The sequence below is a fragment of the Arachis stenosperma genome, chromosome 2 (genome assembly GCF_014773155.1).
Source record: "Arachis stenosperma cultivar V10309 chromosome 2, arast.V10309.gnm1.PFL2, whole genome shotgun sequence".
Classification (NCBI taxonomy): domain Eukaryota; kingdom Viridiplantae; phylum Streptophyta; class Magnoliopsida; order Fabales; family Fabaceae; genus Arachis; species Arachis stenosperma.
This window is the reverse complement of record NC_080378.1, coordinates 16,354,872-16,426,960: the sequence shown is the minus strand read 5'-3', so window position 1 is coordinate 16,426,960 and position 72,089 is coordinate 16,354,872. Positions and strand designations below refer to the sequence as shown.

The window sequence follows — 72,089 nt, the reverse complement described above, 5'->3', positions numbered from 1 at the left end:
GGTGGTGGTAATTTTTCAATTACTTCAACTTTAGCTTGATCCACCTCTATTCCCTTGTTTGAAATTTTATGCCCAAGGACAATCCCTTCAGTCACCATAAAGTGACATTTTTTCCAGTTTAAAACTAGGTTGGTCTCTTGGCATCTTTTCAGAACAAGTGCTAGATGGTTAAGGCAAGAGCTGAATGAGTCTCCAAATACTGAAAAGTCATCCATGAAGACTTCCAAAAATTTCTCTACCATATCTGAGAAGATAGAGAGCATGCACCTCTGAAAGGTTGCAGGTGCATTACACAGACTAAAAGGCATCCTTCTGTAGGCAAACACTCCAAAAGGACATGTGAATGCTGTTTTCTCTTGGTCCTGAGGATCTACTACAATTTGGTTGTAACCTGAATAGCCATCCAAAAAGCAATAATATTCATGACCTGCCAGTCTCTCTAGCATCTGGTCTATGAATGGTAAAGGAAAATGATCCTTTCTGGTGGCTGTATTGAGCCTTCTGTAGTCAATACACATACGCCACCCTGTAACTGTTCTTGTGAGAACCAGTTCATTCTTTTCATTATGAACCACTGTCATGCCTCCCTTCTTGGGGACAACTTGGACAGGGCTCACCCAGGGGCTATCAAAAATAGGATAAATAATCCCAGCCTCTAGTAACTTGGTGACCTCTTTCTGCACCACCTCCTTCATGGCTGGATTTAGCCGCCTTTGTGGTTGAACCACTGGCTTGGCATTATCTTCCAATAGGATCTTGTGCATGCATCTTGCTGGGCTAATGCCCTTAAGATCACTTATGGATCACCCAAGAGCTGTCTTATGTGTCCTTAGCACTTGAATTAGTGCTTCCTCTTCCTGTGAGTTCAAAGCAGAGCTTATAATCACTGGAAAAGTGTCACCTTCTCCCAAAAATGCATACTTCAGGGATGGTGGTAGTGGCTTGAGCTCGGGCCTAGGAGGTTTATCCTCTTCCTGAGGAATTTTCAGAGGTTCTTTTATTTCCTCTGGTTCCTCCAGGTTAGGCTGAACATCTTTAAAGATATTCTCAAGCTCAGATTCGAGACTCTCAGTCATATTGATCTCTTCCACTAAAGAGTCAATAATGTCAGCGCTCATACAGTCATTTGATGTGTCTAGATGCTGCATAGCTTTGACAGCATTCAATGAGGATGACACAACTTGGACTACGGATACTTTGACGGGACATAACTTGGACTACGGATCTCCTTTTTGTGCCAAATCTGTTTAGAAATGAAATTGGATCCGGGATATCCATGCCGTTCAAAGAACGGGTGAAAAACGATTTAAAATGAGAAAGTTATGCCCGTTGGAAGATTGGGGTTTGAATTTGTGAATTCTGCAGCTTTTAAGTTAGAAAATTTTTAGCAGAATAACCCTTCGCGCGTAGGCGCACTTGGCGCGTACGCGCCGTTCTTCCAAAAAATGCCACCCACACGTGCGCGTGGTGTGCGTGGGCGCGCCGATGTGCTGCACCCAATGCCCAGTTATTTTCTAGAGAGTTGTGCCAGAATTGTGCCAGTTTTGTGCTTGGGGCACGAGAGTACCCACGCGTACGCGTGGCTGACGCGTGTGTGTCGCTTGGCTATTTTTCAATTCACGCGTTAGCGTGCATGATGCATACGCGTCGATGAGTTTTGTGGCTATCCACGCGTGCGCGTAGAGTGTGCGTACGCGTGGCCCTGTTTTCATCCCAAAGTTGATTTTTGAGTTTTAAAAGCCAAATCTCATACTTCTAAGCCTCCGATCTCACCACTTATGTCTTAAATCATTATGATATGCCTAGCAATTAGAAAAGAAGCTAGGGGATGTGGTAACTTGCGAGTGAAGCAAGGGAAAAAGGAATGATCAATGAGGATCAAAGATGATTTTGTTAGAGGCGGAGGATGGCGGTGGAAGTTCTTGTTATGCCATGGGCCGAAGGGCCGTAATTGTTGATGAATTGGCTGGTTATGGATTTAACCGTGAGCCGGATGGCTAGATTATTGCCGTGTTACGGCGGAGCCATGATTATGGCTAAGTATAAATGCATATATGCTGTTGAATGAATTGTGAATGTTGCACTTCCACTGTTGGAGATGAGAGTTTCCCTGGAAGGAAGCAGTGATTAGCCACCACGTGCTCCAGGTTGAGACTCGAAGCTCTTTTGACCCTATGTCGTAAGGGTGGCCGGGCACTGTGAAAGCCCCGGATGAGCTCGCCCCCGTAAATATTCACCAGTGAAGGTGATGGATATGGATCATGATTATGATCAAGTTTATGATGAGTATAACTCGAGTTGGGGATGCGCGATAGAGGGACAGTCCAATGGTTAGCTACCAGGACTTGTCGGGTTGGCTCTATAACCGACAGATGATATCATCAGCCACTAGGGACAGGCATTCATCATATGCATACTATATGAATTGTTTGAGATTGCCTATTTGACTGTATATTACTTGCTAATTGTCTAAATACCTTATTTGTTCCTATTTGTATATTCTTTGTTTGATATAACTGTATTTGCTACATTATACTCCTGTTGGTAGTTGGGAGGTGTGAAGGAATTGGAAAGGGAAGTATTAGTTAGACTGAAGAATCTTTAGTCAGTCGCCACATATGGTTTAGCTTGTTTATAAGCTTTGATATTATCTGGAGGAAGTTCTAGGATTGTCTTTGGCTTTCCTCTATTATTATGTATTATATATGTGGAAGCTGTTACCATGCTGGGGACCTCTGGTTCTCACCCATGCGAATTTTGTGGTTTTCAGATGCAGGACGTGAGGTTTCCCACTGAGGCATGCTGGAGACTTCTGGATTAGCGAAGATCCTTTGTTCTTGGGGACTCTGTTTTAGTTTATATGTTTTGCTTAGATACTTTTATCTCCATTAAATAATACAAACTGTGATGACTCCTCTTATAGGAGATTTTGGAGGATAGGTTTTATGGATTTGTGTCCCTTTGGGTTTCCTTTGGGGTTTCCTTATTTTATCATATGCATATATTGCTATACTCAGACCGGTTATCTTCGCAGCCGGATTTTGAGTCTTGATATTCCTGTTTTTGACACTCCTTTGTATATATATAATCTTGCGTTGGTTTATCCTTGTTCGTTACGTTATCGATCGGAGTGTTGCGCTTTCGAGTTGCGATTTTTGTTTATCCCTTTTCCTACAAAGGCTCCTAGTTATAATCACTCATTCATACTACTATACGTACTAAATTTTTATTTTAGAGGTCGTAATACCTTGCCATCTCTGAATTATGATTTAAGCACTAAGAAGCACAGACACGGACACGGACACGGGACACGACACGGACACGGACACGGAGACACACCAAAATTAAAATTTTACCGGACACGGACACGGCATATATATATTAAATTTTAAGAAAAAAAATCAAAAGTCATAATATATATCATATATATAATATGAAGTCAAAATTTACAATTGAACTTATAATCACTTCCTAACCCCTCAAAAAAAAAAAAACACATGGAGTATTCTTTAACTATCTTTTGAACTTCACTACTTCCTATTTCCATATCCTTTCCAAAAAAATATGGGGCATCAATTCTAATGATATATCCAAAAAAAGCTAACTACAGTGATCATCTAAAAAGTAACTTCATTTTCTTCATTGACAAAAAGAACAGCTTCCAACTCCGGTTCATCAAGAGAAAGACTAGCAATTTCTAGGACCCCATTATCTTCATCAATTGATGAAAAATCATCTCCCGCAAAATCCCACATCATTGTTTCTCCTTTCTTGTATTGGGGAGTTTTCCTTGACATGAGACGAAGATTGGTATGCACAAACACTAAATTCTCAGCTCGTTTGGGTTTTATCTTATTTCTTTTGAGAGAATGAATAAAAGAGTAAGTGCTCCAATTTCTCTCACAACAAGAAGATGAAGATGGTTGCCCAATCGTGTCCTGGCGTGTTCTGCAATTTTTACATGCCAATCGTGTCCTGGCGTGTCCAATGCCGGGTCCTCGTGTGTCCAGTGCCGTGTCATGGCGTGTCCGAGTAAAAAAAATTTTTTTTTTGCGACACGTGCTCAGGTGTGTCGGACACGTGTCCACCGCGTGTCCGTGTCCACCGCGTGTCCGACACGTGGACACGGCAGTAATTTGGTGTGTCCGTGCTTCTTAGTTTAAGCATAAGACTCTGTATGGTAGGGTGTTACATTAACCACTTTGTAGATCTTCACCATTGTTATTGTCATTTTCCTCCTATTCTTTCCCTTCCACACCAAACTTAGAATGATTGTTTGTCCTCAAGCAACAAATAAAACAGTGACAATGGAATTTATGATTAATCATAAATGTCTTAAAGAAGAGATGTGAGTAGTGCATGTGTTTAAGCAAGTAAAATTAAAGATAGCAATAAAGGCACAAAAAACATAGACAATGTGATTGCATTAATAAGTAGATTGTTCATGGTATATTATGTAAAAACCGTAATTAATTAACCACTTAATCTCTTAATTTAATTGCCCAAAATAGGTTCCAAAAATTTAGAATATTAATTAAAAATTTTAAATGATTTTTAATTTTGGTAAATTTTTTGAGTTGAAAAATATATTTCTGTAATTTTTTAATATTTTTTTTGAATTATTGCATCCATCTAATTTACCGCGTTTAGGAATTAATTAATGAAGAAATACAAATCAAAACTCAAAATACACACCATGTTTGTGATCAAAAGTTCAAAACTTAACCATCATTTACCATTAGTTCTGACTATACTGATCTGTTCAATCCAATTTATTGAAAATCAACCACCTAATTGATTTGGTTCAATTAGCTTTTTTACTAGCTTGTCACCAATAAATATATATATATATATATATATATATATATATATATATATATATATATATATATATAGTCACCCAAAAAAATATAAAAATTGGTGATAATAAATTAGTAAAAAAACTAATAAAACCGGTAAAAAAAGCTAGCAAACTTGGGAGTTAGTAGTATTTTTTATTCAAAATCTAGTTCAACAATAAAAATAAAATAAAATGATATTTTATGCAACAAAAAACTATTTTATCATATCTAATTTAACTATAATTAAATTTTGGTAAAATCTTTAAATTTTTGAATTGATTAATTTTCATAATCAGTGTAATTTTCATAACCTTATTATAAAGTTGGACAAAGATAAAAATTGACAAAGACAAGTGTTATTTTAGGTTTGCCCTACTTAAATTAATTATACTACTATTATATTTAGGCACGCAGTAATTATATGTTAGAAATTTAGGAAGCAGATTGCAAGTTGTGGACTGCAAATTAGGTACAATGAACATGTCAAAAATAGGCAAAGATGACTCGTACAAAGTGCATTGTCACGAATCTAAGGTTTTTAATTAATTATTGTTATAATTCAGACAGAGGATCTAGTGAATTTGGTCAAAATTTGGCTTTGTAATTGTTAAATTAGTTGTACCCTCTTTCATTCTTTTGTTTCGTGCTTCGGTGCTTCCCTTTAAACGCTCAAATTTTGTAATCCATTGAAGATATAAAAGGATTCATGAATCTAGCCAACATACCTGTAAGTAAATATTAATATATTATTGAGGCAATGTACACGGGCATTTGATCATTTTAAAAAAAGAATATACTGTACTAACTTGTAATTTTGTAATTAATTAATACACCACTACTTGCTTAACTACCACTGGGTGCCATTTGCATATTTAATTACTAATTTGATTATAAATGCATGAATGCCACCGAATGGGAAAGCAAATAATAATAATAATAATAATAATAATAATAATAATAATAATAATAATAATGGAGAAACAATAAAAAATTAGCTTAAACAATTTAATTTTATTTTATTTAATATTTATTAATTCTAATGAAATAATAAATATTAAATAAGATATATTTAAATTATTTAAACAAATTTTTTATTGTTAGATTTGTTATCTATTATTATGATTTCTATTTTTTCTTTTCGATGGTTTTAAATGCTTAGTGATATAGAAGTTATTATTAGTAATTTTTTTACATAAGAAATAACATTTATTTATAAAATTAGCCAAACGATACTTACAGAAAATAAAAAATATTAGTTTTATTAAAAAATATTTAATGAGTAAAAACAAAAAAAAATAGTATCGTTTGTTTTTTATTGATAGATAATATTAGTGAATGCTACTAAATAGAATTAGTGCAAACAAAAATTGGTACACAATTGGTAAGTATTACAATTAGTCAAATCAGTTTGTATGTAGTTATTAGTTAGTTAGTGATCAGTTTTTTAGTTAGTTAGTGATCAATTTGTAATTAAGCATGTGTCAATTAATTAGTTTGACTTGTATAGACCTCAATGAGATAGTTGGTATTCTCCTTCTATAACTAGCTAAAGCTAAGTTATTGTTACTCTTGATTTTGCTAAATTTACCAAAAACTGAATTTAGAACCATCTTTTTCTTTCTGCTCTTACTCTCTTCATCTTTGAACTCTCTTCTTCTTCTACTTTTTCTCTTACTTAGAGCTTGATATCTTTCATAGTATCAGTGCTGCTTCCTATTCAATTCAGTGGCAAATAACAATTAGCGAGCTGAAAACTCAATGAATTAGTCAAACACAACTCCAAATTTCACCTCTTCTCTAATTTCTGTGAAACTCGATGATGTCAACTTCTTACAATAGAAAGATCAGGAAAAATTAACGATTGAAAGCCACAATATGCTTCATCACATTACAGGAGAAGAAATTCCATTAAGGCTTGATGGATCGAAAAAAGTAACACCAAAATTTGCTGTTTGGAAGAGATAGGAAGCGTTGCTCAAATTATGGCTTCTTGCTTCAATAATCAAGTCATTCACCACTCGAAATGGTAGGATTCATTTATTCGTATGAAGTTTGAAAAAGGTTAGATAACTTTTCTTCACAAATTAGAGCAAATATAATGCAATTGAAACATAAATTGAGTAGTATTAAGATAAGAAGTTCAGTAAATGAGTATGTGTTAGCTCTAAAAAGAAACAATTGATGCTTTAGCTTCGGTAGAAGAACTAATGCGTAATAGTGATCATGTAAATGCTGTTCTAAACGGGTTAACTGAATAGTAGAGCTCGGTAATCACTTCAGTAGTGGCAAGACCAATGAGTATTTCAGTTGGAAAACTAAAGGCTTTGTTATTGACTTATGAAAGTATGCTGGAGAGATTCAGAAAACCAAAATCGTTCATACAAGCAAATGTGGCAGAAAATGCACCAGGTTACTCTCAGAACTATAACACAAAAGTTGGTTTTAGAGGTGGTGACAGACAGATGAGAGGTGGCAGCAATTTCCATAATGATGGACAGTTTGGTGAAAACAGATCCAAATTTGAAACTCAAGCTTATAATAATTCAAGTTTTAGTTTTGGTAGTGCTAAAGGGGCAAGAATGTTTAACAATGAAAGGCAGTAGCATTATAGTGATTCAAGAATGCTCAATAGTGGCAGACCTATTTGTCAAGTGTGTGATAAGTTTGGGCACACTGCCAAGACATGCTGGTATAAGTATGACTGACCAGAGAGCTCTAAGACTCAATATGAAGGCTCAAATTCACAAACCCTGTAAGGTTCACAAGCAAACTTAAGTAATGTATTGGTTACACCGGCAACACTGCAATATCAGAGTTGGTATCCAGATTTGGCTGCTACACACTATATGATCTCAAACCAGCAGAATCTAATTGAAGTAGAGAACTACGAAGGTGCAGATCAAGTAATTGTAGGCAACGGATCAGGTTTGCATATCAACCTTGATGGAAAGTCTTTCTTTAAAATTGATTTGAGTGATAGAGAATTTTTGTTGCACAAATTGCTACATGTACCTGACATCACAAAAAATTTATTTAGTGTATATAAATTTTACTGTGATAACAATGTCTATTTTGAATTCCACTCTAATGGTTATTGTGTAAAATCTTAGGGAACTAAAGAGATTATCATACATAAAGATGTTGAGAAGAAAATGTACAAGTTTCTCAATTTTACTCCATTAAATAAGTCAGCTGCTTTTGTCTCAACTATGTCCACTGTTGACCAGTTTCTCTTGTGGCACAATAGATTAGGCTATGCTGCAAATAATATTGTTTCTTTTGTTCTGAGATCTTGCAATATTATTGTTTCTTTGAATAAAAATTCTTGTGCATCCTGTTGTATTGGAAAGTCCCATACTCTTCCTTATCCTCCTTCAAATTCATTGTACACTTCTCCTTTGCAATTAATATACACAGTTATCTGGGGGCTGTCCCCATTCCTGATTTGAATAGAAATTTTTACTTTGTTATCTTTATTGATGCTTATAGTAATACACTTGGCTTTACTTTATTAAGACTCGTTCTTAACTCAAATTGGTTTTTAAATGTTTCCAACAAATAGTTGAGTTGTAATTAAATACTAAAATTAAAATGCTCCAATCTGACAATGTTGTTGAATTTTTTAACTTAGCCAAGGATCTACAGGTGCAAGATGTATTATATACGTGTTCCTGCCCACATGAGCATCAGCAGAATGACAGTGTTGAGAGAAAGTACAGGCACATAGTGGAGAAAGGCTTAGCTATGCTAGCAGGTGTTAGAATGCCAACTAAGTATTGGGGAGAGACTTTTATGAAAGTAATTCATCTGATAAATAAGCTACCAACACAGGTTTTGCAAGGGCTATCACCGTTTGATAAGTTGTTTGAAAAGAAATTTGATTATACAAGCCTATGGATCTTTGGCTGCTTGTGTTTTCCACACTTCCGGTCATACAATAGGCACAAACAAAAATTCAGATCAGTACCATGAATTTTTCTGGGCTACAATGTAGAGCACAAAGGCTACAAGTGCCTCACTGCATAAGATAAAATAGTGATCTCAAGTAATGTTGTAACAGCCCAGACCACCTGCTAGCACGATATTGTCCGCTTTGGAACACAAGGTTTGACGGTTTTGCCTTTAACGATAGGGATGATAGCCAAAACCTAGGCCTGGCAACATGGACCCTATCTGCGGGTATCCAACCCGAACCAACCCGGTCGGGTAGGGTTGCCAACCGGATCCGCTGTGGGTAGGGTTGGGCGCGGAGCGGGTTGGCTTGCGGAGTGGGTAGGGTGCGGGTTGAACCTCAACCCTACCCGCCCTACCCGCACCCTTCATAATATGTATAATATATGTTTAAAAATATTACATATGAGAGTTGAACCAAGGACCTTAAGCATTTGCAAAAGGCTCCTGGCCACTGAACCAAATTTATAAATTTGTAAAATTTACTTATTAAATTTATCAAAAATTTAAAAAAAAAGAGAGATCAATTCAAAAGCAAGAGCAACCTTCAGTCAAACAAATAAACGGTATCGTTGTATGTTTAGGGTTGAAATAAAGAAAAAAGCAGCTCAGTCCTTTACTTTCTCCTCTTTGAACCATGGAAGCCTTCGCACACTAAGCCCTAGCCCCTTCGTCGAACAGCTTCGTCTTCGTCTCACTCACCGTCTTTGTCTGCACTCTGGGTGTTCATCGTCTACGCCTGTCTTCTGCTTGCTGTCGTCCTCGTCTGCCCTCTGCTCGCGCCGTCGTCTTAGTTTGGTCGCCGAAGGTCAGCACTGCCTGCTCACTGCTCTCTGTTCTTTGTTTTTTTTTATTTTTTCATACACTCTGTTTCTGGGTTTCCACTCACTGTTCTGTTCTCTCTTTTTTTAACTGCTCACTACTCTGTTCATTATTTTGTTATATTTGTGCTACTTGTTATTGAACTGTGTTGTGATTTTGTGTTTGTGTTTGTGCAGATTCATCTGGTGATTTTGCTCGCCGCCTCAGATGAAGGTCAATGCTTGCTCACTTGTTCTTCATTTTTTTAATTTTGTTAATACTTTGCTTAGTATTCTGCTGTGCTGCTATTTTATGGGTAGGTTGTGATTATTTTGGGTTCTTCATTCAGATCAAAAGTTTTACTGAGATTAATAAAAACGTTGCAACATGAATGATGGTCCAGCTTTAATTTATACAGTCATATATTTAAATGTGACATTAAAAAATAGAATGACGTTGAATAAACACTTTTGTAGGCTTATTAGTTTGAAAACAGCAGCAGAGATCTGAAAATTAAAGAAATTATTCCATTAAGAAATAATTAATAAACTTTGAAACGATATGACATGAATGCACGTTTCCTTCTTTCAATTTTTTTAGTTTTTCAAAATATATTATATATGTTAAATATGGGTATTAAAGAAATGTTGAATTTAACTGTCACTTAATTTTTTAAATATACTTTTGGATCTTTCTGTCAATTTGGAACTATCTATTTGTTTTTTTAACTCTTAGCTGAAAATCATGCACAAATTAAAAAATTGAATTATGGATAATTTACTACCATTTACCAATTGAGTTGACCTTTCACAGTTCAAAATGAAGGCACATGGACGTACATCATAATTAAGTGGTTGAATTAGTGAAAGATGCTTAAACTGCTTTGTGTAGTGTGTGCTGCTTTGTATAGTTTACCATGTTGTTATGTGCTGTATCGTGCTTGTTTTTCCCTGTATGTTATTACTGTTTATGTATCTGCATCTTCTTCACTGGATCTAAGTTGTACTAGTCCTTTCTATTATTATTATCTTTTAAAGTTTTAATAGATAAATTTATTAACTAAAGAGAAAAAATCTAATTCGATCTTCTACCTACCCCTACAAAAGCTTATAAGGGTATTAATAAAATTATAAATAACTTTTAAATAAGTGAAAAAGTGTATCAAATAATTCAATCCCGTTCAAATTCTTTTTGTGAGAAAAAAAAAAACAAAACTTAATAGTTTTTACATTTTTCTTGTGGATTAAATGGGAAAATGTTGGCTGTAATTGAATTATAGAGAATTAATTATGGAGGATTAATTATGATTCAAAGTATGAAGGGAACTAGGATACTTTGTAGTTGTGATTTTATGTTGTAGATTTAGCTATTTTTTTAATGGAAGTTAAGTTGATATAGAAAGAAACTTTTTTTCTTTTTATTTTATTTTATATGTATGTGTGTAAATTGTATATTTGACTATCTATACAAAGTGTATTTAAATATGTCACATATATATATTTGTAGGGAATTCACTTTGAAATGTCAAGTATCAATATAGATGTAGTGGCACAAGATGTGGCTGCAGAAGAACAACAACAAGAACCTCCGGTGGAAGCAACTGCTAATTTTGTTCCAGATGAGTCCACTTCGATTGAAAATAGCAACAAATCGAGTGTGAAGAGTGTTTATTGGCAATACTTTACTCGATTTCAAGAGGAAAAAGATTGGAAGGCAAAATGCAACCATTGCAAATCAATTCTTGGAACCAATCCAAGAAATGGAACTACAAATTTGAATAATCATGTGCTCCACTATTGTAAAAAGATCAAATTAGCAAACTCTAGACAATCAACAATTGCTGATTCATTGTCTAAACATGCAAGGAGTGTTGCGGATGCTTTTGTATTTGATCCATCTTATACAAGAAGGTGTATTGCCAAGGCCATATGTATGCATGAGTACCCTTTATCTTTTATGGAACATGTTGGAATGAAGGAAGTATATGCATCAATGCAACCAACTTTTAAGGTGCCTAGTCGAAACACAATTAAAAAGGACATTTTTGAAATGTATGAGTTGGAGAAACTTAACATGACTAAGATAATGGATGGAAATGATAGTCGAGTAGCAGTTACAACCGACATGTGGACTTCCAACCAAGAAAAAGGATACATGGTTGTCACGGCACACTACATTGATAGTTCATGGATTTTGCAAATGCGCATATTAAGGTAATCTTCTAAATTATACTTCTAGTAATTCATATGACTTTTTATATTTTTTTACTTGAAATTAATTTATCTTTTAGATAATAATTGAAATATATTTTTGAATTATTTTCAGTTTTACTTATGTTCCCGCTTCTCATACGAGTGAAGTGCTCTCGAATGCATTAATGAAAGTTTTGTTAGAGTGGAACACAGATAGAAAATTATCAACTATTACATTGGATAATTTTTCTACTAATGATGTTATGGTTAATGAGTTGTTGGGTGCTTAGATTCAAAATATTTGTTGTTGGGGGTTCCATGTTGCATATGCGTTGTTGTGCTCATATCTTGAACCTAATTGTGAAAGATGGTCTAAATTTGGTTAAGGAGAGTGTGGAAAAAATTCGTGGCAGTGTGGTATATTGACTTCAACCCCTAAAAGACATGAAACCTTTGTGAGTTAGTGTGGTAAGTCAAATGTTCAATTTACAAAAAAATTAGCTCTTGATTGTCCAACTAGATGGAGCTCCACCTATGTGATGTTAGAGACTGCATGGTTGTATCGACATGTGTTTCCTCGATTAAGACAAAAGGATCCTAATTACAAAAGCATGCCAAGCAATAAGGAGTAGGACCTTGCTAAAGAAATTTATGGTAAATTAAAGTTGTTTTATGATGTGACACAATTATTTTATGGTACTCAAGTTTCAACAGCCAATATTTATTTTAACAAAGTATGTGATATAAATGTTGCCTTGAAAAAATGGTTTGCATCTCCAAATCCACTGATTAGTAATATGGCATGTAGTATGAGGGTAAAATTTGATAAGTATTGGGAAGAAATTCATGGTATCACTACAAGAAAAATACCCATTCAGCCACACTTTTTTTAAGCTACATTTGAAAAGTGTAGCCTATTCATAGAATAGGCTACGCTTTTCTCAGTGTTGCCTGTTTTTTAGAGAAAAGGAAACACAATTCTGGCATCATTTAAAAAGTGTAGCCTTAGATATTATAGAAATCACTTATAAAGCGTAGCCGTATGTTAATATCTATGGGTACACTTTTATATCAAAGAGAGCGCTTTTTAAGAGTAGCCTATTTATTAAGTTTTGGGTGCGCTTCAAAAGTGTTGCCTAATATATCTAAGTGAAATGTCCAATAACACTTAGTAAATTTTTTGAATTTTCCCCAAAGAAAAAGTCTAGGGAGCCAATGGCCTAAGCGTACAATGTGTACAATGGAGGTTTAAGAAGTATTAGAGATATGACCATTAGTGTTATATTGTCTTGTCAGGTTATGCTTTTGGGATGAGTGGTTTCAGATATGGTATTAGAGGTCTAGATTCGAAAGGTCAAGAGTTCGATCCTTGGTGAATCCCAAAATCAGTTTAATTTTTTATTGAGATGTTTATTATCCTTGGTATCCGGATGGTTATCCTTGGTATCGGATGGTTATTCTAGCAAGTATGGTGATGTTCATTTTATTCATGGACCAAAAATTTAGCCCATTGTACACATTGTACACTTAAGCCATTGGCTCCCTAGCACTACTCTTCCCCAAATGATACATGCGTACAAACACTTAGCCAAATCAGAAAACATAACCCTTAGCCACTGAAAACATAACACTCGATCATCATTACCCTTAGCTTTTCAATTCTTCGCGCCACTCATCACCCCCAAATCAGAGAAAGGGATCGCCATCACTAGTCAACACTCACCACTCACCACTCACCATCTCCACCAGTCACTCATATTCGTCACTCACCACTCACCACGCCATCACTAGTCTTCATCGTCGCTTCTGTTCGCTGCGCTCTCACATTAGGTAAAATTTCCCCCCTTTTCGTATCCATTCAGCCTCACTCACGCACTCTCATCCTCCCTCAACTCACACACACGAAAGAGAAGAAATCAGAAAAGGGGAGCACAGGAAGAAGAAGAGAAGAAGAGAGGAGAGGGGAAGGAAGGAAAGAAACGACGACGCCGCATATGGCTCCACCGCTGTCGAGCGCCAGTGAAAGAGAGCTCGAGGGAGAGAGAAAACGCGATGGAGGAGAGAAGAAAGGGGTGCTTGGTCGCCGCTGAAACTCCACCGCCATTGCTAGGGCTTCTTCCACCGCTATCATCTCCTCAAGATTCAGATTCCCTTCTTCTCTTGCATCAATTTCTCGTTCCACGCTATCATCTCCTCTCTCCCCGCTTTTCAGATCCTCATTAAATTTCTCATCATCTCGTTCTTCTCGCCATTATATCGTGGTCAAAGCCACCGATGACTCTTCCAACCTATCCGGTGATGATCCTTTTCGATCTTTCCCGTGGTTCCAATCCGACTCTGGTAATCTTTCCTTCTTTTTCCTGAAATTTCATTCAAGTAGCTGGATTTTTCTTTCACTAATTGTTGTAATTGAAGTTCATTTCAATTGCGGAATTTGATTCTGCAGCGCTAGTTGTGATTGTGCAAGTTGTGAAACATATTTTTGTATATATAATATTCAAATGTGTGTGCTTTTTTAGAATATTTGAGCTGAAATCTTGAAAATTAAAATTAGTTTTTGTTGAAATGAAATGGTGGAGCTTTTGCTTCTTCTTTTCGATGTTTATGTGCTCTAAGTTATGGTTATTTTGTTTCTTCAAGGCCTAGTGATTTTGCTGCTTTAGTTGAGTTAGGTATTCTTCAAGTATAATTTATAAACTTTCACAGGATTTTTAGGTTATTGAAGGGTGCAGTGCTTTTTGGATTCATGGCATTTGGTACTTTTTAAGTTTTAATTGATCGATAACTGAGATTGCCTTCATCAGAGTAAAAAACAGAAGGCAGCAAAGAGAGGGAGAGAGAGAGCAGAACCAAGACGGAAAGAAGGAGAGACAGGACAAGTTCCTCCACTTCTTCTTCTACTTATATGAGTGCTTGCTTCATCTGGGTCATCACAGACACACACAAATAGAAGAAAGAAAAGAATGAAACGGAGTTGAGGGAGAAGGGAGGAGTGACCGAAACTTCAATTTTGTGTGGCTAGGATTTTTAATTCAAGGAAGAAGCACAAACAGAATTTTGAACTTCAAAAGAGGTAAGGGTTTGAGTGTTTAGAAGGATATGTTTGTGACTGATTGATGGTGCTGTTGGTGAATTGTAGGTTTGATAATGTTATTTGGGGTTTTAAGTTGCTATGTGCAGAATTTACTTGAAGGCTAAAGGCCATGTTTTATGATTGAATTAGTTGGTAGTATAAGTTGTTGTGCTTGAGATGGGTTCTGTTATAACTAAACCCAGTTGGATGATGATGAATGATGAATTATTATGTGAATGAATGATAGAAAGTACATGTGAAAATTCTGTTTTTAACATGATGCAGAAAAATGAATGTTCACTTGTGTATAAGCACTTGAAAACTTGGAAAATATTGACTCTGGATTTTTGGGACTGCGCTAATCACTCTAGCAACTTTGGTTAGTCACAAGAAAGTTGGAATTATGGTTTTAGGGGAGTTTTTGGCTTAAATATAAGATTTGGTATGTGAGGTTGTTGGAATTACTTGATGCAGAATTTCTGCATATTTGGCAGTGACTTAAAATAAATTCTGGTAATAGTCCAGACCACCTTTTTGGATAAAATTATTTTTCTGTAAAACTCAGGTGTGTCTTGAATGTGCCATAAAAATTTCAAGGGATTTGGCCAAGTGGTTTAAAAGATATGAATTTTTGAAAACAGTAGCTGCTGCAGAATTTTTCTGGTTTTCTGGTTCTGCAACATTGATTTCAAACCACTGGAACTTTTGTTTTACGTAACATTTTAAGTTGCCACCAAAGGGGTTTTGAAGATCTGCATCTTCACTTTAATTGAGTACAAATTTCATGTTCATATCTATTTTGTAGACTTAATTAAGTCACTTGGAAGCTGGGTTGCTTGCTGGAAATTCTAAACTGATTTATGAAAACAGGGCATTACTTCCAATGGAAAATTAATTAATCAAATGAAGTGATATGAACTTAAAACTTGTTTTTTTTGAAACTTAGGAAAGTTGAGTGTAATCTACCCAAAATTTAGAAGCAGCGGATTAGAATTGAAATTATTATGGATTTTATAAAAACGCTGCTGCTTGCTGTTTTTCTGAATCTTTACAAGTGCAGTAGCAGAATTTTAAAACCTTGTATAAAATTCAATTCTGGTCCAAATGTAGTAAAATATAATTCAAAGTAAAGGTTAGGATCTCTAGAGTTACTTTGATAAGAGAGATAGTCCGTGCGTAGGCTTTCACAACATAAAAACCACATAACAAGACAGCAAGGTGCTGTTCCTACAAACCTAGAATAACAGTCTCGGTTTTTCCTCAATAGCTGGAGATAGACTGCCCAGAAAAATATGATTTCTAGACCTTTAGAAACTTGAGTTTAATACGAACATGTGGACATGAAATTTGTGTGAGTCCGAGTCCGTTTGTGATATTAATTGTTAGATAGAAAACCGGTCGCCAAAAGGGTATTAGGCTAAACAAGCTAAGAAATGAATAAGAATGTACGATAGATGGTATTCATTTGGATTGTTACAGGTGTAATTTATTTGCTAAGTACTATATTGCTAATTTGTTTCAATGATTTCTCAGAAATTCAATGGGTTCATGAGGATAGAATTACATTGTTCACCGCTGATGGACTGGTGCAGATTGGAGGCTCCATCACCCCTTGCCATGTTAGCTCTTCAGATGTATGATTTTATTATGCAATTTCATTAACCATGCTTGTTGGTGTTGGGGTTTTAACTTTTTAGGATTTATCTTGGATTTATCTTGGCTTTAAAGAGAGAAGACCTAATACAAAATTTACGAAATCGCTTAGGAGTTATTTGATTTGGTTATGACTTATGAAAACACTTTGTTGTTGAATAGCTTAATATAAACTGGTTTTCTTTTGTGGTATAGGTAGTACCGAAGACTATTGGAAAAGATAGGATGCTGCTCAAGTAATGGCTCAGGTTGAGGACTTGTGTTTTCTTCACTTTGCATCGATCTGTAGAATTTTTCTTCTACAAAATTCCTCAGCTGATTAAGAATATATAGTTATTTTGTTTACTGACATGATGGTGTTTGTGTTGTTGTAGTTAGTATGGAAGGACTTGGACTCGGAGGAGGGACAGATGTCCGAAACTGGGGCAGGTAGAATGATAAAACCGATTGTGCTCTTTTGTGTCTAATGAATTTCCATATGAACTGCTTCTTTCCTTGTTTTGCAGCCTGGTTTATCAGGCTATTTCAATAGCAAATAATGCATGCTGGGCTATTGGAGAACTTGCAGTTAAGGTATGTTAATGTTATGTGCTACATTCTGATTAAATTTTGTAGAATTGTATTGTGGCTGGAATCTAATTGGCTTAGTCAGAGTTATGTGCATAATGTAGTTTTAAACTGTTAGTTTCAAAAGCCAATTAGGACAAATGGTTCTGCTCTTTGTGATTGCTATTTGACTGTTATCTTTTAATTTTCCACTTATATATTTTTGTCTTATAAAATTTTTTTGTCTAAAACAACACTTGTTGGCACAATTGACAATAAATGTATGAATTTAACTAAATGTATGAATTTAACTAAATTTAACTAAATTCCAATGGATATATATGTGTGTATATATATTAATGTGAAGTTGAGCGTACATATTAGGAGGTTAATAAAAAGAGTAGTAGGTTTGGTAAGCTTTCACTGCTATATCTTTATGCCTTTTAGGATGGCTATGAATGCTATAAACAATGCTTGTAAGAGATATTGGCATTTGGGATTTGATGAGTTATAGGTTATTCTTTTATTGATGGGATGATTCTTTTGTTGTTGCCTGTCAAAGTTGCTGCCTTTAGACTTTATAAGTTAAAAAAGGATTCACTTGGTTGCTGGAATTGATTGCAGATTTGAGTTATTTTCTGTGGTCACCACATTTTAAAGCAACAGCTCAAAGAAAAAGCGACAACTTTAAAAGATGAACTTGGAGACATGAAGGCCAAACAGTAGCAACAAGAGGAAGAGATTCATGGATTGTGGAATATGGTTTAGTTATTAGAAAATACTTATGTAAGATATAATATTTTAGTTTTTCGTAGAGTATTAGTAGTAAATTCTAAGTGGTCTCTTGCTTATTTTGATATGACTATGCTTAATTTGGTATGAGATGTATGAATATTCAAAATTAATTTCATTTTAATATTTTTGGTTCTTTATAAATATATTTTGTTTACAGATAATTTTTATTATTTAAATAAATTTAGTATAATTTTATATTTATTTTTATTTTATTTTATTTAATTCATTTAACTAAAAATACAAAATTATATATGTAATTATATTATTAAGTATTATATTGTACAAAAGATTATTGGAATATATATATATATATATATATATATATATATATATATATATATATATCAAAAATTAAAAAAAAATAATGAGGGACCTAAGGCTACACTTATATAGAGTAGCTATAAGTATACTATTTGTTACGTTTATAAAGTGATGCAGTAGTCTTGAAAAGTGTAGCCTATTCTTTTGAATTCTGGTAATTATTAGTGCTGAAAAGCGTAGCCTTTGGTCCTGGACAGCATCACTTGAAAAGCGTAGCCTATTCCCAAACGCCAAAAGCGTAGCCCTTGGTGCAGAAAAGCGTAGCCTTTGAGAATAGGCAACGGCTGAATAGGAATCACCCCAAAAAGCGTAGTCGTAGCCCAAAAAGCGTAGCCGTAGCCTAAGGCATAATTTTTTTTCACTTTTGGCTACACTTTTCAAGTGTACCTGAATGGGTGTTTTTTCTTGTAGTGTATGATGGGTGTTGCTGTCATTCTAGATCCTAGGTATAAGCTTGCCAGGCTTGAGTATAAATTCTCAATATTATGTCAAAATCAAGATGAATGCTTAAGTAAGATTGAGAAGATCAAATAGATATGTTATGACTTGCTTCATGAGTACCGACAAAATCCGTCTAATTCAAGTAATGCATTTAAGGATTCTACACAAGAGCTACAGATGAATGTAGAGCAAGATGATGATGCTGCTTACCAGTTGTATATTAGACAAAAGAAGAGGAAAAGGGTTCATTTGTGAAGAATGAATTTGATCATTACATAGAGGAAGATGTTCATCCTTTGAGTGTCGACTTTGTTATTTTATCTTGGTGGAAAGTGAATGGAGCTAGATTTCCAACACTTCAAAGAATTGCAAGAGATATATCTGCTATCCCTGTATCTACAGTTGCTTTTGAGTCTTCTTTTAGCACAAGTGGTCGAGTAATTGCTCCTCATCGTGGTAGTCTTCATGAAGATAATGTGGAAGCTCTTATGTGTAATCAAAACTGATTGTGGGCAGCATATCGTCAAAGGGGTTATTTATGATTTAACTTTTCTATTTGTTTATGGTAATGTTAAATTTATATATAGATTGATTAATAAATAAATTTATTATCTTTGATTTTTAGGTGAAAAACTTGATTATCAAACTGCAAATGATGATGATGATGATGATGTTGTTGTTGTTGTATCTGAAGTCATAGACTAGTGATGGTGTTGTTGCAACAAATGGAATGCTCATGGAGACATGAAATTAAATAATTTTATTATGTTTATGTTATTTACTTAGACAAAGACTTTTATGTATAATTTAATATTTGATGGTTATGTTGTGTATGAGATACTTGTGTTATTTGTGGGATAATTTGTGTTGTTTGAATACTTGTGTTATTTGAATGCTCATGGGATAACTTGTGTTATTTGATAGTTATGTTGTGTATGAGATACTTGTGTCATTATAATATTTTTTTTTGTCAACCTGTGGGTAGGGTAGGGTTGAGTTTTGGTTAAAAGTTTAACCCGCAGGTAGGGTTAGGGTTGGGTTCAAACCCTACCCTACCCTACCCGTTGCCACCCATACCGAAATCCCCCACACTCATTCGTCAAAATGCATCATGCTAGGGAGAGGTATCAACACCCTTATAAGGCATGCTTCGCTCCCCTCCCCAACCGATGTGGGACCTTACAATTCACCCCCCTAAGGGAGCCCAGTGCCCTCGCTGGTATATCGATCCGGGCTCCAGCTCTGATACCATCTGTAACAGCCCAAACCACCCGCTAACACGATATTGTCCGCTTTGGCATACAAGGCCTCACGGTTTTTCCTTTGACAATAGGGATGATAGCCGAAGCCCCCCACACTCACTCGTCAAAACGCGTCATGATAGGGAGAGGTATCCACTAGACATGGCAGCATAGACCCTATCCGCGGGTACCCAACCCGACCCAACCCGGTCGGGTAGGGTTGCCAACCCGATCCGCTGCGGGTAGGGTTGGGCGCGGAGCGGGTAGGGTGCGGGTTGAGCCTCAACCCTACCCGCCCTATCCGCACCCCCCATAATATGTGATATATATGTCTAAAAATGTTAGATATGGGAGTTGAACTAAGGACCTTAAGCATGTGCAAAAGGTTCCTAACCACTGAACCAAATTTATAAATTTGTAAGGTTTACTCATTTACTTTTATAAAACGTATTTTTCATTTAATGAGATATAAATACAATTGTGAACAATCTAGTGGCCTCAATTCAGATTTTTCACAGCCACTCTCTGTCTCTCTCTCAACGGCGCAAACCCTAATCCTCTTCTCTCAATTCTCAAGCTCAAATCTCTCTGGACTTTGTCGAAATGCCTTAACTATTTCGAATGAAGTTTGGGTGAGTGTTCTAAGAGCTAATTCATGTCAGTCTTTCACTCGCCCTTTAATAACAAGTCTTTCTATTGACTTACAGGGGAAATTGTATTGAAAGCAAAGAGAAGGCAAATTTCCTTAACTACTCAAGCTGCGGGGAAGACCTGCAAGCTAAGACCGTCGCCAGCTTGTTCGCGAAGGGCTTCTATTAGGTAAGACCTGTAATCTTGTTTTGTGTTTGGAAGCTCTGTAATTTCATGTCGTGTTAGTGACATGCAAAGTTTGTTCTTTTAGAAATTTTACTTTGAGGTTACTTCTAAAATTGTATAGTTTGTATGAAAAAAAATTTAGGAAAAAAATTAAAATTAGTAAACATGTGAATGGTTGTTTGAATTATAGCTTGTTTTAGAGATTAAGGAAGTTTGTAATGAGAGTTTCAGTTTGTAAATTTTTGTGAAAAAATAGTAGAAAAAATTTTACTTTTCTAAAAATTTTGCTTTTAGTAGTTTTGTTATTGAGTTAATTAGAGTTAGTGTGCATTAGTTGATCTAAGTATTTAGAGCTAGTGGAGTTAATGTTATTTGAATAAAAGTTTCAAGTTTGTATGTAATTTTATTGTGGTTTTGCTGTGGGTAGTTTAATAATTTTGTTGAAGTGGTTTACTCAACTGAAGTTTTATGTGCCAAAATAGATCCAATTAGTATGATTTTGCAGTTGTTCTTCTTAAGAGTTTGATGTTGTGATTTTTGGCGCTGGCATCATTGGTTTTGAACTCTAAATAAGCTTATTAGAACTTAAAAAAATTTAAGCATAAATGAATCGAGTTAAATTATGATTCATGATATGGAGCAATGCTGTTGTTGTTTGGTTCATTAATGAATTGTGTTGAATTATGATTCATGGCATGGAGCAATGTTGTTGTGATTTGGTTCATTTACCCAAACCTGTCTAGTGAGTAAGGCTTTATATCGACTGCTTTAATTTTAATGTACTTGAATTATTGGGCGTGTTTCAATTGGTGGAATGATTTCTACATATATTTTCTGGTTTGAAACAGGAAATCATCACTTTGTGTATCTTTAAAGTTGTTCTTTGATTATTTTTTTCAATTGTGTATCTTTAAAGTTTTTCTTTGATTATTTTTTTCAATTGTCTTGCTCTAATTTCTTCTGTCATTATCAAAAGTTTAGAGAGGAAAAAAAATGTAATTTCGATAATTAGTTAGTAGGGATTATTTTAGTTCTCATGGGCTCTTATACCTTTTCATAAAGAATGAAGTTGAAATCTTGTGACTAGAAAATAAAATTTTTGACTAGCTTTGACAAGATGATTATTTTCTTTTTTTATTTTATATGTATGTGTGTGTAATTTGATTATGTAATTTGATTTTATTTGGATTAGTTGTAATTTGTATATCTGACTATCTGTACAAAGTGTATTTAAACATGTCGCATATATATTTGTAGGGAATTCACTTCGAAATGTCAAGTACCAACATGGATGTAGTGGCACAAGATGTGACTGTAGAAGAACAACAACAAGAACCCCCAGTGGAAGAAACCGCTAATTTTGTTCCAGATGAGTCCACTTCGATTGAGAATAGCAACAAATCGAGTGTGAAGAGTGTTTATTGGCAATACTTTAGTCGATTTCAAGAGGGAAAAGACTGGAAGGCAAAATGCAACCATTGCAAATCTATTCTTGGAGCCAATCCAAGAAATGGAACTACAAATTTAAAGAATCATGTGCTCCACTATTGTAAAAGGATCAAATTAGCAAACTCTAGGCAATCAACAATTGCTGATTCATTGTCTAAACATGCAAGGAGTGCGGCAGATGCTTTTGTATTTAATCCATCTTATACAAGAAGGTGTATTGCCAAGGCCATATGTATGCATGAGTACCCTTTATCTTTTGTGGAACATGTTGGAATGAAGGAAGTATATGCATCAATGCAACCAACTTTTAAGGTGCCTAGTCGAAACACAATCAAGAAGGACATTTTTGAAATGTATGAGTTGGAGAAGCTTAACATGACTAAGATAATGGATGGAAATGATAGTAGAGTAGCAGTTACAACTGACATGTGGACTTCCAACCAAGAAAAAGGATACATGGTTGTCACGGCACACTACATTGATAGTTCATGGATTTTGCAAATGTGCGTATTAAGGTAATCTTCTAAATTATACTTCTAGTAATTGATATGACTTTTAATATTTTTTACTTGAAATTAATTTATCTTTTAGATAATAATTGAAATATGTTTTTGAACGATTTTCAGTTTTACTTATGTTCCCGCTCCTCATACGAGTGAAGTTCTCTCGAATGCATTAATGAAAGTCTTGTTAGAGTGGAACATAGATAGAAAATTGTCAACTATTACATTGGATAATTGCTCTACTAATGATGCTATGGTTGATGAGTTGTTGGGGCGCTTAGATTCAAAATATTTGTTGTTGGGGGGTTCTATGTTGCATATGCGTTGTTGTGCTCATATCTTGAACCTAATTGTGAAAGATGGTCTAAATTTGGTTAAGGAAAGTGTGGAAAAAATTCGTGGTAGTGTGGTGTATTGGACTTCAACCTCTAAAAGACATGAAACCTTTGTGAGTTGGTGTAGTAAGTCAAATGTTCAATTTACAAAAAAAATTAGCTCTTGATTGTCCAACTAGATGGAACTCCACTTATGTGATGTTAGAGACTGCATGGTTATATCGAAATGTGTTTCCTCGATTAAGACAAAAGGATCATAATTACAAAAGTTTGCCAAGCAATGAGGAGTGGGACCTTGCTAAAGAAATTTGTGGTAAATTAAAGTTGTTTTATGATGTGACACAATTATTTTCTGGTACTCAAGTTCCAACAGCCAACATTTATTTTAACAAAGTATGTGATATAAATGTTGCCTTGAAAAATTGGTCTGCTTCTCCAAATTCATTGATTAGTAATATGGCATGTAGTATGAGGGTAAAATTTGATAAGTATTGGGAAGAAATTCATGGCATGATGGGTGTAGCTGTCATTCTAGATCCTAGGTATAAGCTTGCTAGGCTTGAGTATAAATTCTCAATGTTATGTCAAAATCAAGATGAGTGCTTAAGTAAGATTGAGAGGATCAAACAGATATGCTACGACTTGCTTCATGAGTACCAACAGAATCCGTCTAATTCAAGTAATGCATTTGAGGATTCTACACAAGAGCTACAGATGAATGCAGAGCAAGATGATGATGCTGCTTACCAGTTGTATATTAGACAAAAGAAGAGAGAAAAGGGTTCATTTGTGAAGACTGAATTTGATCATTACATAGAGGAAGATGTTCATCCTTTGAGTGCCGACTTTGATATTTTAGCTTGGTGGAAAGTGAATGGGGCTAGATTTCCAACACTTCAAAGAATTACGAGAGATATATTTGCTATCCCTGTGTCTACTGTTGCTTCTGAGTCTTCTTTTAGCACAAGTGGTCGAGTAATTGCTCCTCATCGTGGTAGTCTTCATGAAGATACTGTGGAAGCTCTTATGTGTAATCAAAACTGGTTGTGGGCAGCATATCGTCAAAGAGGTTATTTATAATTTAACTTTTCTATTTGTTTATGCTAATGTTAAATTTATATATTGATTGATTAATAAATAAATTTATTATCTTTGATTTTTAGGTGGAAAACCTGATTATCAAACTGCAAATGATGATGATGATGATGATGCTGTATCTGAAGTCATAAACTAGTGATGGTGTTGTTGCAACAAATGGAATGCTCATGGAGACATGAAATTAAATAATTTTATTTATGTTTATGTTATTTACTTAGACAAAGACTTTTATGTGTAATTTAATATTTGATGGTCATGTTGTGTATGACATACTTGTGTTATTTGTAGGATAATTTGTGTTGTTTGAATATTTGTGTTATTTGAATGCTCATAGGATAACTTGTGTTATTTGATGGTTATGTTGTGTATGAAATACTTGTGTTATTTATGAGATATTTGTGTCATTAAAATATTTATTTTTGTCAACCCGCGGATAGGGTCGGATACCCGCGGGTTGAGCGCGGGTAGGGTTAGGGTTGGGTATTTCTCAACCCGCGGGTAGGGTTAGGGTTGGGTTCAAACCCTACCCTACCCTACCCGTTGCCACCCCTAGTATCCACACCCTTATAAGGCATGCTTCATTCCCCTCCCCAATCGATGTGGGACCTTACAAATGTGGTCTTTGATGAGCACCAATTCCCTTTAAAAAATTTTGCACTCTCCTCAACAACCAAATCTAATTTGTCCCTTGATCCTCACTTAACCCCAACCATCCCACTACTAAATATAGACATAACTCAGCCTTAACACAAACACTTCCATATAGTCTTCACAACCTTCACCCAGTACTATAGAGTCAAGATCTCCCTTACCTCCACTCTTAGGTAGAAATAGCCTTAGCAACACCACTTCTCTGTCTCCAATAGCCACCCTTCCTACCTTTTCTTCACCATGACCTCTAGCCACATCAGCTACACCCATTCCAATTCCCATTTCATACTTGGAAATAGTCCTTCCCTTTGTTGATGACCACCCAATTCCAACAATCCCCAACTCAAACATTCACCATATGACCACTAGAAGTAAGAGTGGAGTCCTTAAGCCCAAATCCTTTCTAGCTAGTATTGAGCCACTGACAGTCAAATATGCCATGTCCAAACCAGAGTGAAAAGCTGCAATGGATGCCAAATACAATGCGCTTATGCAAAACCAAACCTGGAAATTGGTTTTTCTTCCTCAGGGAAGAGAAGTCATGGGTAGCCGCTGGTCTTTTGAGTTAAATACAACTTCGATGGTAGTTTTCAAAAATATAAGGCTCATCTTGTAGCTCAAGATTTTTCTCAGAGACCAGGCTTTGATTTCACTAAAACATATAGCCCAATGATAAAACCTACTTCAATCTGTATTGTTCTCACTTTGGCACTATCAAAGAATTGGAAGATTAGACAGCTTAATGTAAACAATGCATTCTTACATGGTAATTTGGCCGAAGAGGTATATATGAAACAGCCAAAGGGTTATGAAATCGAGGATGGTAGTTTAGTGTGCAAGCTCACAAAGGCTCTCTATGGTCTAACTCAGGCACCAAGAGCCTAGTACTACAAGGTATCCACACCTTTCCATCATATTGGCTTCAATTCAACGAAATCTAATGTCTTTGTCTTTATCAGGTTTAAAAATGGCTCCTCGTTGTTTGTCTTGGTATATGTAGATGATATAATCATCATTGAAACTCAGATGAAGCAGTTTCTCAGGTAATTAGGCAATTGAATTAACAAGTTTGCGTTGAAATATATGGGTAAACTTTATTATTTCCTTGGGATTCAGGTCACTAAGAATGCTAGTGGTGGTCTACTATTGTCACAAGAGAAATATGCCAAAGACCTGCTCAAGAAAGCAAAAATAGAGTATTGCAAGGCTTGCCACACACCTTTACCTTCTTCAATTTGGTTTTCTTCCTTTGGGGCTCGGTGTACAGGGATTCTAAGCTCTACAAATTCGTTGTGGGCAGTTTACAGTACCTTACAGTCACTCGTCCAAAATTAGCATATTGTGTAGGCAAGGTTTCACAGTTTATGAAAAATTCCTTGGATGAGCACTGGAAGTTAGTAAAAAGAGTTTTGAGATATGTTTAGGGGACACTTAGCTTTAGTTTACACTTAAACAAAATAAATATTCAAACTGTTAAAGCCTATAGTGATTCTGACTGTGCCGGAGACCCAGATGATAAAAAGTCCACTAGAGGCTTATGTGTTTTTCTTAGAAGCAATCTGATATCGTGGAGCTCAAAAAAGTAAGGTGTTATTGGCAGGTTTAGTACTGAAGCAGAGTATAAGGCTATGGCTAACTTAGTTGCTGAACTAATTTGGATTAAGAACCTTATGGTTGAATTATGAGCTACACTTTTAATAGCCCCGTCAGTTTATTGTGATAATTTAAGTATTATGCTGTTCGCAGTAAATCTAATTCTGCATTATTCAAGGTCAAAATACTTTGAGACTGATCTCTATTTTGCAAGAAATTATGTCACTAAAAAGGTTATTCAAGTGAGTCATGTTTCTGGAGCTGTCGAACTGGCTGATGTGTTGACAAAACCATTGCCTAGTGCTACCTTTCTGGAGTTAAGGTCCGAATTGATGGTTGAAGACTTGGAGAAACACAATGGTGAAAGTAAACTCAGTAGAGAAAATCACAAAGGGAAACCAGAGAGTTCTGAAAATTCAGGAAAAGTGAACAGTAGCAGTCATGGTGAAGAACCAAAGCACTCTTTTTAGAATGTGGTAATAGAAACAGAACAATCAAATAGCAGGGGTTATGATAGATAGTATTAGTGAATGCTGCTAAACAGAATTAGTACAAAACAGAATTGGTACACAATTGGTTAGCATTACAGTTAGTCAGTTTGTGGTTGTCAGTTAGTTAGTGATCAATTTGTAATCAAGCACGTGTCAATTAGTTAGTTTGACTTGTATGGACCTCAATGAGACAGCTGGCACTTTCCTACTATAAGTAGCTAGAGCTAAACCATTGTTACTCTTGATTTTGCTCACTTTAATTACCAAAAACTCAATTTAAAACCATCTTCTTTCTGCTCTCACTCTTTTCGTCCTTGAACTCTCTTTTTCTTTTACTTCTTCTCTTGCTTGAGTTTGATATTCTTCATTCATGATATAATATAGTAAAATACTTTTTCGTCTCCTACAAATAAATTTAAATATTTTTCTAATTTATAAATATCTCTATATGAATAAAAAATTTTCATCTAATAATTTTTTTCTCAAATATAAAGAATATTTATTACCATGTTTATTCAAAAAGTCTATAGAAAAAAAATCATTAAATCGCAAAAAAAAAAACTAAGCATAGGATTATTAAGATTTAGATCTCAAAAAAAAAATTGAACACAAAAACAAAAATTAGGAAAGAAAAAGAAGGGAGAAAAAGGAGGGAGGAAGCAATAGGTGAAAAAAGAAGCAAAATAGAATAGGAAAAGAAGGGAATAAATAGTGCCATCAAGTACTATTATTAAAATGGTTAAATCTGTTCAGACAATTTATTTATCTGCTTAAATAGATAGGGATTTTACCTATAAAACCAGACATGTTATTTAAAATTTTAGACAAAACGAATTAAACATGATTTACCTAAAAAAATAATAAGTTAGACAAATTAATCTACAAGTTAAATGAATGAGCTGTTATAATTTTTTTTGTATTTTTTAAAAATAAATAAACCAATTTATATTATCCGTCAAACTAACTATAAACAAGTCACCAAAAAAAAAAAAAAACTAACTATAAACAATCTACTCTGACAATTGAGCCAATAACCAAACTAAAAATTAACCGGTCAACCTGTATAATCCGCGAGCTTAGTCGGATTGGACATAAACGTTATAAATGTTTTGAAAAAATTATAAATGTTTAATTTGTACTTATAGTTATAAATGTCTTAGAAAAAATTATAAATCTTAGTAGGAAAGCTAAAATGTTTTTAAGGGAGAGGCAAAAGTGTTTGAATCTTCTAATTTATCTTTGATCACAACTTTCTATATTCTTTCTTTGGAATAATTCATTTTAAAAAGTGAAGAACATTTCCCCTCAATCATATAATTAAATAGTGGATTCTACCAATAATAAAAGAATACATGAAAGTTGGAAAGCTAAGAAAGGAAACCTAGGAGTACGTATCTGAAAATCTAGGATACACAATTGATGAGTCACGTGTTTAAATGAACTTCCCCATTTCCCTTCAATTCGTTTTCTTTATATAGATTCAATTATTCAAAGGCTAAATCAAATTTGTTATAGGTCAAGTTAGATCCAAGATGAGATTCAGAAGCACACATAAAATAAATCTAGGGGAGTTATAGGCGTTATATTCTCTTCCCCCACATTATAATGTAAATTAGTTTGATGCATGCACCTGCTACAGACACATATTCTGATTTAGAAATAATATAAAATGATGGACCGAGTTGCAATATATAAAATTTTCAGATGTTCACAGTCTTTGCTTCTTGGATTTTTACGCCGCATCATATCTGCTTTTACATATTTAAACCAAGTCTTTTTTGTCTTATTTGCTTGGATTAAAGCCTGAATTATCATTTAATAGTTGCCACTTGAAAGTTGAAATGATGAGAAAAAAAATTACTTATATATTTTTGTTATTTAAAATTTTTGGATAAATAATTTTTTATATAATATTAAAATTTCTATAATCATAATCTAGAGTATGATATCTTTGTTAACAAAAAAAAAAAAAAATTAACATAATGTGAAACAAAAAGAAAAAAAATCTATGCATAATTTATACAAACTTAGAAAAAGAAAATGTTGAATAAAAAATATATTAAAAATATAACTATTCATATATCTTTATCTATCAATTTAAAGTTTTGACACAATAAATTTTATGACATAATATATACAATATGCAATCCAATTATTATTATTATTTATTAATTAATTAAAATTGTACAAGAGAGCAATTCAACGAATGCAAGCTAGCTAGCTAGAAGATGATGTAACTGAATTCAATAATAAGAATATTTGAGTTGATTTGGGTTTTGATAGATTCTGAATACATGCATGGTACATGGACTTAATTTACCAATAATGTTCAATGTTTCAGCTAAAAGTGCAAATGTACCTGGACGACACATGGAGGCGCAGCCTCTTATAATTATCGATCATTGTGTTCCAATTTGATCATTTGATTTGAAATTCATATTATATAGTACATTTGAATATGTGACTACCAATTAAATTATAATTACAGCGTTTGTCTCAATTAGGCTGCTATATATGTTAATCAATTGAATGATGTGAGAGTTCTCTCAATCATTCTAATTTCTTCTACTTATTATTATGCTTCTACTATGAATTTCTTCAATCTTTAGTTAATTTCTTCTAACAAACTCAGAGAATATATGAGATTTCCAAAATCTCTTTTTCATCTATATATTCTTTAATTTTCTTAGCTAGCAGGATCATGATATGCTAATTTAATTATTGTTTGCAGGAACAATAATAATAACAATCAGAAATTCGGAATAGAAGCAGTTTTCTTCAAGTAAGTACTACTCTCCTGCTCTCTAATCTGTTCCATATAAATATACTTTTATTTTTTTTATTTTCTTTTCTTGATTCTTGTCCTAAAGATATTTTTAAGAAAGCTAAGGTTCTTTTATTGAGTTACAGACTTATATAATTAAGCCGAATTTGTTGAGGTTTTATATATTTATTTGCCTGTATAAAAATTAGTACTTATTGTTAAATCAGTTTCTAGATGTAGTTCCTCTTCCTCTCATCTCCTCTTCTTCTCTTCTCATAATTTTTTCACATTTGGAAATTATTATTCTAGTTAAATATTCCATCTAATCTTAGATAATCCTTTGTGAAAAACATTATTTCTAGATCAGATCAGGCATATATAATTATGGTGATTTTTATTGTTATTTGTCTTAAATTTTTGTAGAATAAAGTGTGTTTTGAACTTTCTTTTCTTTGAAGTTGAGGGCTTTTTCAACTAGATATTGAAAAAAAATAATTTAGTATATGATAGAAGTGTAATTGTTGCTGCAATCTTATTATTGCATAAAATTATCTCATCTTTTGGATTTAATTAATAAGAAAGAGGTTACTTTATGATTAAATTTGTGTTATAATCCAGCTCTTATATTCAGGGACGGATCTACCTTAGGGGATGTGGGGGCAAGTGCCCCCACTAAAATTTTGTTAAGTTACATGTAGTATATGGAATAAAAATTTATTTGCCCCCATTTAATAAATAAATTTGACCCCACTATAATTTTTTTTAATCTATTTCTATTTTCATAATGTATAGAAAAAAAATCTCACTATTTTATAATAATACTATATTAATTATAAAAATAATTAAATAATAATAATAAAAATAATTAAAAATTAAATCAGTTATTTAAATTTAAGTACTAAAAACAATTTTTGTATGCTCTCTAACATTCTAATTCTCTTCTTTTGTTATTCTTTTTTTATTCTATGGCTCCTAATAAGACTCCTTAATTTCATTATTTAATTTCTTTTGACTCAATTAAAGATTTATTTTCATTTTTTTATTTTTAATTCATTCAATTATTTTGTATTTTATTTTGTAATTATATAATTATATATTTTTATTACATGGTTAAATATTATTGAATAATAAGATCCATTAATAATTTAAATTTTGAAATATAGTAATATTAATTAACAATAAATAACAGTTAAAATAAAAAATAACATCTAAATATACGAATATCTATTGATTTTCTTCTTTTGAAGTTAGTTCTAGTTTTTTTAGTAACAATATTAATTAAAAAAATTAATTATGAATATTATAAAGAGTCAGTTTTGTAATCTTATAAGACATTAATTTTTAAATAATTATTTATTAATATATATAAAAAAATAAAATATTTAATTGTATTAATAATAAAAGAATTATCAATTTTTTTAAATATCAAATTTAAAAGGATAAAATTCTAAGTTATATGTTATTATTTAAATTACTATATAAGTGTTTTAATTTATTAGTTAAATAACTAGAAGATTAATTATATTTTATAATAATAAAATATAATTATAAAATTATTATCATGTTATACATATTTTGCCCCCACTAATCAAATTTTCTGGATCCGTCACTGCTTATATTAGACCTAAACCTGTGGTCGGTTCAAGAAATTTGGAGAAGTCTGGATTATATTCAGATAATATTTTGCAATATTTTACACGGACATATTCAGATTTTTTCTAATATTTTTTTTGAACACTATAAATAATTGGCTTAATACATAACTAACGCATATTATATTTACTCTTGATCTTTATACCTCTTAGATTATTACTAAAATAGTCTAAAAGGTATAAATGTATATATTCTACGAAGATAATTTTAATCTCAGCTTAGAAATAAATTGTAATCTTCAACCCATAAAAGATAGTAACCTTGTGTTTTTCATATTTTGCTTTACAATATATATGTTGTAAATATATAATTTGAGACCAAATATTTTGAGTAGTTATGTTGTATGTTGTATGTGTTATGTTTGTGAGTTTGTCCTGTTTTGCACTAAAGGTGTTTTTGTCTTGTGTCCACTACAAGTCCCAAACCAAAATATTACTCTTGAAACCTTAGGTGATCTGAGGGTTGTATTTGAAACGAAAAATAGGAGTTGAAATAATTATTTGTTTTTGTTAAGGAAGTGTTTGTAAAGTAAAACGATCTCATAATTATTCCCATCATAATTCTCAGAGGATAACAATTTTTAGCACCAAGCAATTTTTCATCATATAAGCTTCTTTCCATGGATTGTGGTTCTGGTCGTTTGGGTATGCATGTTAGTGGATAATATTTTCAATATATAGGAGAGTGTTTTTACCCCAAAAATAGGTAATGAAATTTAAACCACATTAAGTAGAGTTTAATAGGTTGTAGAGATTAATTTGATGATGTGTATTTTAGAATTGTAAATTAGTAAATATGAATGTAGTACTTTTATATATAGTATTAAATGTTATTAGTTTTTTATATATATATAATTTCAGTATGTAGCAGCGGTGATGTTTTGGTTATTTATGAGAATTTGGAACTTACATTAATGTAGTGTCATAAACTATTCTTTTTTTTTAAAAAAAATTAAACCGATATGATCCTTTATGTAAGATTTTTTTTAAATTTGTGTGAATTTTTTGCATATATCTTTTTTTATTTATTGACACCATTGAAACATCAATCTTGGCGAGATTAACAATTCCACTATAGTAAAAATAGCCAAGAACCCACGTTGGTTGGCTAAGCCAATGATGCACATCTTACTCTTAATGAGCCTAGAAGAAAACAAGCATACAACTTATTTCATATTTAAATCAACTTCAACTCTATTTTATAAATAAAAATTACATGAGTTATTTATACTAATGGGAGAAGAAAAAACCTTACTTCATAACTTGGACGATGTGAGACTAATACATAACACAAAGTTTACTATTCTAAACAATATGAAATTTATATTCCCTTATTACAATTAACTAATATAATTAACCTACTAATACTACTTGCTCTTGCATCATTTATTTTATACTATTTTTTTTTTGGCCAACAAAGATTAAATTTTAGATTTTTAAGTCATAAAATTTCTAATATTATATTATAAAATTACATTTCTCAAATTCTTAAGGTAATAAATAGTTGTTATATGTTATATCTCTATCTGTTAGAATAATGAATAATTGTTGTATGTATTCTAAAAATCATGGTTTGCTGGTACAAATTATATCGATGAGTATAGTGTTAAGAGTTTTTTTTATAACTAATTAAACAAGTTCGTGTATGTATGTATGTGATATATATTTAAGTTTGAGATTTGAAGTGTTGAGTTCTTTTAATTTTAAGTTTAGAAGTTGATTTTAAAGTGTGATTTACTTTGTTTCTATTTGAGTCAAGCATTTCTTAATGAGGGGGATTGCCGTTAAATACAAATTTCTATTACAAATGAGTGAGTCTTATCAAAATTGATTCAGTGGGTATTACTCTGTCACACAAAGTCAATTTTGATATTGATGCAAAAAAAAAGTGATGAAAATTTCAGGATTCGTTATTTTTTAATTTATTATGACAAATATTTATGAATTAATCTTATTTACATTTTTCTTCCTGAATTTCAATCCATGAAACTTTCTAGCTTTAGTTAAATTATACCTCATATAAAATTGACTCTTTAGAAGTTATTGAAATTTTTTATATGCTGCTAGAAATTTTCTTATCTTATCTTTAACTAATTAAATGCAGAAGGATGGTCATTATGAGATTCATACTTGTTGAGGGACATTTTCTGATCATATTTTAGGTACACTCATAATAAGGTAACACTTTTTGTATTTTTTTTTTAATAATTCAATTCCCATGCATAACTAAGTGTTTAACGCCTTATTATTTATTATGTAAATTAAAATGAAAACTTCTGGAATAATTGGTTTATTATTAGTTTTACATATTCTATTTGATTATCTCACTGAAGTACCAATTCATAATAATTTGGTTTATTTTACATATTTCCATATATATTTTTATTGTTAATTGTATAAAATTTCTTAATTTAAAACTTTGAGCTAAAAATATGTTGTTGAATACTAAACTAAAGAATTGAGTTGATGACTAAAAATAATAGCACTCGAACATTTTTCAAAAGAAAAACAAGATGAATGTTAAGAGAAAAAAATGTAGAATAAATGAATTCAAACTGAAGGATAGGGATAAAATATAAAAAAAAATTAGAATAAAATAAAGAAATAAAACTAAATTAAAGTATAATTAAATATTACAGAACGAAATTTGAGAAGAGAACCTCTTTTCATATATTAACTAAATAATAAATTTCTATACTTTTTGAAATATTGAAATGTTCACTTGATTAGGATAAATTGTAATAATTTCTTTTTAAATTTAACTATATTAGATATATATTCTCAATGAGAAGTTCTATCTAACTAATACTGCTTTTCTTTATTTTTATCTTATATTTCAACTAGCAATAGCTAACCTTTTTTATACTAAAAGTGTTGCCTCCTATATTTCTCATCACAATTTATGGAATTATATATTAACTTCTATTGATATTTAAGTTGAATGACAGTAAATATTCCTATATTTTATAAAATATAACATTGATATAAATATATAACACTAAACATATCTTCAGAAAGATTAAATATAGAAATTAAAAATTAATAGAACGGGTGATATCACTTAATTTAATTTTAAGAAAACACCAATTTAATCTACCCGTTAACTTAAATCAATCTCTTGATTCAATTTCAGAAATATAATATTTTCTTAATAATTTATTTTTTAGAGCCCCTTTCACTGTTTACCTTTAATAGTAACTAGTTTTCAACTAACATTCCCTTTTTAACAATATCAAAAGTAGTCCAAACAAAAAAAATAAGCAGTTAGTTATATGTTAATAGAGATAAAGATATAAGGAGTGTAATGGAGGTTAGTTAGAATATTGAAATTCTGTTAGTCTGCTAGTATATATGTGCATAACAGAATTGGTTAGGAGTAGTTTAGTTTAATTAACTTGAGTTGGTCGAATAGTTAACTCATTTGTCCACTTGAATTTCATCTTGTGCATGGAGCACCACACCTTAAGATAGAATTCAAAGGAGTAGTTTAGTTTCTTTTTAAGCTGGTTCTGTTAGCTTGTTATAAATATCTGCTTTCTACCCTTTGCATACATATTCAGTTTTTTTTTTTCCCTATTTGGTAAAATAATGAAAGAGTGAGTGTTAAAGAAGGGGGATATTTTAGTCATTTTACATTCTAAAGACAGAACCCTAAAATTCGGAAACCAAAACCCAAAGCACACTTGCCCTCTTCTCCTTAGCTGCTTCTTCTCTTTAATTCTCTCCGTCAAACCCTATTTTTCATCCACCAAAGCATCCTCTTCTCTCTTCTCTCTCTTGCATTTCTTACAAATGTGTGTTGTTTTAAGGTTGTGGAGCTTCGATTTCTACTTTCTACTTCTATTTCTCGAAGATGATGGGGAAACATTACTTTCATGAAGAGAAGAATATATAAGAGGTAGGTTGGATTTTCTTTTCTTATTTTCCTGGAAAATCATATTATTAATTAATATTATATAGACATTCTAGAGCCAAAATTATTTTAATCTATTTGTCCAGCCCACCCTAGCTGGAAGAGTTTTCATTGTGTGTGAGGGAATTTTTTTCGTTATTATAATAAATTTGACTCAACTCATCATTTAACGATAATAATTTTCATATACAGATTATTTATACTGTGTTATCTAATAGAAATTTAGAAAGATAAAAAAAAAATAATGCGAATAATCATCATAGTGGACATTTATTTAATTATGATTTGACATTTTCTTAAGTTTTTATTGGTTAACATTTAACCATTTTGGAATTGCTTTTTACCAGTTAATAATTCATATCGATGAAATTAACCATTAATTATTAATGGCTAAGCAAGTAACTGTTCCCTTTAATATTTGATGTGTTGATGCCTTAATGAAGATTTGGTTTACCTAATTTGGATACATTATAGTAAGTTAGTAACACACTTGAATGTGGTGATTGCACATCATGCATCAGGTACTGATTGATATGTGTTTTGTGAAAATTTTTGCTTTTGTTATTATTTTTTTCTTCTAAAATCTAAATTGTAAGAATCTGATAATAATTTATATAAATGTGATTCTAAATTTTAGTGTACATCTATCATTATCTGTATATAAAATTATACTATATTGATAATATATTAGTGTTAGACTGACTATTATGTTTTTCTTAATTTTTTACGTTACAACAGCAATTATAATTTAAAATTGTGAGAGTACTATCTACTATCTAGTCATAAAATATTAGAAAATTTATTTTGGCTTGAAAATATTGTTATTTTAGCCTTTACATATATAATTATAAGAAGTAGTTGAAAAAAAATATATATATGGTAATCTTCACTAAAGTATTCTGCATTATTGGTAGCTGATGCTGGCAAAAAAATTTTCTGGTTTTATAGTATTATTCTTTTCACATAGTATCAGTTGTTGATCAGCAGATGATAATTGTTTCATAGAAATGAGACTTTAAGAGTTTTTATGTGTCATGATTATTATTACACATTTTTTAAGTACTTTCCTCATTCTTAGGTCTGTATAGAATCCTCATCTCCTAATTAAGTTAATATTTATGCTGTCTTGATGATCTAATGGTACTTCAGTTATGTATCATGATGAAGTGTATTTTTTTTTCTTTTGATATTGTTGTGTCAGATTATAACTGAGAATAAAAAAAATAATAAAATTTTTTAGATTAACATCATAGGTACGGTGTAATTTTATTACCTATCAATTTTATCTATAAAAAAATTTATTGTCATTTATACCCCTTACATGTTCAAAATAGTAGATTAAGAGTAGAAGAAAATGGAGAAGGACTTATAAAGAATTATAGAGATTATTGTTAAATGTGCTTATTACTAGAACATTGGACTTATGAAAATCCGAAGGAAGAGCAACAAAATGAAGAAAGAGGAAACAAAGTGAATCTAAATTACATTTGTGAAAAGGGATAAATAAAGAAAGAAAATGGTAAGGAGTAAGTAGTAAATAACTAATTTTGATCTGAAATGCTAAGGAGTTGTTCTAGATATTCAACCCCCAAATCCTCAAACACCATCACATTAGTTGTTGATGATGATGATGATGAAGATTTCTCTGATGATTCCCTTTTCTTTTTAGTCTTTGACAACTTCCTTTGGATGCAATTCCTCTCTTTGAGTGCAAGTGCAGGTGAAGAACAAGAACAAGAATCAGAATCCATCATGATTCCTTGCAAAGAATCTTTGACCCTTTTGAATGGAAAGTTGAGAAGAGCAGAGTAGCCTCTCATGGAGAATGCAGCTTGATCATAAGCCAAAGCAGCATCTTCTGCACTCTCGAATGTTCCAAGCCAAACCCTTCTTCCATTCCTTGTTGTGTCTCGAATTTCCGCTGCGAATTTCCCCCATGGCCTTTTCCGAACTCCTATGTAATTTCTTCTAATTCCCTTGCCACCATCAACTTGTTCTTCTTCATCATCTTCAAGCTGCTTCTTCTTCTTGATGTTCTCTGTGGTTGTTGGTGATTGTGATTGTGAATAATCAATGGAGAAGTCAATGATATCATCATCAAAGGAAAGTGATGAATTGTTATTAATGAAAGAAGGGTGATTAACAACATGGGTTGTGAATAATCCATTATTGTTGGTTGTGAAGAATGATTGGGAGCAGAAAGTGTGTGAAACATTGTTATGATCATGATGGGACATGTCCCAATCTGGGATCTCAAAGAAAGGAGGCGTAGTAGTGCTCATTTTTGTACCTTTAATTGTGTATGATTATATGATATCATAATCACTTATGGCTCTCTGTGACTACTTATTTATATACTGAAACCTAGAGATCCCACCCAAATTGTTTATGTTTCTTACCATGTTATATTTATATAGAAAAAGTAGAGGGAATTATTTGTAATATAAGCTAACTAATTTTTTTTTTATAAAAAACCTATTTTTAACTAGGGTGAACGTGGATCGGATCGGATTAAATATGGTCAAAATTTTGATTCGATTCGTACTAAAATTATCAGATCGGATCTAATATTCGCAGTTTTTAAGATTGGATCTGATCCGCACAGTTGCGGATCGGATTGGATATCAGATATATCCGCAAAACACAAAAATATTTTTAAAAACTTATTTTTATTAAAATAATATCAATAAAATTTATTATTTCTATTCTTTTAAATATGTTTACTTTTAAAATGATATTAAACATACTTTTCTTAAATAATAAATTAAAATAATACAACATATATGATAATTATTAGTTGAAATAAAATATAAAAAGAATATTTACTTATTTATTTCTTTATTTTTGCAGATACGCAAATATGCGTGCGGATAGTAACATAAAATTCGCAATCCGATACGATTAATCTGCGGATCCGATCCGATCCGAAAACCTTACTAATCGAATTTATATCCACAATTTTTAGATCAAATTCAAATAAACACGGCAAATATACGGATCGAATACGATCGGTAAACACCTCTATTTTTAACTAATTTGCTAGAATTAATTTCACCTCCTAATTGGTTCTCTAACAGAACCAATTTATATATTGGGCATCTTTTATTAAAGTCTTGTTGCTAATAGATTAAAAGAGCATCTATACCATACCGAAATACAAAAAAGAATATCCAATGAGATGAATTTGTAAAACACAAAGTATAGAAATTAAATATAGGAATGAATGAATCTCTTGTTAGTCAATATTAACTATTTTTTTTTAATATTAAAAACTTTTTTCCTTTGAGGATTTATAGTTTAATTTTTATAATTTAAAATTAAAAATTTATTTTAAAGAATGGAATTTGAGATAAATAAAATAATTTTAAAAATATAAAAATATTATATACACACTAAAAATCAGTCACTAAATTAATTATTATGTATTTGTGTATAAATATATATATTATTTAACTTATTTTTAATTTATATTTTATATTTCAATAAGTATTTTATACCGATAATTAATGTGATTCTCTAATATTAGTTTTTGTAAAAAAGTTGTTTATCTGTTAATGTTAGATAATTTTTTAATATTTTATTTTTAATTTATATTAATGTTCAAACGAATATTTGAAATTATGTACTAGAAAAATATTCAAAATTTTACTTAAAAAAGTTGTCTCGTTTAAAGATAAAATAGATAATTTAAATATAAAATTTTGAGTAATTTATATTTATAATATTTAATCAAGTACTTGTAAATATTTAATAAATATTTAAAAGTATCAATAGTTTACGGTTCTAATTTTTCAATCAAGATTCAACGAAATTATGAATATTCAAAGTAATTTCGATTCGTTAACCAAAAAAATAATAATAATTTCGATTCGAACATTTTGATTACTCCCATGATCAATATTTTAAATTATAATTTTCCATTCCGGCTAAGATCAACTGCAATTCTATAGAAAAGTTTAAGGTTATCTAATTTTGTTTCTATTAACCCCAAAAGAAAAAAGAAACTATAATATATTTTGTTTGGTATTCATAAAGTAGAGTTTTTATTGATAAAATGAGTTTGGGGGTGACTGGGGTTTACAACTTAATTAAATAGTTATAAAATGAATGTCCAAACAAATATTTATAAAAACTTTACATCTTATGTCATGTCCAAAAAAAACTTTAGTCTTGTGTATGTATTTTTTTTAAAGGCTTATCTATATATTTGGTATTCTAAAAATATATATTAAGATTATAAATTAAAAATTTTATTAAAAATATAAAAAATCTAAATTGTTAATATATATATATTTTATATTTATTAAATAAAAAAATTTAAAACTTTCTGTTATAATAAATTTATTATGTATTCTTAAAATACATATTAACTAAACTTTAATTATATATGTACCCTGCTGTGTTATGACCTATAAATTTAAAGTAAAAAAATACGATAAATATTGTTATGTTCTAGAATTTAATAGTCCATTCTAATCAATTGGAACACTCCTCTCTAAATCATTATCATTATCATTTATCTTGGTAGATTTCGCATCAATGTCATCCTATAGTACATCTTTTACGGAATTCGATTTTTTACCCTCTCTTAAAACTGATATCATCTATCCCAACAAAAGTATTTGTAAGCACAATTGCAAACTCACTAAAAGAGCGATTACTACTAATTTTTCCTTCATTAATACAGTTTAGATTAACGGCGAAGGATTAAGAAGCCATCAAAACTCTTTTAGATGTAATTATAGACACAAATAAAGAGGCAATAACAGGCATTGAACTAGAGACTTTTAGAATTACTATAAATTTTGATTTGATTCTGGTGAATTAGCTATCACATCTCCAAACTTAATTAACAATTCATGGATTTTCACTTCGAAAAACTAACTACATTGAAACAAAATTTACAAATTTTTATCATTGTCTATTACAAAAAAATCGTACTTCACATCATTTTATGCCATAAATTCTCAGTTTTTAGATAATAATATTTTGCAATTGAGTAAAATTCGTACAAAATTTAATAAAAATACTCATTGAATTGTTATTAATAAATTTTATTTCTTTTCGTATTTCCAGTGTACACCAAATTTAGAGCCGAATTCATATGATGATATAGTAAAACTTTAAATTCAAGTTTTTATTAAAGTATTTATTGCCACCAAATTAAATATTTAATTACGAATAATATATAAAAGTATTTTATATTATAAATACAAATATTATATTAGTTAAAAATAAATTTATTGTTTGGAGTAAGATCGGATTGAAAAATTCTAGTTTCGCAAATAAAACAATTTGGGATTTTAAATTGATTTTATACTCAAAAATAAAATTAAAATAAAATTAAGACTCTACCATAAAAGATGCTTGTTTTTAAACTCTGGCACTCCTATAATGGGTCATCTATCACCATCACATGTGCTATTTTGTCTAATTTTAGTGACTTAATAGCTTGTACTTATCTCTAATGCTAATAATATATTAATGATTCTTGTTCAGCTTATTTTATGGGCAGGCATTTTCATTTGTCGTTTAGTGCATTTGACGAGGTTGTAGATATTATGTGTCGTTCCTTTATTCTTACGTATGGTACAATATAATTTTTTCCTAATTGAGGGACAAATCTTATAACATACTAAAAATACTATACTTTTGTCTAAGCGTGTAGGATCCTAAAAAAAGTCCGAACAATTTGGGTGAATTTTGATCCGAATTAAAAATGGCTCAGCAAGATTTAAAAAAAAAATTACAACCCAATAAAATAATTCAAAGATAAAGTATTATTTTAGTTTTTAATATTTAGATTAAATTTTAATTTTATTTTAAAGATTTTAAATATTTTATTTTTATTTCAAAAAATTTTAAATATATTCAATATAATTCTATTGTTAAATATGATGTAAATAGTTAATCAAATGAGTAACGTGAACGTTAATAATGTTCAATATAATCCTTTTTATAACACTTTTTCTTTTTAATTTTCTTTTCTTTTACAAAATTCAAAATTTTAACAATCAATCATCAACTTTTAAAATAAAAAAAAAATTATATTAGTGATCGTTGATGAATCGATTTTACTTACATAGTAAAATCGAATGTTATTGACTCCTCAATATGCAAATTGCTTGCATCATATTTAATAGTGGAGCTACATTGAACTCGTTTAAAATTTTTTTAGAATTAAAATAAAATGTTCAAAAAAATTTTAACTAAAATAAGACGTTTAAAATATTAAAAATTAAATTAAAATTTATCCTAAAGCTAAGACTAAAATATTATTTTACCCAACAATTCAATTAGATTTAGGCCAAAGCTCGAGTCACTTCAATTTGACCAGGTTAAATAGAAGAGAGTGTGTATTACACCTGAGGGGAGAACAACATTTATAGGTAGAAACTAGAAACTAATCAAAGAGAAGTTTAAGAAAGGTCATGAATGAATCTTGAGCATTACTAATTATCTATAACAGAAAATGTACACTTGTAGCATAACTAATTGGAGATGGTTATTTTTTCTTTATATCTTCTCTCAAACTCAAGAGAGGTTTTGGAATTGCTCTTTACTTACTATAAGAAGTATAATTTATTGAAATTAAAATATTCAATTTTTTAATTTGTTTCAAATTTAACATTTTATTCCCGAATATATATAAGGCATTTGAGATACTCATGTCCAAAGAATTTTTATATCCAAAAAATAAACAAATTAGGTTTTATTTGTCATTTTTTTACAATTGCTGCGTATATTATGCTTACGTATATTCCTAAAAAATAAATTACTTGAAACAAAGCTCACTTAATAATTGTGTATTCAAGTAAAATGAAAAGGAAAAATGAACGAAGAGAAGGCTGATAATTTTGTATATGATTTTCAAAATGCTGAATTTTTTGAAAATGAGCTATACATTATCAATTTCAAGAATATGGGTCTAAATTTTTGTTTTTAGGCTGAAAAAAGTAATTATTTTTGTCCTCTTTTACAAGTCGCAAAAACACATTGTTTTGGCTTTTTCTATTTTTCACAGGTTACAAAAAATAGTATACAATTTATTTTGCGAGTATGACTTCTCTCTTAACTTTTTACAAGTTGTAGAGAGTACTATATTAATATAAGTATATATCCACTGGATTTTTTATTTAAATAAATATTTTATTTATTAAAATAAATAATTATAAAAATTATTCTAAAAATACGTTTTTAGTTTTATTTCGTTTATACTGTAAACGAAATAATTATAAATATAAACAAAATAAGACTGTAGGACGTATTTTCATAATAATTTTTATAATTATTTATTTTAGTAAATAAAATATTTATTTAATTTATTTAAATAAAAAATCCTATATTCACTAGATCCCTAGTATGTAATTTATTATTATTTGGGCAGGGATGACACGAGGACTTTACAATGCTCAAGGTTTCATAGACCGTTGCTATATCCCTATAAAGTTAATCAAACCACTTTTTTGAACTTTTAACATACATGACCATTTGAAGATGAAACAATATAAAAAAAAAAATTCATAATTATTGATTCAAATTAAACCTAATTAATCCATTAGCACAGCATGAGCGAAATTGTATCTGGACACACATGGATGCGTGCGTTGCCTCTAATGACCATTAGTATGATGTTTCAACTTGTTCTATATATGTTAATTGCTACCAAATATAATTCATGCCTCAACATTTGTATGTGTGAACCCATTGTATTACAAATTAAATTAGAAATAAGATGTGTCTCTATGTGGCTGCTATATATTAAGCAATTGATTGATCAATACAACGAACCTTTTTGACTCTTCTCACTAGTTATTTAATAATACATTAGAATTTATGAAAGTCCAAAAAGGTACAAACTAACAACCTTATATTATGGAGGCTATTCATTCCTACCTCTTAAACCTTTATTTACTAGTAAATATGTTGATTTGTAATCGTAATTTGAAGGAAGAAGAGCACGTGACTTGCCAAGAGAAGAAACTCAGAGTTATAGGCATATCAAGGAGAAGCTATCTCGATATATAGACATGTAAGTACTAAATAACCTATCTAAATAATTTAAACATAAAAACAATCAAATACATACCCTTTGCAGATTCACATTAATTACTATTGTTGTGGGTTTTTTATTTTGCTTTTTTTTGTTACCCATAATGTTTCCCAATTTGAGAAATTATTGTAAATCTGAATTTTATTTAGAAGTTTATTGTTAGCTAATAAATTAATATATACATAAGATGAGATTTGATCCATTCTCCAACACTTGATTAATGACCAACCCTAGTTTTTTTTTTTTTTTTGTTCTTTAAATTTCACATTTACAACTTGAAATAATTAAATTCGTAACCATTCATTGCGATTTATTATAGCCTATATATTGGGACCATAATGCAACAACCTTATCGTAGTTTTATTGCCATTAAAATAAAGACATAATGCAATTAAAGTGTGAAATATATTTGATAAACATGAATACTATATCAAATTTAAACATTGATTTTATTTAGTGCCTTAAGAACTAGTTGACTGGAAATCTATGATGTATGACATAGACACCGGATACAATACGATATGAGATATGCTGACACGCAAATTTTAAAATCTTATAAGACACGAAGACATACATATATAAAATATAAAGTATTTTTTGGATAAATCATAACGATATTAATATTTTATTGATATTAAAATATAAATTAACTTTTTTAATTATTTTTAATGTCTTATTTTAACTATATCAAGTATTTAAAATTATTTTTTATTTTAATAAATAATAATATATACTATATCTAAATTTATTTCAAAAATATATGTTAAGAATAAGACTGGACACACTGACATGTGATAGTATTTTCACTATTTTGGTGTGTCCAAACTCCAAACGTGTCCGAAAATTTTTTTTATTTTTTATTAAAACACGGTTGGACACAACAAATAAACATTGTATCGAATAAATATCAATAAATGTCGTGTCAAAAATATATCCGACACGACTCAACAAAATGTCCGCTTCATAGCTTGAAATAAACCGTGTTCGTACAAAAGTAACAAATGCTTACATTATTATAAAGAGTAAGCATACAAAATATAATTATTTGGGTCGCCATTTCCGTCACCTTATTTTTTTTTTACCATTAAAAAAAAGATATCATTACAATAAGTATCAAATTTTAGATTTTTTTTTTTATTATAGACACTCATAATATATTATAAAATTATTCATCTCAAATATTTAAAATGTCAAATAAAGATATATAAATAATTATACATCTAATAAATACGATATATTTTTTTTTTTTACTTATGATACACCCATGAAAACGATGTTTTTTGAAAGATACAACTGGAATAATAAGTAAGTCCATGGAATAATGGCTTTTGCAGTTGAATGTGAAACAAAAACCGGTTTTTAGAGCAGTTATGCTATATTTTATATTAATTGATCGAAAATAATTAGAATTAATTTGAATAAGCCTAATTCATCCAAAAGTTAATTCAAGGGGGGCGAGAGATATCTATAAACATTTTAAAAGTATATCTGTGAGATTTGATATAAGAATAAACAATACGTGACTTTTATTTCTCTTTATATATATATATAACCCTCTGTTTAATTCCCAGGTTTATATTGAAGATAGATTCTATCTATTTTATTTTTTAGTTTTTTATTTCAAATTTAGAAATAATTATATTTATAATTTTATCAAATAGTAAAATCAGGCTTTCGGTCAACATAATTGAATGATTCTTTTACTAAATATAATTAAAGTTCCCACATAAGCATGTATCATTGGATTAAGAAGATAAAGTAATAAACACGATGAGTGTTTATTGTTAAATAAGCCAAAACAAAAACGGTACCCCTTATTTGAAAAAGAAAAAAAAAAGGTAGGCCATCATAGAAAACACCAACTATATATTATTCCCTTCGCAGTCTTACTTTTAATAGCAACAAAATTTCAACTTATTACATTCTATTTTATTTAACTACATAAAAAAGAAATATTAAAAGGTTTAGTGTCAAATCGTTTTTCTCTAAAATACTTTTTTATTATATTTAAATATAATATTATAAAATATTTTTTAAAAATTTATAAAACTTAAAAATCCAATATATATATATAATATTATCAATGTAAAATTTTACACTTATATTCAATAACATAATAGTACATTAATAAAAACAACTATTTTTTATATTAATCACATAAATAATTTTCGAAAAAAAGTAAAGATAATATGTGATTGGCACCACTAGACAAAATAGCATAAAAATTAAACACATATAATAATAATGTATCTCACATTTTTTATTATTATACATACACGTTAAATACAAAAGGAAACACCGAAACACTAGTATATAATTATTAAATGGAAACAAAAAAAGAGACGTTATATCAAATAATTGAAGAATCTCTATTCTTTTAATTTAGATGACTGTAAATAGTATTGCAGATTGTATGACTAAAGCAGCTGTTTTTGGCGCAGACATTCACTGAAATTGGAGCCAACCATAAAATGAAATTCAACATCTAATAAATTTAAATATGACCCTAACTAATTAATTTGATTTTGTCCCTTTTTTTCTTTCTTTTCTATTTAGTCACAAAAAAAACCTTCCACTGTAGTGATACGCCAATGATTTTTTTTTAAGCTTTGCTTTCATTGTGTTTGTTATAATCTCTCCAATTTTCTGTGAAATACTGAAATCTAATCCAATTAGCTTTGCCCACGGAATCATGGAGAGAAATTAGAGCAACATTATTATATGGCTTTATAAAATTAAAGAATAAAAATTATAATGATATATATATTATATTGTTTCTCCTATACCTACCAAACCTCAACTCTCTCTACCCCCTCTTTTTCTTTCTTGCTACTTTCTATTGTCAAGCCCTCATCTATGTCTTTCTCCCTCAAAATAAAAGGTTTTATTTATTTATTATTTTATTTTTTTTATATCTCTCATTGCTAAATGAAATTATTGTTGTGAGTTTATAACGTTTCAAGGTTGTGGGGCTGAAGAAAATGATTGATTTCAGGGGAAGTTGCACAACCAAACAGTGCTGAATTAAGAGGTAGGTTCAACATAGCTTTCCTTATTAATTTCTTGTTTGTCCTAGAAAATATTTTAGAGCGAAGATTACTTTATGAATATTGCATTGTTTTTTATTGGGTGAAGATGTTTGTCCAATTGATTATTCAAACGAGAATCAATGAATTGAACTTGGGTTGGTGGTATATATATATATATATATATACAGTTGTTTGGGTATATAGAAGGTTAGTTGATCCTAATTGATATTATATATTGTTCATCATCAATTCAATTTTTTCTTGTATATTTGGACGAGTAATTTACTTATCCAATTATTCACCAGTTTTTTCTATCTATTCATTGTTGGATTTGCATCTGAATTTGAATTTGAATTTCTAATATACATTTAGTTTCTTGCTACATGTACTGAAATAAAATAAAAAAAGACTGTGATGTTATAATGGTAAATTTATACAGATAATCTCTATTCAAATTGATCATAGTTGTATTTATGCCCTTAATTAATGGAGACTTTATTCCCATCATTGGAGAAGAGAAATTGAGAGTTTGATATGAATATTCATATATGAACTTGAATATTTTTCTTTTTTAATGTTTGCAAGAGATATTGAGAACCTTTTATAGAGAGGAATGTGCAAAAGTTGTTATAACTAATTTCCTAACAAACAATAACTAACTTTCTGTTTTTATTACTTCACCCTTTCCTTACCAATTAGCATAGTCATTTTTTTTCTTTTAATGTAATTGTTAAAGGTTTGATTCTCAAAGAGAGAAGCAATGGTGAGTAGTACATAGATGGTCCTTGCCACTTACATAGATATGTTTTACTTTTGATGGAAAAATGTATTTGAGTAATTTGATTTGTTTATTACATCAACAAAACTTCTTTCAAATATTGATTTATGTTTCTTAATTCTGTTGTGTCATTGGTGATGGTTACAACATGACGAGTTGATTTTGATTTGATTTTGTTAGAGTTCATGTGTGGACAATTAGTATTTTTGTTCAAAAAATTGTGTTTCTATTTGTTACAAAATCATTTTTTAAAAAATTTAAGTTGTTAGAATAAAGCACACGAATGGTTATATTTTTAATACGTTCTCTCAAACAATTTTTTTTTTTTTGAATTTGCTTAAATTTTTGCATAAATTTTTTCTTTTTTTATTTATCTTATGCTATTTTTTTTTTTTGAATAACAATCAAGGATCAAAGTCTAAACTTTTTAGATATAGAAAAACTTTAATTCTAATATCATGAAATCGCTCATCCTAAAACTTTAAATTAATATATAAGAGGAGACAGATAAATAATTATTTCTAAAAGTTGTGTTTAATTTAGTGATAGTTCATGTTACTTTATTTTGTGTGTACCCTTTGTTGATTTTTATTGTATAATCTTTACTTTGATGATGTTTGAATGTTACTTTTTAGATATAAATATAGAGAAAATGAGTATATAAATCTATTTAGTAGATGCTATAGCAAAATTTAGTACCCTGAAAAATGGGGAAACAAAATTAATGTTAAAATTGTTATCAAATATACTTTTTATTTTCGTTACTGCTTTCACTGACTCATCACCATTATCATGTATTTTAAAGACAATAACTTCCAAATATTATCGTCATTCTTTCAATTCTTGTATGATGGGCTATCATCTTTAGTATCAACTTTTGTTGATTTGTTGTTATCATGTTTGTTGGTTTTTGGTTGAAAAGCAATATATTTTTCTTTTATTTTAGGATGAAGGTTTGTTTTCATAGCCAAGCATGTGAATTGTACACTAAGATCACTCATTAAATAAAATTATTTAATTAGTAAGTGTATAAATAATATTTTTAATTGGTAAATTCTATTTATTTTTTTTTTAAAATAAAGGATAAATTACTACTTGTAATGTGGCTAGTAGTTTTTGAATGAAATTATTTTATTTATTATATAATAATAAAAAATATAAATAAAAAATAAGATAAATTTAAAAAAATAAAAATAAAAATATTTAATTGTCAACAAACATGTATTTTGATAAATTCTTTCTTAGTTAATTATTAATTGAATTTTATCAATTTTTACCGAATAGAACCATATAAAAGAAAAAATAAAAATCACATTATTAAATAATAAAAAAAATTGATATTTAAATACAATTGAAATATCTCTTGTGTTAAAATTATATCATTAAAATTTAAGTTAAACAATAATTCGTCCATAAAATATATAAGAATGACTTTATCAAAAGATGTACCTTGATACACTAATAGAATAAGATTATAGCAATTTTAAATATTCTAATCTATTTATATATATACTTTTTTATTTTATAATTATATTTTTTAAATAAATACTGTCATAATAAATTTTTTGATATACCACAAAATGTTTATTACTATTTTAATTTCCAACTCAAACATTAAAGACTTTACAATATTTTTTTCATATATTTTAAGAGTTTTCAATAATTCTTTTGTTTCTCTCATTTAAGAGGCAAGTACTAAAGTGGTGCATTATTCTTTAATAAGTATTGAAATAAACTGTTTCTAATTAATAATAGGGTTTATTTTGAGGGATTTAGTAGGAATCAATAATTTCTTGAGTATCTGATCTATCCTAATTATCTATGTTTCTAAGAACAAATTTCCTAAGGATAGATACATTTGTGAATAGGATTCTTAGAAGAAAATGGATTTTAAAAAAATCTTTTAAAGAATAAAATGGACTCCACTTTACTTGTTGTCTTAATTGTCACTACAGATATACATTTTGTCAAATTTTGTCAACTTTAATTTTATTATTCTTGAACACTTTTCTGGTCATTGTGATTGTAAAGTCCCCATTTTCTTTTGATTGATTATTACCAACAGGAGATGTAGTGGGGAAGAATGAGAGTCAAGATATGTAAAACAATTTACAAAACGTCACAATCTTTTACCAATCAGGATGTTAGATACAAACCCTAGTTTGGACTAATTTGTGAAATTTCAAGATAAGAAGAAAATGTAACTACTCATTCCCCTTTTGTGTTGAGATATGCCATTGAACATACGTTACTAGCAGTAAGAATCAAAACTGAATTTTATTGGCAGCATTTTATTCCATGATAATTAGTTGATCAAATAGAAGAATATCATCTCTTCTTGGGTTGCATTTGGGGATTGAGGTCTAAAAGAAAAAATATATATATATTTTTTAATGAAGATATCTAAACTCGCAAGCACACACCAATATTACAAAACCAAATAAAGGAGAAAATAATAGAACTACAAACAAACAAAGAAGAAGAAAAGAAATTAAATCTAAGTGAAATTAAACAAGATTTAATTGAAGTAATAACTAGGACTTTCACCTTGATTATTATTATTATTATCCGAAATACTTAGGAGTTGCTCAAGATATTCAACTCCCAAGTCCTCTAACACCATCACACTACTACTTGATGATGATGATGATGATGATGATGATTCTTCACTTTTCCCTTTACACTTTGCATTTTGAGTAGATTCATTTTCCTTTGATGATGACAATTTTCTTCTCATGTAGTTTCTCTCTTTGAGTGCAAGTGCTGGTGAATACCCTTTGTTGTTGTTGTTGCCACAATTATACTCAATTCCTTGCAAGGAATCTTTGACCTTTTGGACTGGAAAATTGAGAACAGTATTGTAACCTCTCATGGCAAATGCAGCTTGATCATAAGCCAAAGCAGCATCTTCAGCACAATCAAAGGTTCCAAGCCAAACCCTTGTTCCATTCCTTGTTGTGTCTCGAATTTCGGCTGCGAATTTTCCCCATGGTCTTTTTCTTACACCTATGTACCTTCCTTTTTCACCATGATGAACCTCTTCATCTTCTTCTTCATGCTTCTTGTTCTTCACATTTTTCTCCTTGTATTTATTGCTGTTACCTATTTTTGGGACTTGTTGTGAATGCATGGAGAAGTCAATCATATCAAAAGAAGGAGAATCATCAACATTGTTGTTGGAAAATTTTTGGAAGCAAAAATTTGGTGAAGATGATGTTTTCCAGTCTTGGATCTCAAAGAAATTAGGGGAAGTCATTTTTGTCAACTGAGTTTTTTTTTTTTTTTTTTGGTTGCTTGAATCCTAGGAACCTATTGACCCTAGGTAGCTGTAACCCTATTATTTATATAGGTCTTGGATCCCATCCAAATGGTTCTTTAGTATTATGAGTTTGGGGAATCTATCAATTGAAGTCATATGATTAATTAAGATTGCATTGCTACAAATGAAATCCAAGAAAGACTTCGTTTGTCTTATTAGATTATGGATTGTAAAATAATGATTCATGTTACCACTTGCTTTGCCCTGCTTATACATTCATGCATGTGAATTTCAGTAATTGTTGTACTAAGGAATTTATTTTTTTTAAGGTTCATTCACAAATAGTAATAAAAATTCCTCTAGAAAGTCAATTTTTTCTAGACAATATGAACCTTTTTTTAATCTTAAATTTTTAATTTTTAAATTCTATACTATATTCTAATTCTAAATTTTAAATTCTCTAATAAAAATTTAATGTACATTTAGCAGTGAAATTAATTTTTTTTAATTCTTTAGTGTACTAATTCCAAATATCAGAAATCAACTAATGATTTTATTAAATATCAAGGATTTAAATATAATAAAAAGTTAAAGAAGTCAAATACAATGAAATAGACATAAAATAAATTAAATCCCTAAACCCTACGGATAATCGTCGCCTTCTCCCGTGTTGAGACGGCAAACTAGGTGTTGATGCTGGTGCCTTTCCAACGCACATCTGCATATTGTACAACGCCACCTGGTTTCGCAAGCACTTTAGCCGCTCTAGCTTTTTTGTCAGCTTCGAGCTTATGGCAACGGTGTCTCCTATGCATACAAGAAGCTCGTTTGTATCTCTCCTCAGACTTCTAACTTGTTGCTGAAGCTCCTGTGCGAGCTTCTGCACCTCTTCCCTCAAATCAACAACTTCTATAGGATCGGCAGGGCTATTGACAGAGGTAGAAGCAGATAAATCCGCCAATGTAAAGATGTGGAGGCCGCTGGCAAAGAACGACCCCAACCCGTCGACATAATTCTTGTAAGTTCAGAAGTGGTCTCACGCCAAACCCTATCAGGATCAACGAGTGAGGCATCGGAGCCAGGATCGTCCCTACTAGGGTGGGATTATTGGGTTACGGCCTCCAATCTCTGCGTGTAGTCCTCCTGTGTAACATACATTGTGATTAGGATGACAATTAATTGACTTTAAACCGAATACATACATTTCAAATTTAGAATTAATTGAAACTCACATAGCAAGCCGCAGACCGCTCATCAACAAATCTCTTCTTATTAGCCTTCAACATATGAGTATACTTAAAGGTCTACACCAATGTCGCCTCACGCTCCAATGACTTAGACTACACATATTGAAACCAGCTAATAAAATAAATCAAGTAACAATTAATTCAAGTAATAATTAACAAAGATTAGCAAATTACATACCAGCCTACTCTTCATCTTCATGAAAGTCCCTGACTCACCAGTATACTTTAACGACCTCGGCGAAGCCCTGTTAGTTTTGTTCTTCGGATAGCGACACTTGAACCCCTCATCAGTACTAAAATGGATGTCCAATTCCTTCTTAATATCTGGATGGAGCCAAATCGTGAGGTAGTTGCTCCCCTGACAAACGTCTTGCATCATCTGCTGAAGTCGCCTAACCTAATCAAGTGATCTCTATCCCATATAAAGTTCTCCTGCACAAAGTAATTCAACAACATTAGTTAGTTGAAATAAAATACAGTTAGAATATAGTTAATTCAACAACATTAGGTTCTCACCGCTCACTTCTAAAACCACCACTCTCTTGTCTCAGTAGGGATCTTCATGTAGCTTGGTTTTGAGTTGTCGTACATGGACTAAATCACATTGAAAATCTCCTGTGTACATGCATTGTTGTTTGGTGCAAACCTATCAATAAAAAACTTTAGATTAGCAAACACATAAAAATACATAAAATCTAACAAATTCAAAATAGATTGCGGATAAAAGACATTAAATAGTACTCACACATGCATGCCAAATCCTCATCCGTATGATGGGTAGTGGTGGAGGGACATCTGGTTGGAATGCATTAGAGGAATTACCCACCATGGTCTTTGTCGTTGAAGTTGTAGGAGGCGGAGGTAGGGGCGTAGCAGAAGGAGCCACGTAGTTGGAGTTCAGGAGCATGATGAACTACTGGTCCAGTGGACCCGCCTGTGACTCACAGGGGTCAATTGGGTAGTTGGGGTAGTGGGCGATGTCCGAGAAGTCCTAGGGTACCGGTAGTGAAAATCCTCCCTCTACAACGACTACGAGATCAACTTGTGACACCTCTGTTATCTGTCATCATGTCTGCAAAGAGAATATCAATTAACACTAATCAACATATATACAACACAAATCCTTCAATATTTATATTATTTTAAAAAAATTTTGACATAACCTCCTCTAAAATTGGACATATATCCATCTTTACGGTTCCCACAAATCTAACCAAATTGAAACACAAGATAGTCCAAACAAATTAAAATTTATATTCATGAAATATGACATGTTGAACTAATTTTTATAAATTCTCTAACTGATTTTTAATTATCACCTAATTAAAACAGTAAGCAACTTGAAAAGAAAATTAAAACACTAAAAAATACTTTTTAAGTTAAAGATTAAGAACAAATTAAATTAACAATAATATATATAGATATATAATGAAAATTCACTAATAACTTGAATATAAATCAACAATAATCAACACAAATATTATTTTAAAATAACAAGTAAGCTCAAACCTTAATCCAGTCGATACAAATTAAAATTTAAATTCAAGAAACATGATAGCATATTGAATTAATTTATATAAATTCTCAAACTAATTCTAAATTATCACCTAATTGAAGTATCAAGCAACTTAAAACAGAAATTAAAATACCAAAAAATAGTTTCTAAATAAAAGATTAAGAACAAATTAAATAAACAATAATAAAGATAACATATAATGAAAATTTCACTAAGTAACTTGAATAATAATCAACATAAACCAACAATAATTAACACAAATCAATAATAATCAACACAAATCCTATTTTATAATAACAAATAAGTTTAGGCTTTAATCTAGTCCAAACAAATTCAAATTCAAATTCAGAAAATATAACAGTATGTTAAACTAATTTTTTAAATTCTCTAACTAATTCTAAATTATGACCTAATTGAAGCTAGCAAGCAACTACTTGAAAAGAAAATTAAAGCACCAAAAATTAATTTTCAAGTTAAAGATTAAGAACAAATTAAATAACAATAATAAAAAAATGTACAATGTAATTTTATTGAACAACCTAAATAATCAACACAAATTTTATTTTATAATAATAAGTAAGCTCATACTTTAATCTAGTTTAAACAAATTTAAATTTAAATTCAAGAAATATAACAACATGTTATATTGAACTAATTTTTATAAATTTTCTAATAGATTTTAAATTATCACCTAATTAAAGCAACAAGCCACTTGAATAAGAAAATAAAGCACAAAAAAAAAATTTCAAGTTGAAGATCGAGAACAAATTAAATTAATAATAATAAAAAATATATAATAAAAAAGCTTCACAAATAAACCTAAATAATCAACACAAATTCTATTTTATAATAACAAGTAAGTTTATATTTTAATCTTGTCCAAACAAATTCAAATTTAAATTCAAGAAATATAACAACAAGTTAAACTAATTTTTATAAATTTTCTAACTAAAATTCTAAATTATCACCTAATTAAAGTAGCAAGTAACTTGAAAAAAAAATTAAAGCACCAAAAAGCAATTTTCAAATTAAAGATTTAAGAACAAATTAAATCAATAATAATAATAAAATATATATAATGAAATTTTTACCAAACAACCTGAATAATCAACACAAATCAACAATAATCAATACAAATTCTATTTTATATTAACAAGTAAGCTCAGACTTTAATCCTCTTTTAGAAACTCGAAAGCATTACTTGAAATGAACCTTAACAAGAGAAAGAAATAATAACTGAAAAGAAGTTTCTGACTTTCCTCCTATGTCGGCGCCAAGAAGAAGAGTAGTAGGAGAAGAAGAAGAGTAGAAGCGGTGGCAAAAGCGTTTCCAGCAGCAGCAGCAGAGCCATACGTAAAAGGGTGTTGTCAGAGAGGAGAGGAGAAATAAGAGAGTTAGAGAGAGACTGGGAGGCGAGAGGTTAGAGAGAGAGAAAAATTCGAAACGAAGGAGAAGAGGATTTGCGGTTCAAATTTAGAGCACGATTACTGTCATTTGTCGGTAATGCGTTGCGGGTCACCAAAACACAGAGTTCCACTAAATGTGTTTACCGTCGAATTAATCCAACAGTAAATTCCACGTTACATTTTGCGCTTATTCTTTTCGTTTTCTCTCCAATTATTATCGGCAAATTTAAAGTCGGAAACAGAAATCCACTGATATTATCTAACAAATTTCACACCTAAACCATCAATAAATTCTCCAATAAAACCGATACTAATGTGCAACGCTAAATTCGACGATAAATTTAACGACACTCAATGTTTTTCTTTTTGTGTGTTGCAACATGCAACGATATAGATAAATTAAAAAAGAATAAAAAAGTAACTAGATTTAATTTAAGACCATTCGGTAATATTAATTTAATTTGTGTTATTTATATAATTTACTCTAATAATTATTTAGTGATATTATTTTTAGATTATTATTAATTTTAAATTCTTTTAGCAGGAATTTGCTTCAATGTTAAATAAATATATTCTAAGAAATTATATTCTTTGAATATTATAATTGAGTATTATAAAGAATTATTTGTTCATCAGTACTACAAATGGTTGGAAATTATTTTCTATAGTCTAAAAATAAATTAGAATAAGTTTGTTTTATCAATTAAAAATAGGGGCTGTTTGACAAATAATAATAATTAAAAGATATAATAGTGATTTTATATTTTAATTTTTATTCACTTAACACGAAAGTATCAACTATTTACCTTTTACGATGTAAATAAAATTTTATATTTAAAAAAAATCCTAAAAATTAATTTATTTCTGAGAATTAAATTTTAAAACTTCAAATAGATATAAAAATAATATTTTTTTAGACAATATCTAAAAATAAATTCAAATTCTCTCAAAAAAGGAACGAAGAGAGCACTATATAATTATATATAGTAGTAACCGGAAATATAACGCCCCCACCCACTAGTAAGTAATTTATTAATATTTGTGCATGGATAGCACTTTTAATTAGGATTTACAATGCTCAAGGTTTCATAGACCGTTGCTAACTTGCTATATCCCTATAAAGTAAACCAAACCACTTTTTTAAAACTTTAATATGTCCCTTTGAACGAAGTTGAAATTAAAAAAATTCACAATTAATAATTATTTATTCCATTATATTATTGATTCAAATTAAATCTAATTAATAATCCATTAGCCCCCATAAGCGAAATTGTATCTGGACACATGGATGCGTTGCCTCTAACGACCATTATCATGCTTCAACTTGTTCCATGTTACTAAATTGTTACCCAATATAATCCATGCCTCAACATTTGTATATATGCGTGAACCCATTCTATTACAAATTAAATTAGAAATAACATTTGTCTCTATGTGGCTGCTATACATTAAATAAACAAGTGATTATAGATACACCGTTTTTGACTCTTTCACTATATATACACTATGTTTCCACTTTGGAATATAATAATATAAGATTTCATGAAAGTCCAAAAGGTTACAAACTAATATCTTTATATTATGGAGGCTGTTTTTCCTCTTTTCATTCCTTCCTCTAAAACCTTGATTTATGATCATAATTTAAGGGAAAGAAGAAATAAAACTCACGGTTATGGGCATATCAATTCAAGGGGAAGCTATATCTGGATATACAAGTAAGTACTAATTTACTTACTGGAAATTGTAAATAAATTGTAGTAGCTGAGATCTTGAGATTGCATCTATTGAGATTGAATAATGTCTTATCATGCACTCCCCATTCAAGGTTTGGTTTTTTAGGGTTTTCTCCAACTTAACAAGTTTAGGATAAATTTTTGTTGTTAACCAATAGATTAGTGTATATATAAGACGAAATTTAAAACACTTCATATTTATTTAACAGCTTAAGTAAACGAGTAAGTTGATTATCTGATGAACCCAAATTGATTTGCACTCCATATTTATACTAGTTTTATTGAATGTTTTTGATAATTTTATCAAACTAATTAATCCAATTTTCTTTTGGGCAACGCATTAGATTATATTTTTCATGATTAGAATTATCAGTTCTTAAATCTTTTATTATATTCTTTATTACAATGCTAGATTTAGTATTTAAAAAAAAAAATCATAACTTATACCGTTTATTTATCTAAGAATTATTTTGATTCAAAATTATATATGATGGTATACATTTATTATTTTTCAACATGATCTGTTAATTATTTGAGGTTAATTTTGAAATAATTATATTAAAAAATTTTAAGTTTTTTTTTTTCAAATTTAGAAATAATTATATTTATAAATTCATCTAAAAGTAGGATCAGGGTTTTAGTCAACATAATTGAATGCTTCTTTTGCCAAACCGTACCCCTTGGGAAAAAAAATGTAGGACATTATAGAAAACACCAACTATATTTTTCCCTTGGCAGTCTTACTTTTAATAGGAACAAAATTTTAAATTACATTACATATATATATATTGTTAATTTTTTTCTAAAATACTCTTTATATATATATATATATATAAAGCTGGTGTTAGATTTTATTTTTTAAAATACTCTTTTTTATATTTAAAGATAATATTGTAAGATGTTTTTTTTAATTCATAAAACTTGAATATCTAAATTCAATATATTATATATATGACCAAAATATTTAATTATCATAATAATCAATCTCACATATTATGGTTATACACTTTAAATAATAAAAGAAAACACTAGCATGTATACTCATAATTATAATGATCAAATACGAACAGAAAAAGAGAAGTTATCCTAACCAATTTAGGTTGATCGAATGATTAGTTTATACGTTCTTTTAAACAAGTGTTGGAACTTTATACATGCAATAACCCATTAGTTAACGACAAATTCTTAAATAATATGCGTAAGTTTTTTGTTTTTTTTTTTTTAAATCAATTTTCTGTTTGTTTAATCTTTTCAATTTTCTGTGAAATCTAATCCAATTAGCTGGCCCACGGAATCAAGGAGAGAAATTAGAGAACGTTATTAACTGGGTAAATAAAATTAAAGAATAAATCATAATTATATATTATAGTATTTCTCCTACCAAACCTCAACTCTCCCTACCTCCTCCTCTTTTTCCTTTCTTGCTGCTTTCTCTTGTTAAACCCTCATCTATGTCTTTCACCCTCAAAAGGTTTGTTTTATTATTTTATTTTTATTCTTTTTTGAATTTCTCTCGTTGCTAAATCAAAATATTGTTATGGGTTTATAATGTTTCAAGGTCAAGGGGCTGAAGAAAATTATTAATTTCATGGAAAGAAGTTGCACAACCAAACAGTAGTGAATCAAGAGGTAGGTTCAACTTAACTTTCTTTAGTTTCTTATTTCTCCTAGAAAAATGTATTACCAAGTATCTTAGAGAGAAAATTACTTTATGAATATTGCATTGATTTTTTATAGAGTGAAGATGTTTGTTTAATTGATTATGCAAACGAGAATCAGTGGATTGAACTTCGGTTGGTAGAAGGTTGATCCTAATTGATATTGTTTATCAATTCAATTTTCTTTTATATATATTTGGACAATTAAATTAGTTATCAAATTATTCACCAGTTTATATATTCATTACCTCACTTTTGAGAACAAATTTTTATGGAATTCAGTTTCATTTATGGAACAAAGATGCTGGGAGAGATTTTATAAAGATATTCCTGATTTGATTAATGACAAAAATAATGTTAACAACAAAGAGTTCTTTAATTGTACTTTCTATATGCTTATAGCTTGTATGAAGGATTGAATTTGCAGCTAACAAAATTGTACTTTGATTGTCACAATAGATGGTAGCGACAATTGGTTGATGTATTTATAGCTTTTTAAGTAGTTGTTGGATAGAAATTAGTTTTGATTGAACAGTAGTTATAGTTCGATATTCTGCTTCTGTGCTACTTCTCTGTTGATTTTGGTTTGTTTATTACTCCTCTAAGACACCAAATTACATTCTAAGTGGACACCATATCCAATAATTGATTTCCTAATCTGAATCTGAAAAGCACAACAATTTTAGAAAAATGTAAACCAAAGTTCTATAGTTGATATGCATGTATAAATTGAAAAACCTTGTTAATTGAAAAAGATAATCAAGTCTTAAGATGGTTAAATATTGCAAAACACCAACTATCTCTCTATACTGTTTTGGATTTTTAAAGTGTATGTAGACATTGAGTGAGCAGTGTCTATGTTAAAACTGTTAAATCATTATTAACTACACTTTTATTTTTGTTATCCTTTTTACTGTCTCACTATTATCTTGTATTTGTGTTATCAATTATTATGTTATATACATATAAGTTTAGCTATCAAATCAGCAACTAATATAGAATACTCATTGAAATATAAAATATATTATAAATATATTAAATAATAAATATTTTTGTACACAAATAAATATTAGTTGATTGTTATTAATTTTCAGTGTTTATAGAGATGAGTAACGTATCGTTTTTGTCTTCAACGTTTGGGGTAAGTTTTAAAGTTATTCCTAACCTTTCAATCGTCCTATTTAAGTCCCTAACGTTTCAAAATTGACTCAATGTTGTCCTGCCGTTAGGAATCCGTTAACAGAATTGGCGACAGGACAAAATTGAGTCGATTTTGAAACGTTAGGGACTTAAATAGGACGAAAACATTGGGGACAAAAACAATATATAGAAATAAATTTTAATTTTATCCTTCAATAATATCAATTTTTTACTATACATATATAGTGTTCAATTATTTTTTAATCACATCTAAGTAAATTATACTTAATTATATTACTTTCATTCTAAATAAATTAATTTTTTTATAATTTTACTCTTAAAGATTTTTAGTTATTATGATATGTTTGTAGAATGACTAGTATATAAACTTGCGAAAAAGAAAAAATATATATACAACAAAATATAAATTATACCTTTTGTCTCTAATGTAACAAAATTCTTTAAAATTATAAAAAAAATAAATTTATTTAAAATGAAAGTAATATGATTAAGTATAATTTACTTAGATGTAATTAAAAAATAATTGAATATTATGTACAGTAAAAAATTGATATTATTACAAAATAAAATTAAATTAAAACTTTTTTTTGTATTATTTTTTTTCCCACCGTTTTCGTCCTATTTAAGTTCCTAACGTTTCAAAATTGTCTCAATTTTGTCCCGCCGTCAATTCTTTTAACGGATCCCTAACAGCAGGACAACATTGAGTCAATTTTGAAATATTAGGAACATAAATAGGACGATTGAAACGTTAGGAACAATTTTGAGACTTATCCCAAACGTTAGGACAAAAACGATACTTTACTCTTATAGAGATTTTTGTTATATTTGAGTAACTTATGGGCTATAATCTTTAGTGCCAACTTTTGTTGATTTGTTGTTATCAGGTTTGTTAGTTTTTGTTTGAAAGCAATCTATTTTTGAATGTAGAAGAGCTAAAAATCAAAATGATCCTTAAACATTTTGATTGTTCAAAATTACCCTTAAAATTATTTCACAATTTCATACGATTTGTTCATCTTTAGTCTTTGATTTAATTTGTCTTTGCTCCTTGCCTTGCCTTTGTCTTTCCTCCAATATGCAACATCCACTTCTCCTAATTATTTCATTAATACCAAACCCTTTGCCACGGCCACCACTAGATCTTGAAATGATGGCTTTTGTATCCATTATTGTTACGTTGTTGTGGTTGTGGTGGCAATAATGGCAATGGCTATGGTGGTAGTAGTAGCTAGTAATGGTGGCAATGGAGGTGCTAATGTTGGGACAATAATAATGATAGTGATAAACTAACAGTGAAGTTAATAATGGCAGTATTTTGAACGATTTATTTTAGCCTCAAAAATTTCAAATTTTATATTTCAGTCTTAAAAATTTTAAATGTGTTTAATATTGTCCCACAATTAAATTTGACACAAACAATTAACATATTGAAAAGTCAATAATGTTTGATTTTGATACATAAGTAAAATCAATCAACAATCACTAAGTAAAAATTTTCCTTTGATTTTTGAGTGTTGATGATTGATTGATAGGATTTGAGATTTTTTTTATAAGAAGGAGATCGACGAAAGAAAGTGTTACAAGAACGAAAGTTTTGATTATATTTTTTTAACACACTGAATAATATATGACTTAATAATAACGTTGTTAACGTCCATGTTAGTCATTTTGTTAATTATTTGTGTCAAATTTAACAATGGGACAATATTAAACCCCTTTTAAAATTTTTTGGGATAAAAATAAGATTTTAAAACGTTAGGGATGAAATTAGAATTTTGTCTCATATCAAATGAAAAACAGAATCAGAACAAAAAAAAGAGATTAACACAACCATATATCTTAATTCAATCACCATGAGTAATGTAGTTTATATCCAATCTCCATCATAACTTTAATAGAATTTTCACTATCTTTCACAAAAATTACAATCACCAATTTTCTAGAATTCTACCCAATAATCTTATCTGGGATAAACCAAACTTCTACCCAAGTTTGATTTGCCTAGGTTCACTTTCTAAACTTTCAACTATTAAGTGTTCACCCAACTTAATTAGCAAGGGAACCCACTCAAGATTATGAATACAAAACAGAAATACATACAAAAGAGTTTGATATAATTTTCTGCCTTTTTTTCAATATTACTCTCTTTATCTTTTCTCTCGGTGACTTTTTCTAATACCTCATATAATACCTTTTTCCATTGATAAAAAACAAAGAAAGATAAAAATTGAAGAACAGAAAATTCAATATAAAATTATGAAGGAGAAGAAGTTAAGTTGGAAAGTTATGTAGACCCAAATAGTGTATTTATTCTCCTTTGCTTCAATTTCTAGCCGTTTATCCTTTTTAAAGAAGAGTAAAGCTTCTAAAATTTGAGTTTGGTTGAACATTTTTAACTTGTTCTTCTTTTCCAAAATTTTATATCAGAGATGCAGAAGAAAGATGGAACAACAGTAATGATTAGAGTTGGCATGCATCCTTACCTTGCGATTTCTCTTTCTTTTTTTTTCTTTTGGCTTCAAGAATTTTAGCCATTCATCCATTTTTTGGCTCCAAATTTTATTTTTAACTTTTGATTTATAGCAGTAAGACATAACTTTTATTTTTTTCATCTTACTTGAATAGTACATACAGGAATAAGATATCTTCAATAAGTTAGAATGGAAGCACAAATATAAAAGCTTGGCTTCTCTGATTTACCTCTGAATCAAATCAGATTTGATTTTGCTTCTTAATTTTCAATCTTAACTTTTTTCCTCTTTTTTTCTTTTCAATTTTAAGATTGTGATTTACTTTTTCTTTAATGCTTAAACGCTATTTTAAACACCCCTTTTTATTTGTAAAAATTCTTTTTTTTTCTTAATTTAGAGGTGGTTAATCATGTGGGTTGCAATAAAAAAAAAGAAATGAGTGTTCGATTGGAGTGTTAGTCTTATTGAATATGAACTTGAGAAGTGAATTAGTTAGATGTTATAATTAGACTTATTTTAAACATTTTATTTTCCTGCACAAAACATAAATCACAAACATTTTTAGAATTTTAATCCAAAATTATAATCTTAGTCATCCTCAAATTATTATTATTATTATTATTATTATTATTATTATTATTATTATTCTCAAACTCGAAGTCTTGTAAACCCAGCGTAAGGACTTTTAGTTGTTTAATTTGTTACTGACACTGCTTACAGTAATTTGTAATAATAATGCTCCTTGCGTTCATTGTCATCACCTATATATTTTGTTAAATTTTGTCAACTACTTTTATTATCCTTGAACACTTTTCTGGTTATTGTGATTGTAAAATCCCCATTTTCTTTTGACTGTTTATTACCAACAGGAGAATGAGATATGTAAAACAAATTACAAAATGCATAAAATCTTTATCAATCAAGATGTTAGATGCAAACCCTAGTTTGGACTAATTTATGAAATTTCTAACTAAGAAAATGTAACTAATTATTCCCCTTTTGTGTTGAGCTATGATATAGCCTATAGTGCCGTACCCATCATAACTTTTGATACTGAAAAAGTAACTAAATTTTGAACTAATTAAATGATTGTATAGACATTACTACAGTAGTGAGAATCAAAATTGAATTTATTGGCAGCATTGTCTTCCATGATAATTAGATGATCAAACAGAAGACTATCATCTCTAAAGGAAAAAAAAAAGGTGATTTTTTTAAAGATCTGATCTCTCAACTCACAAACACACAATTACAGAAACACAAAAGAGAAAATAATGAATAAGAGATTACCAAGATTATTAGAGAAAAGAGAAATAAAACTAAAACATGCCCTATTAGAATGTCCATAAAGAACTACAAACAAACAAAGAAGAAGAAAAGAAATTAAATCTAAGTGAAATTAAACAAGATTTAATTGAAGTAATAACTAGGACTTTCACCTTGATTATTATTATTATTATCCGAAATACTTAGGAGTTGCTCAAGATATTCAACTCCCAAGTCCTCTAACACCATCACACTACTACTTGATGATGATGATGATGATGATGATGATTCTTCACTTTTCCCTTTACACTTTGCATTTTGAGTAGATTCATTTTCCTTTGATGATGACAATTTTCTTCTCATGTAGTTTCTCTCTTTGAGTGCAAGTGCTGGTGAATACCCTTTGTTGTTGTTGTTGCCACAATTATACTCAATTCCTTGCAAGGAATCTTTGACCTTTTGGACTGGAAAATTGAGAACAGTATTGTAACCTCTCATGGCAAATGCAGCTTGATCATAAGCCAAAGCAGCATCTTCAGCACAATCAAAGGTTCCAAGCCAAACCCTTGTTCCATTCCTTGTTGTGTCTCGAATTTCGGCTGCGAATTTTCCCCATGGTCTTTTTCTTACACCTATGTACCTTCCTTTTTCACCATGATGAACCTCTTCATCTTCTTCTTCATGCTTCTTGTTCTTCACATTTTTCTCCTTGTATTTGTTGTTGTTACCTATTTTTGGGACTTGTTGTGAATGCATAGAGAAGTCGATGATATCAAAAGAAGGAGAATCATCAACATTGTTGTTGGAAAATGTTTGGAAGCAAAAATTATTTGGTGAAGATGATGTGTTCCAGTCTTGGATCTCAAAGAAATTAGGGGAAGTCATTTTTGGCAACTATTTGTTTTTTTGTTGCTTGAATCCTATGAACCTATTGAACCTAGGTAGCTGTAACCCTATTATTTATATAGGTCTTGGATCCCATCCAATTGTTTCTTTAATGTTATAATTATAAACTTATATAAGTTTGGGGAATCTATCACATTGAAGTCTTAAATAATTTAAGATTGCCTTGCTATATATAAACGAAACTCAAGAAAGAGTTCGTTTGTCTTATTAGATTATGGATTGTACAATAATGATTCATGTTGCTAGTTGCTTGCACGTGAATTCAGTAATTTTTGTACTAAGGAATTCTTTTTAGGTGCATGAACAAATAGTTAAAAATATAACTAGAGGGTGAATTTTTTAACAGTACAACTTCATATCTAAGCATTTTTATTTTCAAGTCCAATGAAGCAAGTTAAAACTCAATAAAAACCACTTTTATTACGTATACATATATGATACTGAATTCGGTGATTTCAAAACGTTTGGACCATTAAATGATCCTATAACAAAACATGTTTTCTAAGGTTTTTTAAGAACTGCTAAATAATCCTTTTTTAAATTTAATTACAAATTAATCTATATATTTTATTTAATTATAAAAATAATTTTTTATTTTATAAATAATTATTTTATCATAAATCTATCATGTTTATTAACAATCAAGAACAAAAACAATAACGAATTCGATCTTCCATTAATCCTAATAAATTTTTTGGGCATTCCAATCAATTAAAAGATTAAATTTGATCCGTCACGTTTGTGAGGAATCACAAAATCGTATTTCGTTGAAAACCAATCGATTGGACTATCAAACCAATCGATTGGACTATCAACTTTTCATAACCCAATCGATTGGACTATAGCTTATTATCACAAAACAATCGATTGTTTTTAATTTAATCGATTGGTTGTGATACCCAATCAATTGAATTCATGAAAACAATATGGATATGCCAAATTCAATCGATTGAAGTGTGCTCCCCAATCGATTGAAATGTGTATTAGCAGCAACCTGAGGTCTTGCTATTCAATCGATTGGTTATGTTACTCAATTTATTGATCTTTGCACGTGACTTCCAATTCAATCGATTGGTTTGAGAACAATGATTTATTTTATTATATTATTTTTATACCAAATAACAAAAAATGTTAAATTTTATGTTCATTTTTTGTTACTTATTTTACTTATCTATAGTTGTTTAAATTAGACTTTATGTTTATTAAGTCATTTTTCTCCTAACAAAAAAAAATAGTTATGAAATTATTTTTATATTTGTATAGGAGTACATTCATTATGTTATAATTTTAATAATTAATGTACATTTTAAAAAATTGAATAAATTTATATTTATTTTAATTACATTTAAAAGTGAATTATATGTATTCTTATAATCAAGAAATATACTTAACTTCTTTTATAATAAGTAAGTTTTTCAATAATTTAATTTATTAAAAAAATCTCATCTTTTTATTTATCCTACAAAATAAAAATTCATATTAATAGTTTTGAATAAGAGAATTAAAATAAAATATAAAAATAAACCTTGAATAAAAAAATACAAAGTTTTCAATCTAAAAATATAAAATAGTTAAAAGATAAAAAAATTATTTAAATATAATTTTTCAAGACACTCTATGACTTAGATGAATAAATATTATTTTTAAAATGAATTATAATATATTGTTACAAAAATTATTGTGTGTAAATTTTTGTAAAAGATAATAAACCTCTCTCGTTAATAATAATATTGGAACTTAAATTTGAACGCTAATTGATATTATATATTGTGTAGGTACTATATTAGAAAAGTACGTTAATTATTTGAAGAGAAAAATTATTAGTGTAAATTTATTTTTTTAAAAGAATTATCCTTATTGAACTATTTTACTTTTATTCCTTCAAAACATATTTTAATAAAAATATTTGTAATAATAATTTACATTCAATAAGAATATCTTAACGAGGTTACTGTGAAAAATGGGTAGAAATTTTTTTATTTAACGAAATTGACAAAAGAATTTTTTTAATAATAAACCTCTATATAAGAATAATATTGGAATTTAAATTTAGACACTAATTATCATTATATATTGCATATAAGCATCAAGAGTATATTATTAAAATAGTATGATAATAATTTAAAGAGAAAAATGATGAAATTTTTTATAATCAAAGAAAATGATACACGATTTCAATGGTGGGATTGAATAATTGTTGATAGATTATTCACCAATTTATAATGTTAATATTATGGAAAGGATAATAAAACCGCAAAAAATTGAAGATAGAATTTTAAAGATAAGATAGATGAATAACAAGATAATTTCTAAAAACGATAACAAAATTAAAATAGGCTTAGTACACATTTCAATCGATTGGGTAGTACACTTCAATCGATTGAATTTGGTAAATTCATATTGTTTTGGTGAATTCAATCGATTGAGTAACAAAAGCAATCGATTGAATTGTGCTACCCAATCGATTGTTTTGAAGAATTCAATCGATTGAAAATTCTAAACAATCGATTAAATTACATAAAATTCACATTTAATTCATCATTCAATCGATTGGTTAATATGACCAATCGATTGATTTATGCAAAAACCATGTTTCATTGCAATTTTCAATCGATTGTTTAGTGATAAACTGAAATCCAATCGATTGAGTTAGAATTCAATCGATTAGTTTGATAGTCCAATCAATTGATTTTCAACGAAATACGATTTTGTGATTTCTCACCAATGTGACGGATCAAATTTAATCTTTTAATCGATTGGAATGGCAAAAAAATTTATTAGGATCAATGAAAGATCGAATTCGTTATTGTTTTTGTTCTTGATTGTTAATAAACATGATAGATTTATGATAAAATAATTATTTATAAAATAAAAAATCGTTGTTATAATTAAATAAAATATATGGGGTTAATTTGTAATTAAATTTAAAAAAGACTATTTAACAGTTCTTAAAAAACCTTAAAAAACATATTTTGTTATGGGACCATTTAGTGGTTCAAACGTCTTGGTACCACCGAATCCTGAGCCTACACACGCGCGTTTCAATAACACTTCTTCGTCTCTGTCTTCGTATTCCTTCTTCTTTTTCTTTGCGTTCTTCTTTTTTCTTTTTCATCTTCCCCATTTTTCTTCTTTGTATTCCTTCTTCTTCGTCGCATATTTTTTCTCAATCGTCATTCTTTTATTGTTGTTGTTGTTGCTACGTTTTTTCTTGTTCTCCTTTTAATTGATGTTCATTTGGATCCAGAAATAAATTCGATGTGTTTTTGTTAATGATTGAGTCTTTTTGACTGCTTGTTCAAAATTGAACTAATTTCGGTTTTCATTAGTGAATTAATTGAGATTCACTTGATGCTGTTCATAAGTATTGACCAAATTTTTTATTTTTTAAGTAATTTTGGTTCATTTCTTAGTCTAATTGAGGTTCATTTAGATCCAGAAATAAATTGTATGTGTTTTTGTTGATGATTGAGTTTTTTTGACTGCTTGTTCAAGACTAAACTAATTTCAGTTTATTTGTGTGTCAATTAAGGTTCAGTTGATGCTACTGTTAAGTTTTGACCAAGTTTTTTATTCCTTAAGTAATTTCGATTCATTTATTAGTTTATTTAAGGTTCATTTGGATTCAAAAATGAATTCGATCTATTTTTATTGATGATTGAGTCTTTTTGACTACTTATTCAAAATTGAACTAATTGAATGAAACGGAGTAGAATCTAATGACATTGAATAAAGTGATAATGATCAATAATTTCATTCTTCTTTGCTAAAAAATTTAGTCAATACTTATTAGCAACAGCAAGTGAACATCAATTAGCACACAAATGAACCGAAATTAGTTTAGATTTGAACAACAGTAAAAAAGACTCAATCATTAACAAAAACACATCGAATTCATTTCTGAATCCAAATAAATCTCAATTAAACTAAGAAATGAACCAAAATTATTTAAGAAATAAAAAATTTAGTCAATACTTATTAGCAGCTTCAAGTGAACTTCACTTAACACACAAATGATCAACCAAAATAAACTAATAAGAAATGAATAAAAATTATTTAATGATGATATCAGAGAAAATTAGGACCAATAAAAATGTTAAAATATTGGTGTTATTGGTGACGACGATAACGAAAGAGAAAGATAACAAAAAAGAAAAATAAGAAAAAGAAGAAGACGCAACATCAAAGAAGATTTGCCTTTCACTTTAAAAGTGGAAAGTTGTTTAAATTTAAAAGTCTGTTAGTAGCTAGCGCGTGGATGTAGAGAAGGTTATAATAACTTGGTTGGACTTAGTTAGTGAAATCATTTGGATGCAGAGTATTATTCATTTTTTAATCTATATTAGTTAATTTTTTTAATTATAAAATTTAAATTATAAATTTAAAATTTTTAAATTCTAAATCTTAAATTATAATTTCAAATTTTAAATATTCTAAAATAAATATAACAAAAAATAATTTATTCATAGTTAAATTTTTTTGCAAACAATAAAAAAAAATATTTATATAAAAATTTACAAAAATTTAAAAATAATTTTTATATAAAAAAATATATTAAAAAATAATTATTTATGAAAATTTTCTTACCCATTTAAACCTTAGGATAAGTTTCATTATACAAACAAACTTTAACGAAGAGTATTTAAAAATAAAAAATATATTATTTTGGGCGGACGGTGTATTTAAAATACACTTTAACATGTGATGCAAAGACTAATAAATGATTTTAACGGGGGGATGGTTTTGGATGCATGTTAATTAGGGCAATAGTACATATATAGGTTGTAGAGAGGATATTTACGAATTTGGTTTTGAGAAGATTTGGAGAGAAGGAAAAAAATATTTGGAAAGGTTAAAGTTAATTTATGAGTTTTATTTTTCAGAGTAGGAGGAATTTGGATGTGTTTATCAACTTTTTCAAAAAATTTTAAATTTTTTATTTTTAAATTGGGTTATACTAAATAATCAATAATTTTCTTGAACAACATAAATAACCACCAATCAAATTAAAATATACTATACCTACAAATTATCCACCTAAATCTTAGTATTAGAATAACCATCCGCACACTTACTGAAATGAATATCCGATATATTCATTGTTCACATTATTTAATATTTTTATTGTCTACCTATATATATTTTTTTTTAATTTTTTCAAATTGAAGGATTTCATCATATTTCAATTTAATTAATTATCTTTTTTCTGATAATAAATTATTATTTATCTTCTTATATATCCTCAATATTCAAATAAAAAGTTAAAATTGTAAAAATATGTAGTAAATCTTCAAATTCCTCTTCCTTGATTATTTTTAGCTCCTGGAAAAAAAAATTAGCCATTCTTCAACTTCTCTTGCTCTTCTTTCCAAAACATTCCCTTCAATTTCCTTTCTCACGATTCACGAGAGCATGTTTGGGAAGGACCGTGAAATAAGAAAATAATCAAAATTAAATAATCATGTTTTAGTAAATTAAAATAAAAAATTATAATCTTAACTAATATTTTGAAATCCAAATATAGCTTATAAGCGATAGCTAGCAACATTTTGAATCTTATGATCATAAGTAGGGTTAAAAAATAAATCGAATCGGATCAAGTTTTGATGGTTTAGACAAATCTAGTTTATATTGTGAATATTTGATTTAAGTCTAGATTTATTATTTTTTATAGATTTTTTTAAAGTTTAAGTTTGACTTATTTAAAAATCTAACAAATTCATAAACCTATTTAAAAATTTTATTTCATGAATTATAATTTAAAATAATAAATTTAAAAAATTTAAGTTGACAATAGATACATTTTAAAAATTATAACTCATAATCTATAAATTATAATTTATTTATATATTAATCATTACTCTTATATATATATATATTAATCATTACTCTTTATATATATATATATATATATATATATATATATATATATATATATATTATATATATATATATATCCGTAAACAAAAAAAGAATAAAGTTACAATATTTACTGGTTTTGACTATTAATTTTTGTTTTATTTATTTTAGATTTATTATGAGTGAATAATTGAAAACTTAAATTAAAAATAATTTATTTTTATAAAAATAATATTTTAACAAAGCAGTTCAACGAGTTTTACAAGCTTTAGAAAAGCTTATAATTTAATTCTTTTTTTTTTAAATTGTCCACGGTCTATATTTTTCAGTCCGACAAGTCAATGACTAATCTTGTCGCGGATTGAAATTGTATTTAAGGGTCTATCGCTGACCAATAAGTTGCTGCATGCACAAGCTAAAACTAAGGCAGAATTCGAACTCACAAAATTATTTAAGCAGACGAGTAAACTGACAATTTGACAAACTCAAGTTGATTCAATTTAATCTTTATAACAGTCCAATTACACATCCAAGGTTTTTTGGTAACCAAGTTAATTGACCCAATCAACAAAAACCACTCTCATTACACCACCGTATACACACGCGCGCTTTAATAACGCAAACATATCCTTCTTCATCTTCGCGTTCTTTTTTCTTCACATTTTTCCTTCTTCGCTTTCCTACTTTCTTCTTTTTCTTCTTTTTCACGTTCTTCATTCTCTTCGCCTTCTTCCTTCTTCTTCTTCTTCACGTGTTTTATCTCAATCGTCATTCTTTTATTACTGCTGTTGTTGCTGCGTTTTTTCTTTTCCTCGTTTTAATTGAGGTTCATTTAGATTCAGAAATGAATTCGATGTACTTTTATTGATAATTGAGTTTTCTTTACTGCTTGTTCAAAACTGAACTAATTTCGGTCCCTTTTTGTGTTAATTGAGGTTCACTTGACGCTGGTGATAAGTATTGACCAAATTTTTTATTCCTTAAGTAATTTCGATTCATCTCTTAGTTTAATTGAGGTTCATTTGGGTTCAGAAATGAATTGCATGTGTTTTTGTTGATGATTGAATCTTTTTGACTACTTGTTCAAAACTGAACTAATTTCGGTTCATTTGTGAATTAATTGAGGTTCATTTGATGCTGCTCTTAAGTATTGACCAAGTTTTTTTTCTTAAATAATTTCGGTTCATTTCTTAGTTTATTTGAGGTTCATTTGGATCCAGAAATGAATTCGATGTGTTTTTGTTGATGATTGAGTCTTTTTAAATGTTTATTCAAACACTAAACTAATTGAATGAAATGGAGTGAAATCTAATGCAATTGAATAAAGTGATAATAAATAATTTCATTCTTCTTTACTAAAATTTTGGTAATACTTATCAGCAGCATCAAATGAATCTCAATTAGCACACAAATGAACCGAAATTAGTTCAGATTTGAACAAACAGTAAAAAGAAAAAAAATAAAGAGAAAGAGAAAGAGAAAATAGAGAAGGAAAAAGAGAAGGAGAAGGAGAAAGAGAATATGCATAATTTAAAAAGTCGTTATAAATTATAACAATTTAATTAAATTTAATTAAATATTTTATTTGGACTTAGAATTTTATTGTTTAACTAATAAACTTTATAAATATTCTAAATCTAACATATTCGACAAAACGAGTCAAATCGAACTAAATTTAAAACAAGTCGCGGCTGCTTTGCTTATAAATACGTGCGTCTCGCTGCGTATTCGGTGAAGGGAGTTAGGGTTTTGAAACTGGCTTAATGTTTGTGGCAACTGGCGCCAAAGCTGTGCGTTTTACTCTGTCTAAATGAGAGGAGTTAGATATTTTTCCTCCAAGTCAGCATATTGGCCCACATGCTTGGTGGCTTTTATATTCAGAAGATTATAATTAAAACATAATCATATATTATATTAAATATAAAACAAGTCGAGTCATGAGCTTCCAACGAGCAACCTGGCCTACTTTCCCTCCAAGATGGTTTATTTTAGAGTTAGAACGATTTCACTTATTTGACCTCAAATAACGTATATTAGATTGATGCTATAAATACATTTGATTTTATATTCAATTTTGTAATTGTAATGTGGGTATTCGCAGTGTCCCAGTGTGGAGAGGGAAAAACATTTGATCCAATACATTCGGTTGATGCATTGAATTTGTTTAGCTGTCAAGCCGACAAAAGCGATCAAAAACGGAATTGATTAGGTCGGTTCCTTTTTTTTCCTTAATCCAACAGGTCGGTTCGATATTGACTACTTAAAAGCAAATTAACATTTAAAATAATATGTTTTCCGAAATTAAACTGACACATTTGACTTAATTAACATACAATATTTTTCAGCATGCCCCGCTACACATACAAGCAAATAACGCATACAATCCTTACAAGTTGGCCCAACTCAGGTTTAATCCACGCGCACTCCCTCCCTTTAAATGGAGCGTCAATTTCACGCGCGTCACTCGAACGATTACGCTTCGAAAAAATCGCTCGTTATGGCTCACTCTTCCTCTTCTCCTTTAAAGATAACACAAATCCTCAAGTTTCGAGCAACATTCCAAACTGAAGAGACATTTGAACTCGTCGCGAATAATAGCAGAAACCATCAACAAAATATTATTC

At 29.6% G+C, this 72,089-nt stretch overlaps 2 protein-coding genes and 2 long non-coding RNA genes across 5 annotated transcripts; 2 read left to right on the top strand and 2 right to left on the bottom strand.

The window, feature by feature from the left end:
* The first annotated feature begins 16,892 nt into the window (after nt 1–16,892).
* LOC130960762 (uncharacterized) lies at nt 16,893–17,763 on the top strand. The gene is made up of 3 exons (XR_009079238.1): nt 16,893–16,940; nt 17,018–17,084; nt 17,682–17,763. It is a non-coding gene; the product is annotated as an uncharacterized LOC130960762 (long non-coding RNA).
* Nucleotides 17,764–29,246: 11,483 nt separating this feature from the next.
* LOC130962060 (uncharacterized) lies at nt 29,247–37,534 on the top strand. 2 transcript variants are annotated; one of them, XR_009079704.1, is made up of 5 exons: nt 29,247–29,325; nt 29,523–29,573; nt 33,312–33,385; nt 35,017–35,105; nt 36,841–37,534. It is a non-coding gene; the product is annotated as an uncharacterized LOC130962060 (long non-coding RNA). The 2 variants fall into 2 exon arrangements; XR_009079703.1 differs by lacking the exon at nt 29,247–29,325 and having other exon boundaries at nt 29,356–29,573.
* An 11,964-nt stretch (nt 37,535–49,498) lies between these two features.
* LOC130962643 (ethylene-responsive transcription factor 1B-like) lies at nt 49,499–50,236 on the bottom strand. The gene has a single exon (XM_057888831.1). It carries the CDS (start codon nt 50,234–50,236, stop codon nt 49,499–49,501), a length of 738 nt encoding a protein of 245 aa, XP_057744814.1.
* A 12,608-nt stretch (nt 50,237–62,844) lies between these two features.
* LOC130962642 (ethylene-response factor C3-like) lies at nt 62,845–63,585 on the bottom strand. Its single transcript, XM_057888830.1, has one exon. The coding sequence runs from the start codon at nt 63,583–63,585 to the stop codon at nt 62,845–62,847; it is 741 nt and encodes a 246-aa protein (XP_057744813.1).
* Between the last annotated feature and the right edge of the window lie 8,504 nt (nt 63,586–72,089).

Excerpts from the sequence above, each read along its gene's own strand:
- LOC130962643 (XM_057888831.1), bottom strand. The coding sequence starts at position 50,236 with ATGACTTCCCCTAATTTCTTTGAGATCCAAGACTGGAAAACATCATCT.
- LOC130962642 (XM_057888830.1), bottom strand. The coding sequence starts at position 63,585 with ATGACTTCCCCTAATTTCTTTGAGATCCAAGACTGGAACACATCATCT.